At 41.9% G+C, this 70,323-nt stretch overlaps 3 protein-coding genes across 4 annotated transcripts in view; 2 read left to right on the top strand and 1 right to left on the bottom strand.

The window, feature by feature from the left end:
* Positions 1-19,491: 19,491 nt before the first annotated feature.
* Positions 19,492-21,516, bottom strand: SOCS4 (suppressor of cytokine signaling 4). Its single transcript, XM_061355870.1, has one exon. It carries the CDS (start codon positions 21,261-21,263, stop codon positions 19,953-19,955), a length of 1,311 nt encoding a protein of 436 aa, XP_061211854.1. The 5' UTR covers positions 21,264-21,516; the 3' UTR covers positions 19,492-19,952.
* A 7,761-nt stretch (positions 21,517-29,277) lies between these two features.
* WDHD1 (WD repeat and HMG-box DNA binding protein 1) lies at positions 29,278-62,055 on the top strand. Of its 2 annotated transcripts, none has more exons than XM_061355676.1 (26): positions 29,278-29,385; positions 29,788-29,864; positions 32,067-32,178; positions 35,965-36,116; positions 38,231-38,342; positions 38,830-38,880; positions 41,188-41,283; positions 43,250-43,342; positions 44,188-44,294; positions 46,369-46,504; positions 46,665-46,857; positions 47,049-47,239; positions 47,848-48,032; positions 48,861-49,102; positions 50,089-50,226; positions 50,768-50,924; positions 52,750-52,864; positions 54,226-54,357; positions 54,699-54,919; positions 55,908-56,038; positions 57,012-57,068; positions 57,959-58,002; positions 58,158-58,316; positions 58,719-58,828; positions 59,977-60,112; positions 61,141-62,055. In XM_061355676.1, exons 1-26 carry the CDS (start codon positions 29,383-29,385, stop codon positions 61,336-61,338), a joined length of 3,348 nt encoding a protein of 1,115 aa, XP_061211660.1. In that variant the 5' UTR covers positions 29,278-29,382; the 3' UTR covers positions 61,339-62,055. The 2 variants fall into 2 exon arrangements, with proteins under 2 accessions (XP_061211660.1, XP_061211653.1); XM_061355669.1 differs by having other exon boundaries at positions 29,280-29,385; positions 58,695-58,828.
* Positions 62,056-69,785: 7,730 nt separating this feature from the next.
* The window catches only part of GCH1 (GTP cyclohydrolase 1), a 22,789-nt gene continuing 22,251 nt past the window's right edge, over positions 69,786-70,323 (top strand). The window contains exon 1 of the mRNA XM_061355661.1: positions 69,786-70,174. Coding sequence (XP_061211645.1) covers positions 69,868-70,174 — 307 coding nt within the window. The 5' untranslated portion in view covers positions 69,786-69,867. The remainder of the gene's footprint in view (positions 70,175-70,323) is intronic.

Raw genomic sequence — 70,323 nt, 5'->3', positions numbered from 1 at the left:
TCTCTATGAAATTTCATTTAAAGTTACCCAAACTGTGCAGTTGTCACACTTCTGACCTCAAGGATGGACAGGCATGCCTGAAAACTTGGGGGTTTTCTTGTAAGAGAGCACAACCTCTGAACCTGTATCTTCATATCCTCAGACCCTTGCAGTAAGGAGGACTGAATACATCACATCGCTTCCCTGCCCTGCCCCTCCAAGCTATGGCACTAATCCTGCAAGCATTCACATGCACAGATAATTCCGTTAAACTCAGCAGAAATGCGGGCATGGGCGATGCTGAGAACATGCCGTTCGTGTCCCATGCGCTGCCACCCATCCCCTCACCAGCGCCCATCTATTTCTATTTTTTACAGTCATTACTGGGACATTTCTGAAGTAACTGGGGAAAACCAGCAGCAGGAGCAGGGCCCAGGCATTGGGGTAGCTGCAACAGTTGCGAAACTGCAGTATTTTTACTAATTTATTTGCATAAATCATTACTACCAAAACTAAACAGACGTTTGCTACAGACCCAGTCCCAGGGTGGCATGCTAAATTCATTAGTCTGTTCCCCTCCAAATACAATTAAATGCCTTGAAAAATTTAATCTGGCTGCACAGTTCATAGTGGACCTGCTCGAGTTTGTCCAGAGGAGGCCATGAAGATGCTCAGAGGGCCGGAGCACCTCTGCTGTGGAGACTGTGGAGAGAGCTGGGCTTGTTCAACCTGGAGAAGAGAAGACTCTGGGGAGACATTAGAGCAGCTTCCAGTGCCTAAAGGGGCTGACAAAAAAGCTAGAGAGGGGCTTTCTACAAGGGCCTGTAGGGATGGGACAGGGGGCAATGGCTTTAAACTGACAGAGGGGAGATTGAGATTAGATATAAGGAAGAAGTTCTTCCCTGTGAAGGTGCTGAGGTGCTGGCACAGGTTGCCCAGAGAAGCTGTGGCTGCCCCATCCCTGGCAATGTTCAAGACCAGGTAGGACGGGGCTTGGAACAACCTGATGTACTGGAAGGTGTCCCTGCCCATGGCAGGAAGGTTGGAACTGGGTGAGCTTTAACGTCCCTTCCAATTCAAACCATTCTGTGATTCTTTCGCAATCTCTTTTTCAAGTACAGCAATCACTTGGAGGGACTTCATGTAGAAACAGCATTTCTGGCATGTCATCTTCCTCCTGCTGCATGCCAGGCACAGTGGTTCAGCTCACCTTTGCTTTTCCACACTCACATGGGCCCCACCGTGGGGCCCATGCAGTCCTCTGTTAACTGTACTGTGGCATTGATTGCAGGAGATGCCAGAGCATGACTTTTCTTCCTGAACAATCTGGTAGCTAAAACCTTAATTAATGAGCAGACACATGGGCAACAACAGTGATGATCTGTGTCATCCACCTGCACTTGTGCAAAGCGTTCGACACTGTCCCACACATCATCCTTGTCTCTAAATTGGAGAGACATCAATTTGATGATTCTGTGATGGATGGACCACTCAGTGGATAAAGAACTGGCTGGATGGCTGCATGCAAACAGTTGTGGTCAATGGCTCAATGTCCGTCTGGAGACCAGTAACGAGTGGTGTCTCTCAGGGATCGGTGTTGGGACCGGTCTTGTTCAGCATCTTTGTCGGTGACATGGACAGTGGGATTGAGTGCGCCCTCAGCAAGTTTGCTCATGACACCAAGCTGTGTGGTTCGGTTGATACGCTGGAGGGAAGGAATGGCATCCAGAGGGACCTTGACACGCTTGTGAGGTGGGCTGATGCCAACCTCATGAAGTTTAACCATGCCAAGTGCAAGGTCCTACACCTGGATCGGAGCAATCCCAGACACAGCTACAGGTTGGGCAGAGAAGAGATTCAGAGCAGCCCTGCAGAGAAGGACTTGGGGGTGCTGGTCGATGAGAAAATGAACATGAGCCAGCTTCAGTGTGTGCTCACAACACGGAAAGCCAACCATATCCTGGGCTGCATCAAAAGGAGCGTGACCAGCAGGTCGAAGGAGGTGATCCTGCCCCTCTACTCTGCTCTCGTGAGACCTCACTTGGAGTATTGTGTGCAGTTCTGGTGTCCTCAACATAAAAAGGACATGGAACTGTTGGAACAAGTCCAGAGGAGGGCCACGAGGATGATCAGGGACTGGAGCACCTCCTGTATGAAGATAGGCTGAGAAAGTTGGGGCTGTTCAGCCTGGAGAAGAGAAGGCTGCGTGGAGACCTCATAGCAGCCTTCCAGTATCTGAAGGGGGCCTATAGGGATGCTGGGGAGAGACTCTTCATTAGGGACAAGGGATAACGGATTAAAACTTTAACAGGGGAAGTTTAGATTGGATATAAGGAGGAAATTCTTTCCTGTTAGGGTGGTGAGGCACTGGAATGGGTTGCCCAGGGAGGTTGTGAATGCTCCATCCCTGGCAGTGTTCAAGGCCAGGCTGGACAGAGCCTTGGGTGATACGGTTTAATGTGAGGTGTCCCTGCCCATGGCAGGGGGGTTGGAACTAGATGATCTTAAGGTCCTTTCCAACCCTAACTATTCTATGATTCTATGATATCTCACTTGAAGTATCTCGATTATACTCAAGTATCAAATTGGGACTGCAATAGCACTTTCAATCACTATCCATACCATCCAATCTCACCAACCTCCATGTTAGGATCACCCAATGTGTAATAAATGCACCCCCCCCTTTCTGAAAAAGCAGAAAGAATGGTGAATTTTTGTACAAATATTTATTTTTATCCAGAGCTTTCCCCTCCTTCAGGCAAATGCAGCTCTCCTTCTGTGTGTATATATATACTGAAGGCTGTAAAAAGAGCTGCAGGTGCAACTTTACATAATTTGTGTGCAATTGGTCCATCTTAGTGCCAGGAGTAGGACTTGGGTCTAACACTGAGCCCTGGCCACATCCTATTGCAAGACATTACTTTGCACTCAGAATTATGTAATGGAAAAAATGTTGGGATGAAATTGCAAATTTAGAGCTTGCATGCAGCTCTTAAGGAAGAGAATGGAAGCTGAATGAAGGAAATTTGGCTCCCAATTAGTAAGAGGCATTATTTTCCGTGCCTCCATTGTAGGACCTGCTATGGTATTATTTAAATTATTCAGAAAGGCTGTTTGGTATAATAACGTGAGGGCAGTTCTTTATTACGGGTCCATGTTGGTGTGTGTTGCCTGTGCTGTTGCCCGTAGGTTACAAGTGTTGCTTTGTTTTTTCTTCAGCATCATATAAATATTTGGGTTGGAAAGAAACTCTGGTGTAACCTCCTCAAAACAGAGCTGGCTTTGAACCTTGTCTGCTTGAGTTTCCAGTGTCGCCAAAGTCAGAGACTGCACAACCTCTCTGGACGTTCAGCCCCATCCCTAAATACAGGCACTGTGAATTCTACCACTATTCCTTGCCTCTTGTCAGACTTTCTCTTGCCACGACTCGTAACTGTTCCTGATTCTCTTTTTGCCACATGCCAGCCACATGCAACTGCCTGCTTTGTAACACCCGTTTGTATGGCTGGAGGCTGCAGTGAGGTGCCTCCTACATTCTCTCCTAGCTCAAAAATACAATTTCCACTGCCTCTTTTCCTATATCATATGCTCTCACCAGCCAGTCATGTCAGAGGCCCCCCTCTGAACACCCTCTAGTTTGTCAACCTCTCTCTTATCTTTCAGGATCAAAATTGGGCATAATTCATAGAATGAAAGAATGATTTGGGTTGGAAGTGATAGTAAAGGTCATTCAGTTCCAACTCCCCTGCCACAGCCAGGGACATCTTCCACTAGAGCAGGTTGCTCCAAGCCCCATCCAACCTGACCTTAAACACTGCCAGGGATGGGGCACCTACAGCTTCTCTGGGCACCCTGTGCCAGAGCCTCAGCACCTTCATAGGGAAGAACTTCTTCCTGATATCTAATCTACATCTGCCCTCTGTCAGTTTAAAGCCATTCCCCTTTGAACTGTCCCTACGGGCCTTTGTAAGAAGCCCCTCTCTAGCTTTGTTGTCAGCCCCTTTAGTTACTGGAAGCTGATCTAAGGTCTCCCTGGAGCCTTCTCATGCCCCAGAGCTGGGTGCAGTGAGGTCGGGCCTCATGAGAAAGGAGCAGAGGGGAAAATCCCCTCCCTCAACCTGTTGGTCACGCTTCTTTCAATGCAGCCCAGGATACGGTTGTTTTCTGGGCTGCGAGTGCATATCGCTGGCTTATGTTAAACTTCTCACCAACCAATACCCCCAAGTCCTTCTCCTCAGGGCTGCCTTTAATCCAGCCTCTGCTCAGTATTTGTGTGGCAATGTGCTGGGAATTGCCCCAACCCATGTTCAGGACCTTGCACTTGGCCTTGTTGAACTTCATGGTGTTGGCACTATCCCACTTCTCCAGCCTGCCCAGGTCCCTCTGGATCCCATCCCTTCCCTCCAGCGTGTCGCCCATACCACGTATTTGGTGTTATTGGCAAACTTGCTGAGTGTGTGCTTGATCTCACTTGCCTGCCTTAGTCTTTACTTTGGGGTAACAGACCAACAAACAATAGTTAAATTGTCCAATTTAGTACTTTTCAGGGTCAGGAGCACAGATCATGAAATGTGGCAAGCATCAGAGTCAGGAAACTATCACACCCAGAGGGCTGTGAATGCCACAAAGCAATAAATCCAGAGAACAATAACAGTATCTTTTTTGTCCTTTCTGCTTTTACATCAGCTCATCAGAAGGAGGAACGAAGGTACAGTGGAGGCATTCCTTTTCCATCCAGCCCTGAAGTAAAAGGATTAGGTTTTGTTTTTTTTTAATAAGTTTCAAATTGTGGACTGTAATGTCAGTTTTCATTAAGGAAACGCCAGTGTCTGACAGTGAGATGTAAGATATTAGGCTTCAGTTACAGTGTTGATTCTTCCTGGGAGATGTCACTCAGCTTTTATATTCATGCTTCACTGTGCGCTGTGAACATCATGCACTCTGAAGAATTAGCTGAGCCACCCTGAAGCTAGATTTTAAAGGATACCAGATGGTATGTTCAATGCATGTGGTAAGCTTTTATATGCTTTTCCCCTATGGCCAATCACTGACTGATCATTTATTTCAAAGCCCCCATAAAATAAATCACTCTGGAAGTGACGCTGTCTCTAGTTAATAAGTGCTCTTTCTCAAAGCAGGGGCTTGTTGCCATGAAGATAAAATCATAAAACTGGTTCAAAGTGCATTGGGATGGCAAATGCACCCTATTGAGGAGATGAGATAAACTGGATTGAACCGGAAAGGAAGCATTGCTGTCTGCTTGTTGTGAAATTACGAGCAGGTGAACTGTCATTAAAGACACCTCACCAGGCACTTAGGTACTAACACAAGAGTTTTCTGTGACAAGGAGTGATTTTTGGGTACATTTTCTTCCCACAGTAGAGGATATGTAGGGGCTTGATCTTGTGTCAAGCTTCTGCGTCAGTTTCTTTTCAGATCTTGTAGCTAGTGATTATGTCTGGCAGCATTAAGACAGAGCTCTCTTCGCTTTTTTTCTTGTTCTTTAGTGAATGGGAAGTAGAAAATTCCCCTGTATGACACCAGTGAAGAGAGACACCCACCTTCTCCCCAACCCCAAAGAGAGAACTGTAGTTCCCTGAGGATCCAAACCTTTTATCAGTCTTTCTGTCCTCCCCATCCTCTTTCTTCATATGCCCAATGTCAAGCCATGGCTCCTGGTGCAGTGTTGCAATCCTCACAGTCTCTCAATGAGTTCTGTGACATTTGCTGTTGGCTCCCAGCCATGGCTCCGACAGACAGATGATAATGTGAAATTATGGCCCTTCGTTCTCTGACAGATCATGTTTTCAAGGGCTTGCTGCTGTGCAGACAAGCTGGAAAATTTCATTTTTCGAAAGCCTAAAACGCAAATAAAAGCTCCCCCTCTTCCCCCCCCCCCCCCATTTTTTCCACTCTCTTTTTGCTATTGTAAATGCAGCTCTTTTTTCTGTTTTGGAGAGGGAGAGAGAGGTGAGGCAGAGCTGGCTCATGGAGGCTTTGGCCTGGCAATGAGGGCAGAGCTGATTTTCCCTGTGGCCCATGTTTTCTAATGGTTGTGAACATGCAGGCACATAGACATCCCTGGTGGAGAAACTCAATAGTCATAGTGGGAGAGACCAAAGGTCCAGCTGGCCTCAAAGTCTCTCAAGTGTGACTGTGAGCAACACTAGCTCCATAGGAAAAGGAGAAAGAGAAGACATGTGGAATCCTCCCCTCACAAAGCCTCTGAGCCCCTTGCAATTGTCAGTCTGGGGCTATATCTGCATCATCAACTGATGGAGACATACCAAAGGCAAGGCCAGTTCTGTGTGAGGGTATCTTTTGTGCTGTGGAATGCATGCTGCAATGAGCAGCTCCCAGCAGGGAGAATGTGCCTGGAATTACTAGATCTCAAACACTCCATTTTTCATCACTTCCCTATGATACTGGTTCTGGCCGTATTTTGTACTTTTGTTTCTGTGCAAAGCAGCTGGGATATGGTCTTTCACTCAGAGATGCTTCTGTGCTTGGGCACTTCTCTCTGCAAAACCTCTAAGGGTCTTTGAGATCTCCAGTGTTGCACAGCATAGTTGCATTTCTAGGAGAAGGACTTAGGGATGTTGATCAGTGAGAAACTCGGCATAAGCTGGCAGTGTGTGCTTGCAGCCCTGAAAGCCACCTGTATGCTGGGCTACATCAGAAGCAGCATGACCAACAGATTGAGGGAGGGGATTCCCCTCCTCTACTTCTCTCTAATGAGATCCTACCTGGAGTACTGCGTCCAGCTCTGGGGCCCTCGACATAAGGAAGATATGGACCTTTTGGAAAAAGTCCAGAGGAACACACAAAGATGCTCCAAGGGCAGGAGCACCTCTGTGATGGAAATAGGCAGAGAGAGCTGGGCTTGTTCACCCTGGAGAAGAGAAGGCTCTGGAGAGACCTTAGAGCATCTTCCAGTGCCTAAAGGGGCTGACAACAAAGCTAGAGAGGGGCTTCTCACAAGAGTATGGAGTGAGAGGACAAGGGGGGATGGCTTTAACCTGACAGAGAGATTAGATATTAAAGAAGTTCTTTACTGCGAGGAAAAGTGGGGTGAGGCACTGGCACAGGGTGCCCAGAGACGCTGTGGCTGCCCCCTCCCTGGCAGTGTTCAAGGCCAGGTTGGACGGGGCTGGGAGCAACCTGGTGTAGTGGAAGGTGTCCCTGCCTGTGGCAGGAAGGTTGGAACTGGATGATCTTTAAGGTCCTTCCAACTCAAGCCATTCCATCATTCCATGAGTCTATTTATGAAATTAACTCTTAGATGCCAAGTTACTCATGTGTCTACTTCAGATGTATATGAATGATGTAGCCATACTGCTGAGGTCAATGATCCACTGATTGGTGCCAAAGAACACATTTACAGTCAAATGGCTTGTAGTAATTCAGGGAATGATGCACATAAGGATCATTTGAGCTTGTGAAAGATCTATAAGTCACTGATATGACAAAGGTGCTACTGAAGGGTGCGTGATGAATTATTGACATGATCATTCAGTATAAAACATTGTGTGGAAAGCGTTACATCCGGAGCTGATCCAGGGACGCATGGCAGTGAGGGCTGAGCTGCCTTCAGTGCTTGCATGAGGCTTTATGCAGAGCTTGGCTCCAGGGAACTGTTGTTTTACTCACACATCTGGGATGTTCTAGCAGCTGGATAGAAACTGGCCATTTGACCCAAAATCCCCCAGATGAAGACCAAGTCGATGCTCGCCTGTTAATTTCAGTAGTTTTAGGAATCTCCTGGTGCAGTTGAGGGAATTTACACCATTCCAGGGCTAAGGTTTTGTATTTTATCTTTGCCATTCCTGCTCTAGGCAGGGATTTGATGGCTGCAATGCCTTGTCAGTTTTGGGCTACCCCATGAGAAAAGCACAAATTTCAACCACTCCATCTTTAACACATCAAAATCTTGTCTGAGCAGCTAATATTTACTTAATGCTTTGAGAAAATCTGTGGGTATAACACCCATGTCATTCCTCCTCCTCCTCTTCAGCTCTTCAGGCCCTGATTCAGCAAATAGCTTAAGTGCTGTGATGAAGTGGTGCCTTTTAGTTGCTAATGCCATGCAAAAATGCCCCGAGAATAAAGCAGTTTTCATGATCACTGTTAAGAATCCACTTCCTTCTTTGGGTCTTACTTTTCTATCAGCCTGCTGGAAGAGTACAGCCGGAAAGCAGATAAGCCCTGGAAAGACTTGTTCTCAACTAATGAACATACCACAGATACACTTCTTAGTTATATTTTAGGTCAAATGGATTTGTCAAGCTAATAGTCACACAAGTCTGAAGGATTCCTATAAATAAATGAGACTTAAATATTTTTACCATGTCTGACAGAGCTCCTTTAAAGTGCAAATGGAGCTGCAATTAACTGAAGTCAAGATAATTTCGAGCAAGAGGAATTAAAAAAGAAGAAAACAAACATTTGAACTTTTTAACTTTGGGCCTGTTTCCAGCCACATCCCTGGCAATGATAATGAATTCAGAAAATTCCATCAAAATCTGTTCTTTGAACTCTTGAGGCATTTACCATAATGTTCTCAGTTCCCCTTCTCTCTTAGGAAAACAGGAAGAAATTAATGCAGGGTAGTAGCTGTTTAAATACTAGAAAGTCTCCCTGGGTAGAATGACTGACATTTCAGTGATCAATTGGCCGTGAGATAACGGAAGGTCTGGAATGAGCCTGATCCAAAGTTCGCTTCAAAGCTTCCTCATTGATTTCGGGACTTTTTGTATGAGGTCTGAGATGAGAAAGTCTCATCCCGGCTCAGTACGGGTGACAGGTTGGTTTTTGTGCCGGTTTACCCGGGGAGAGGGTTCCCATTGAAGGAGGGCAGAAAAAGTGTTATCCCAGCACTGGATTTTTTTCATGGAAGCCTTACATTCAGACTTCATCCCGAGCCTTCCCAGCAGAGCCAGGCTGCTCTCCCCACCAGACCAGCTCCAGGCTTTATGAGTGAGCATTAGACGTTATCTCAGTTCTCCTTGCCTGGGGCCAAGCACTACCCCGTCAATGTTTGTCATACTGTCTGAAGAAATTGATTTCAAATCCCCATTGTAAGCTCTTTCCCCCTCCCCGCCCAGGAGTGAATGCATCCTCATTCACTAGCAGAAACACTCCTCCTCTACAGCCATTTAGAAAGAAAAGGAACTGACTGTTGCGATAAAGTACATTGCAAAACATGCTGGGCTCCACTCACTATCACACGGATCTGAGAACGATTGCCTAGTTATTTCGTGCTCCCTGGGGCTGTGCTGGAGGCAGTTTAGCAGAATGGGCACTTAAAAACTGCTTCCAGCAAACTCTGCTCCCTGCTGCTGCCTGCTTTCCCAGTTCCCCTCTTGCCTTTGCTTGACTCGGCAGGAGCTCGTTCTCCTTCCTCTGGGAAATTCCTGTCCTCTGGTTTCCACATCCCATGACTGTTGCCTCCGACTTGGTTAATGCCACTGCTGCAGAGCCCGCTCCCCGCCACCACCTTGCCTACATTCATATATTGTTTCCCATTTTATGCTTAGCCTTGAAATCCTTCGGGATGTGGAATATCTCCTTGTTTTAGTTTTGAGGTTGGCAGGATCGAGCTGCTGTTGCAATACAAATACCGAACATGAATAACACTTCCTCGGTAATATTTCAGCTCAGCATCACAGGGTCCAGGCTGGTTGGTGACCTGAGAAAACCAGTCTCGTCCTGGACCATGTCGCACTGCTTCCTCAGCACTACTTTAGCTAAACACGTTCTGGGAAAACAAGATATGCTGCCAAAATAGCAGAAGGAACCAACTCCCCAAACAGGAGGCCTTCCCCCAGCTCCACTGTTTGAACCTCAGGCTTAATGAAGTAACAGGAGGTAAAAACAAAAAGTGCAACCCTCTTTAAACTTCTGAATAGCTCCTAATCACACAAATTGTTCCTAAGGAACAAGTAGGTAGCAGCAAGAATTGCAGGATCAGATTCCAAAACGATTATGCTGAAGTGCAGTAAAACATGAACTCACTCCTTCCTTTCCCTCTCAGCAAAGATTTGATAGCCAGTACTGCAGTTAAATCTAATATTGGTAGAAATTACCTTTCTTTCAGACAAAGTACATGTATTACGTGACTGCTAAAATGTATTTTCATAATTAAAAAAGAACTGTAATTGGCAAATGAATTAAGCATACTTCTGTGGAGATCTACTCTCATTCATTCACTGATTTGCAGCCAGTTGTTTGCAATGAATCTCCCTGCTGTTAGAAATTAAGACACACTATCATATTTAGACTGTAAAAAATACCAGCATGAAGCCTTATTCAAAATAAGTTAATGGAGTAATGTTTATTTTGATTTTGAGACAAGTAAAGCACGTATAGCTGAACTGGGCTGGCTGCCCTCTGAGCTAATCTTCCTTCAGCCTCCATGGGTGGCCACTGTTGGGGATGGGCTTTTGGTCCAGCCTGGCGTGGCCATTCACATCTTATACTTTCATGTAAGACTAGTTAAGTCAGTGTAAAAGTCTCGTGTTAAAGTACAAATACAATAAAGATGAAGCTGGCAGAGGCAGTGAAAGAATTTCTCATGCTTGGTGATACTGCAGCAGCCAACACAATATAGAGAGAGGGTTACATCTTTTTGCTTTGCTTCCTGCTGCTGTGCATTTCAGGTTAAGGTGGGTAAGCTACGTTTGTGGTTTCAGCTGTTATAATATTAAATGTAATTTGATAATGCCATATGTTACTTGGGTGAATACAAATGTGCCATTTTTAGCTCATAAAGCATTGGACAAATTTATCTGGAATAATTTCTATCCTAACATAGCCAGACATTTGACAAACAGGATTCCAAAATGTGCTTTTGGGAGTGCTATTTGATTACAGTGTGTGAGTATCAAAGCAGTTAAGAGTGACGGGTTAAGAGAGTTGGGGTTGTTGAGCCTGGAGAAGAGAAGGTTCTGGGGAGACCTTAGAGGAGCTTCCAGTACCTAAAGGGGCTGACAACAAAGCTAGAGAGGGGCTTCTTACAAGGGCCTGTAGGGACAGGACAATGGGGAATGGCTTTAAACTGACAGAGGGGAGATTTAGATTAGATATTAAGTAGTAGTTCTTCCCTATGAGGGTGGTGAGGCACTGGCACAGGGTGCCCAGAGAAGCTGTGGGCTGCCTCATCCCTGCAGTGTTTAAGGTCAGGTTGGATGGGGCTTGGGTTGCAAGGTGTCCCTGCCTATGGCAGGGGGCTGGAACTGGGTGAGCTTTACAGTCCCTTCTAACCCAAAACATTCTGTGGTTCTATGATGGTACAATGTGGGGGAAGAACAGGAGAGGAAAGAGCAGGGGCACAATGTCTGGCCTGGGAAGCCCTTGAAAAGAGGTGACTCTGGTTACCTGCTTTTCCTGCCCCCCCTTTCCTTCCCTTTAGTTCTTCTCCATCCTTTCTCTTCCTTTTCCCCCTCAACAATTCCGTCTGCCTGGAATCACAATAAATAGTGCATCAGATAAAGCAGGGGATTATTTCCTTGTGCTTTTGCTATTAAATGAAGCACAATACCAAAATGTTCACACATCACCCTGGCTCATGTGAAAGAAAAGATCCTTTTATTCCTTGGCTAGTCTTTTGTCTAGCCAAGAATCTGCCACCCACTCAGGTAATTTGTACCAACGGATTGTACCTGTGGTAGCAGAAGATCCTGTCAGGAGGTAATATGCAGCAGAAGCCAAGCATTGCTCATGCCTGAGAAGGGATGGCTGGGAAGGGGGTGAGACCTGATCTTTATTTTGACTCATTTGGAGGAGAAGACTCAGGAAGAGCCCTTTGCTCAAACAGGGAACAGTTTGGTTGGGGTTTTATTTGCTTATCTTTAAATGCTTGTGTTCTTAGTGAATCAACAAAGGGCAAGTGCCTTGTGGCTGATGGATCAAACTCACACCCTTCCACTTACTGCCACCTTTGAATGTATCTTCACTGATAAAATCTTCTCCTCTTTCCCCTTCATGTTTGCCCACCCTTCCCCTCTCTTTAGGCGAAGGACCAAGATTTCTTGTATACAAGGAGACCAGAGCCAGAAGCACCACACCAAGGTATAATTTGGCTGAGAGTGTATAAAACTGACAGGAAGATAAAAAACGACAGGATGTCCCTCTTGCCAACCATGTCTTACCTTGGCAGCATCTCAGGCATCTTCTACTCTAATGACAATGTTTTGCTGTAAAGACACAGACAAGAAAAGCCTTCAGCATGCTTTCAGCTCCCAGCTCACCAGGCCAAAGATGTCCTGAAAAGTGAGGAATTTCTGAGGAGGCTGAAGATCATACAGAGATATTCCTAGCCAAAAGCACCAGGGTGGAGATTTCCTATTCCTACTGACAAGAGGTCACAGCCAGCCACACAGGGAAAAGTCCCTGTTGCACCCTGGCACTGGCTTCCTTTCTCAGTCCACTTGTTACCCCAGACTCCCCTTCCTTGCTGTCCTTTTCCACTCAGGTTATCCTTTGTGTTACTGCGGACACTTCCCTTAGACTGATGGCACCCTTTGCCTCTTTGAAGTATTAGATGCTTCTGAATAACACTAAGGTGCTGATAAAGAAATTAAGTTTTGGGGGCTGTTCATTTCTAATGTGCTAAAACCATCAGAAAAATACCTAAACCGTGAAAATATCTAATTTTTCAACTGTGCAGGTGGAGAAAACCACTATGTCAAATACAGAAGAGCTATTCTGTTCCACTGTACACTTCCCCACAGTATTATCATAGAGTTATAGAATGGTTTGGATAGGAAGGGACCTTAAAGACCATTCAGTTCCAGCCTTCCTGTCATGGGCAGGGACACCTTCCACTAGAGCAGGTTGCTCCAAGCCCCAACCAACCTGGCCTTGAACAATGCCAGGGATGGGGCAGCCACAGTTTCTCTGGGCACCCTGTGCCAGTGCCTCACCACCCTCACAGGGAAGAACTTCCTAATATCTAATCTAAATCTGCCCTCTGTCAGTTTAAAGCCATTCTGCCTTGTCCCGTCCCTAAAGTCCCTTGTAAGAAGCCTTCTCTGGCTTTTTTGTTGGCCCCTTTAGGCACTGGAAACTGCTCTAAGGTCTCCCCGAAGCTTTCTCTTCTCCAGGTTGAACAAGTCCAGCTCTCTCAGCCTGTCTCCACAGCAGAGGTGTTTCCAGCCCTCAAAGCATCTTCATGGCCTTCTCTGGACTCATTCCAAAAGGTCCATGTCCTTATTTTAGGATCTCAGAGCTGAACACAGGACTGCAGGGGGGTGTCACAAGAGCAAAGTAGAGGTGGAGAATCCCCTGCCTTGACCTGCTGGCCACGCTGCTTGTGATGCAGCCAAGGTTACGGTTGTCTTTCTGGGCCTTTCTCCTCCCTCTGAGTCAGAGGATATGAAGTTTGGGATGGCTTTGAACAAGTTGTGCAGCAGCACAGCCAGTGCTTAAGATGGATTTTTCATGACTAAATTTGCTTGATCTTTCTTTTTTTTTTCTTTCTTTCTTTTTCCAGGCTTTGGCTATCAATTAAAAGAACACTGAAGGAACACTACTCTTTTGTCTTGTGTGTTGCTCCCCTACAAAATAATGAACTGTTTAATACACTGGAGGCAATTTCAAATTATCTAGTTTAATGAGGAAGGTTGTGATGGAAGATTTATTGCCCTTTCTGATCTGTTAATGTATTTTCCCAACCATCCCAGCAGAAGCAATCACTGTATTTTCATTATACACTCTATTTTCAGGGGTTCATTAGTTGTAGACTAAAAATAACAGCTAAGGGCTCAGTCTGAGAGCTAATCTAATCTTTTTTAATTGGAAACAAAATTTGATTAGACAACTTTCTAATCATAACAACACCAAGCATCAAGACCCTTACTGGGTGTTTTGTCCAAATTGAAACTTCATGTGACTACACATAAAGACCTGACCTAGAAATACAATCATGTAGTGCTACAAAGGACAAACCCAGCCTTTCTCCTGAAAACAAAAATCCCATGTTAGCTCAAGCAATGGACTGTAGTCTATTCCAGTTGATGCATATTGCAAAAAAGAAAAGGTCTGGCAATGAACCTGTTCAATTGAGACAAACTCAGAGATGCTCTGAGCTAATGGCTGAATGTGAGTATTAAGAAATTACTAAGATTCGTCTCCCCCCAAAAAAAATTACAAAGAAAAATAAAGAAAATAAGATGGAAGAGCTCCCAGGTCACCAACAGGGCCTCCTACCTCAAAGCTGGATTCAAACCCTTCTTACACTGCCGCTTCCCAGCAATGGCTTTGTGCTGTTAGATTACAGTACATAACACAAGTCCAGTGTTTCTTTGGCTGCATCGTTTTGATGTACAAGAGCCACAAGCACAACGAAGAAGAGAGGGAGAGAAGAAGTTTTGGGTTTTACAGGGCATGCTCGTTGCAAAAAGATGTCTCCAGCGTGGCAGGAATGTGCAGGTGTGCTGCCTGCCTGGCACCTCCCCTGGCATCCTCATATCCCATAAGCCAGCCAGTGTTTCCGCACTGGTGGGGGGAAGAGAGTCTCTGGCTTTGTCCCTCTACAGTGGCCAGACATCCTTAATGGGCATGGGCTAATGAGCCTGCTATAACTTTTTAATTATGCTGTGGCTCTGCTGTGGCAACTGCAGAGCAACACCCTCTGACCAGTCCTAAACACACACTGTTTGAGGGATTCTCCCCAGCAACCAAAGTCCATGTGAGGACATCCTTGGGGCACTCAGCAGGATCCCCGAAGAATGGTGTTGTAATGACCTGCCTGCAGGGAGGCTGGGCTGAGGATGTGTTTTGGCCAGATAACACATCACTCAGACACCCAGGGGATTCTTAAAATGGATGTAAAGAGGGAAGTTACTGCATCTCATGTCAGCCCCATGCTATAGATTTCAGATGCATAAATTATATATTTACATTCAAAACTCTATTATTCATAGAGTTGAGTAAACAAGTATTGATTTTTACACTGTAGCACAAATATTTCTAATGATGCAGAGGCTCCTTTTCTATCTTCAGTAACTCTGACCTCATCAGTGCTTCCTGAGAGTAGTATTTAACAAGGACGATCAAGTTTAAAACCAGTTAGCTGCCAGTGTTTGGAATGGAAATCAATGTGCATTTCTTTCTGAATGGATGACTTCTCCACCCACACCATGTCATGTGCAGCTCGTCCTATGACTGCTTTAGATGCTGAACCAGATATGCAGAGAGAAAACAAGCGAAGAAAGGATGCGAGAAACCATCTCACATCATACAGAGTAACCATAGCTCTCCCACGTTATGGGAAGAGGCGAAGACATTCTGGTTGTGTGAATGTAGCAGAGAAAGTAAGCTTAAATGTGTTTTTAAAAGTGATACTACTGCAGAGTCACATTAAACCTTTAGAGAAAGGCCCTACCATGAGTATGTGAGCTTGTGTCAAGATTTCTCTCTATTAACTATTTATCTCTATTAAATGTATGATAGTATCACACACGTTTAGGGATGGCAGAAAAAAATCCTGTAACTGTGCTTTCCAGTGCTCCATTATTTCAGAGGTTAACCAAAATCACTTACTTCATAGCTACCTTTCCTACAGTGAATCAATGGACAAGTTCCTTATTGGATTTTTATTGCAGATAAAATTGACAGAGAAAATCACTAGGATATACTTAAAAATGGGAAGGAAATGTGCATTTACAATAAAAAGGTCTCTGAAGGTCTCTTGTTTCATAGGAAGGAAGTTGTCTTCATATTGCATGAACTATAAAAAATGATTAAAACTGAAGAGAGACAGGAAGCTGATAATTTGATTTATCATCTTAATGGCTATGATTCATGAATAAATAATATAATGGTTTATGTCTCTCTTGTAAAAGGAGTAGAGAGGAGCAATTTGTCTAATAAATGACTTCAAAAATTACAGCTGAGTCTTGTTTGCCACATTTGTTCTATTTAAAAAGAATGAGGGAGTATCTTATATCTTATTACTTACTAGGAGATTTGTTGTATTATTTATAAGAGTCAAAAACCTTAACTAAAAGCCACTCATCTCTGACCACAGTCTCCCATTAGCTTTAAATTCAGGAAAGAGAAAGGGATTGATCACTAGATCAATAAATCTAACCTTAGAGCTGACTAAAAGCTTCCTTTAACCTCCTTCCTTCAGCATCCTTTTTCCAAATTAAAACATCCCCCTTCTTAATTATTTAAGAGCATGTCAATTTTACAGTAAAGCCATGCATGACTGCATCATACAAGGATTTCTTCTTTATATTGGAAATACACTGGTATCATTGAAAGGAAAGCATTTCAGTCATGATCACGCATTTGTTTTCTTTTCAAGCTGGATATGCTACTATAGATACAGACACCCTGCTCTAATTGTGCCCTGTATTTCTTCAAGACAAGTGCTGAGAATAGGAAAATGGAGAAGAAACATGTACTCCCAACTATCGGGCACACAAACTGCACTAAATCCATCAATGATTCTGATGGAGCTGAAGTTGCTCTGCGTTCACAGCACTGGGCCAACACCTGGCATGACTATAGAGCTACAAAAAGTCACTTCAAGCAAAAGTAAACTCCAGAGAACACAATTAATGGAAAGAGTATTTAATTTTTTTAAACCATCCTATAAAAATAGCTTGTGTATGTTGTTTGTCCAGCGTGCACCAAGAACCTAACCTTTTCCCACCCCTCCGCACTGGGATCAAAATCAGATCTCTTTTCTTACCCGAAGCTGTTCACACTGACTCAATATGCTGTATTTCTGCTATCCTCCTATGGAACCACCTACAGACCAACACAAACAATGTCACACGCACACAGTTCTCAATGTAATGACACGTGGCTGCCCCTAAATGGAGGGGCTGTGGCCAGGGTCACCTCTGGATTGTGTCCTTGCTCAACTGACTGACCTGCTGTGTAGCCTTCAGCATGTGTTTTTCCACACACCTCCATATTTTCCTCATTCCAAGTTTAATCTCCATCCTGAAGAACTTGGGATCTCCATCTTGCAAGAGCTTGGATTTAAAAAATGGAAGTTCCTACTCTGTTTCTGAGGCTAATTGTTTTGGAGGGCTTTAACACTGAACTTCAAGACTTGGCTACCTTTGGATCACACTTCAGATCAAGGTGTTACATTATCTGAGTGAGCAGCACTGGTAAGACTACTAATGGCAGTTGTGGGAGGAAAACTTTAGGGCCACAATTTTTGGCATACTGTAAAATCAATTAATTTCTACAAGTCTTAGGAAAAGAAAAAAAGAGAAAAAAAGATAAAAGGGTAGTTGGATTTAAGCAAAATAGATCTTTTGAGTTCTTTCATAAAAAAATGCATACTTCATGAAATAGATCCTTCTCAGACTGCACATGTATACACAACTCAATGTCATTAGGTACAAACGTCACTCAGGTATGATCTGGACAAATAGGAAAGAACGGGGTGAATTTCCACAAAAGCTCATTTGTCACTATTTTCTACATCTGATTTCCTCTAAATAAACACAGTTAACTGGCCCACAGTCCAAAGGCACTATTTTTATGCACCACACCTTCTTCCCCCAACTGCTGTATTATATAGGTCTCCTAAATTTGGAGTGCTCAAGAAGTTTTTGGGTAAATGATGCATCAACTAATGTCAAAACAATGTAGGCTGCCTACAGAATGACACTGAAAACACAGTGCATCGGGGAACTATACCCCAAAAAAAGGTTGCTTAATGGCCTTTCCTTTTTAAGGGACAAAATCTGCTGGTTTTGAAAGAGGTGGTGGCCTCTGCTAACTTTCAAGTATGACTTTTGGTCAAAATCTATTTTTTTGTGTTCTTGAAATAATAATGCTAATCTCTCTCTAAAATGATGACTGTTTTGCCCTAATTAAGTTTCTGAAAGAGAATTTTAGTGAAGCAGGTTGCAAATATCTCTGATGTCACTCTGTGAAGTCAAGATTTTGACTTTGCCCTGCAGCCATGGCAAACCACAGCCCACCACTGCACCATGATGGGTGCTGTGGAAAAGAACAGAGCCAAGATGATCCCTCCTGCTCACTCACTTTGTATTTGGAAAATGGTAGTGATAGGGGGGAAAAAGGGATTTACTAGTATGAAGCTGGCCTTGATTATCAACACAGCTTATGCAAAAGGCAATGTCAGTTGAATGGAAGCAGCACAAGAAAAAGATGACAGAAAAAAAAGGTAATTTTTCAGACATCAGTAATGCTATTACATTTGCATATGGAAGAGGGAGAATCTCAGGTGGTATAAGTGTATCAATAAAGCCACGCTGATTTATAGCAGCTGAGAGTTTGTCCTGTAGCATATCCATCCACGTGTGATGCCATAGATTGATGTGTTAGCATTTTCTCCCTGGAGACTTTGGTTCAAAACCTATTTAAAACACAGTGAAAACAAACAGGCTGGTCTCTAAGCAGATGTCCCTAGAAATCTGTTGACATCATCACAGTGACAGCAGTTCGGTGGAAAAGATTTTCTCTGCTCAGGGAGGGGACAAGACAGGGTGGCAGGTCCCTGGTGGAGTTGCATGCCATATCTTCCTTGCTAACTCCAGAGTACCCAGCCTGATGGACAGATTTGATGTCTACAAACCTGTCAGATTCTGTACAAGTTGAAATTAAAAGATTCAGATAGAAATGAAGCACATACAGATGGACACAACAGAATTACAGGTTGCTCCTGCACCTCCTGGAGCTGTGCCTCTGCCTCGAGGCCAGCCTGGAAAGAAGTAGAATTTCTTGCCTGAACACAGATCCACTGAGTCTCAGTGGGATTTCACCAATAATTCAGCAGCAGATCTGCCTATCCATGTAATGTAAGTAATGCTTTTAGAAGCATTATCCATGCATGGTTTTCCCGTACATGGAATTTGGCAGGAGGCCACTCGACCAAATGCTTCACGTTGCAAGAAAAATCTCCAGACTTTTTTAAACTATACTTATTAAAATACCAACTCTCCTACTGACAAAGTAGAAAAGTTATTGATCTTCATCTTAGGATCAACCATGCAAGATCAGACAGCTTAATATGCAGATTTTTAAGGAAATATCCTCATTCTCCCCCTCTGTGCTTTAGCATGTAAGAAGCAGCAGCTCTTTTAGTGAAAACTGGGTATTTCTAATAAAAGAGTAACACAGAGACAGTTACCAAGTCCAAGCCCCATGTATCATAAGTAAGTGTACCATTACTCCTTCCAGACACTGATCAAATTCCAATTTATGAGCAGTTTGCTTTTTACTGCTATTATATAAAATGAAAAGCTGTTCCAGAACTGCATTGCTCTGATGGGGACAAGCTTTCTCTTTTCCAAGCAAAATCTTTTCACAACCAGTTTATACAAGTTTGTTCCTGCACTGAGTGTTGTCCTTAACTTGAATTCTTTTTTCCTCTCCCTGGTGTTTAGCCCCCTGATATATTTATAGAAAGATCATATCCTCTTTCAAACTTCATTTTGCTTGGAATAGTCATGTTAGAAATAGACTGATGAATTTGCTGTATTAGATATGGATGGACAGACATACACGCACACAGAGGGTAGAGCACTCATTTTAAAAGAAATGCAGAAAATACAAATGAGTCAATCTTTAGTTAACAGTGCATTATTTCAAACATGTCAGCAACACATGTAAATTACAATAAAAAAGACAGATCAAGTTCAAAACTGATTTTTAGGGTTTTTTTAAAGATCTAAAGACTACCCACCTATAGAAATACCAGAAAGCCTACCTGAAATTCCATAAAACTCTAGTCTGGGAACAGTACCAAAAGCCCACAAGGAATATAATTTCTAAAAAAGAGAGCTGGGAAGAATCAAGGTACATTTGGATAAAAGAGCCTTAGACAGAGGCTACTTTGGGTGGTAAATAATCTGTAGGAAGGAAAAAGAAATAAATCAAATTGCTATTAAAAAAAACCCAACATAGAAGGAAGAAAGACTGAACATACTATTTGTCTGCTTAGAGACAATCTCATTCTTTCACAAAAATATTTCCTAGCTTTGCTGCTCTGGTACATCAATCCTGAGTACTCTAACTTTTGACTTATAATGATATTCCTTCAGATACAGCTTCACCGATGGAGGAATGGGAAGTGCATCAATACCATCGTAAGTTGTACAGTTGCAAATAACCGTTCTACATATATGTTGAAGAGAAAAAGGAAAAGTCCTGTTCAGTGGAGTGGATAAAAGTGGTTCAAAGAACATACAGGAACTTGGATCTTTATAGTGCTCTAGGAGTCCCGTGATGTCTGGAGAATGGAAAACACAAGGATCATGGGCATCAAAGCTGAAGTTGTGATTCCACTGCTCTATTCGTGCGTGGAGGGAACGACTGTAGCGCCTGAAGCTCACAGAAAACAAATAGTCTTCTTGGGCAGAATCTCGTAACAAAAATGTGCCCTCCGGCTTTCCTTCTAGCAGCGCCTCAGCTGCATATTTATCCATGACTCCCCAGTAGCAGGGATTATTATTGATCTGGAGGAGGTCTGGAACTAGGCAGTGGACATAATCAATCTGTGTATGGTATTTTGGAGGTGTTTCCATCCGTAGCAGCTCATCATCCGTTTCCCATTTGGGCTTGTTCCTTTTTCTAGAGCTTGTGCACAGTGTTACAACTTCATCATCGGAGTCCATATCACTCTCATCTTTACTACTCCTTATCACCTTACCTGTAACCAACTCAGACCTTGAATCACCCCTAGAGGAACTGCTGTCTGTGAAGTCACCGGACTGGGAGGGAGAGTCCACTCCCCCATTGGCAAGCTCATCGTCTCGCAGCTGATCATCCCGTTCCTCATGCTGGGATAAATCAGCAATTATCCAGTCTTCTGCTTTTGGACTTATAGGGGCTGTATGTCTTTTGATCAAGTGCCACCGAAAAGCTAGCTCCGAGCGTGGAGGGAAAGGACACTTATCAAGCATTAACTCACTGATATGAATTTTTCTTTTTGATGGCAGTCCTGAGGTGTGCCGACTGCTACAATTCTTTATGGGAAAGCACTGACCCACAGCATCTTGCAGCTTCTGTTTGAGAGATCGGCCTAAAAACTTGTGACCACACGAGCGGTCTAGATCCAACTCTATAGACGAGCAGCTATACTTCCTTTCTTGGCTCCTTAAATTAGTCCCTGATCTTCCCTCAGCACTTGCTGTTTCAGCGTCAGAACAATGCTCGCTCTTTTTTGACCAGGAGAGCTTCTTTCCACTCCAGACGTAACCATCCTTTCTGTCCGCGCTTCTGCTCCGGCTGCTTTTGGGTCTCACATCTGCGTTTTTAATATTATTGTCCTTACTTTCTGCCATTTTGACAGCTCTACTTCACGAGTTGCCAGAAAGCACACTGTTTCTTGCACAGTTTTCCTACATGAGGAAGCTTCCTTGAGGCACTTTCTGGAAATACCTAAGGAAAAAGAAAACACAGCTGATTTAACAGCTAACACAACACCAATTCAGGTGTATACAGGACAACAACGACAACTGATTGCTAAGCATGTGAAGTAATATGATAAAGATGAATTCACCAGTAATCCCACAAATACCAGCCAGATCCCAGACAAGGCTATTTTAACCTTCCCTTAGGAAGAACATCTTTCGTAATAAACCACCTTACATGATTTTACAATATACATTCTGAATACACAGCAGAGCAGAGAGTTTTGGTCGTTGGCAACCCTACTATGCTAGGGTCCATTTTAAACAGAAGGGCTTCATGTGGCAGGTGATACTCTTGCGCTGTTTAATGAGCAAATTCTGTATCTCTTCCAAATAACCTTTCAAGAAGGAACAAGCCAGAACAGAAGCAACTAGGTCAGAGTACAAAGAGCTACTGTACCTAGATGGTATGCCTGTTTGCTGCTAATCCACACGGTGGGATGCCAGAGATCTTTTTCTTAACTGACACTTTTGGGTCACTTTCTGGATGAAAAAAAAATAAATAAAAAATTATATCAGTGACAAATTTCATCAATTTCTGAAAGCTGTTTTCCTCTGCCTTTTTGAATGGAGCTAGAAATCCCCCTAAGGGATTGAAATATCTGGGGCTTTACATACTGAAAAGGATTAGAACAATCCAGTCCCTTACTCAAAGCAATTTTAAAAGGCTGTGAAAGATGGAACTGCTTATTGCTCGTTAGAGAAGGAAGTTTACATTATTAAAATCTGAAACCTACAGTTACTGATTTCATTCTCTTTTGTTTCCAAAAGCATATTGAATTCTCAAATAGATAAGAGGTTTCCTTTAGAATGCTGCACTTTGAAAAAAAGAATCCTCTTATGATTACCCAGTTGAAAGTAGAGCAAGTTTTTCCAACCTACATAGACAGCAGTATGTTATATATGCTATACTCTCCTGAGGCGTGGCAGAATGCAGATATGTTTCTCATCATGTATCATGATGCTTTTTCACCAAAACAACATTGGGCTCCTCTATTCCACTGAGGGTTTTTTTGCCTGTGGGGTTTTAGTTGGGTGTTTGGGGTTTTTTAATGTTTTGGTTTAAGTTTTTTGTTTTAACTAATTGAAATGGTAAATAGCAGGAAAAGAAAAGGGCATCCACTTCCTCTCTCCATTCAATCAGGATTAGCCAGCATGACACAACCTCTCTGCTGTCCCCCGGGGCTGTGCAGCCTTAGTTCGAGCCTCTGCCTTCAGTAAAAGAATAAAACTGCCGTGCATAAGGCTCACATGCACTCTGAGGGCCAAATGCATCCCAGATGTAACTTTCACCCAGGAATTTTGGACATTCCATTCGTTATTCACAATCCCCAAACCTGAGAGCTGTGGAGGAAAGGAAAAGGGAGGAGATGCAGAGATGAAGAATGAGGGTAAGAGAGGTTAAATATTGCAAATAGGTTGAAAACCTGCTGGCATTAAAGCAGTCTAGATGATTCGCCAGATTAGCTGGCAAATGAAGTTGCTAAGCCGCTGGCCATCATATTTGTAAAATCATGGCAGTCAGGTGAAGTTCCCGACGACTGGAAAAAGTGAAATATAACCCCCATTTTCAAGAAGGGGAAAATGGATGACCCAGGGAATTACAGAGCACTCAGTCTCACCTCTGTGCTTGGCAAAAGGAAGGCATGCTAAGGCACATGAAAAACAACAAGGTGCTTGGTGACAGCCAGCATGGCTTCACTACGGGGAAATCCTGCCTGACCAATTTGGTGGCCTTCTATGATGGGGCTACAGAACTGATGGACAGGGGTAGAGCAATTGACGTCATCTACCTGGATTTGTGTAAAGTGTTCGACACTGTCCCACACAACATCCTTGTCTCTAAATTGGAGAGACATCAATTTGATGAATGGACCACTCAGTGGATAAAGGACTGGCTGGATGGCCGCACACAAAGAGCTGTGGTCAATGGCTCAATGTCCGGCTGGAGACCAGTAACAAGTGGTGTCCCTCAGGGATCGGTGTTGGGACCAGTCTGGTTCAACATCTTTGTCAGTGACAGGGACAGTGGGATTGAGTGCGCCCTCAGCAAGTTTGCCGATGACACCAACCTGTGTGGTTCGGTTGATACGCTGGAGGGAAGGAATGTCATCCAGAGGGACCTTGACATGCTTGTGAGGTGCGATCATGCCAGCCTTATGAAGTTTAACCATGCCAAGTGCAAGGTCCTACACATGGGTCTGAGCAATCCTAGGCACAGCTACAGGTTGGTCAGAGAAGAGATTCAGAGCAGCCCTGCAGAGAAGGACTTGGGGGTGCTGGTCGATGAGAAAATGAACATGAGCCAGCTTCAGTGTGTGCTCACAACACGGAAAGCCAACCGTATCCTGGGCTGCATCAAAAGAAGCGTGACCAGCAGGTCGAAGGAGGTGATCCTGCCCCTCTGCTCTGCTCTTGTGAGACCTCACTTGGAGTATTGTGTACAGTTCTGGTGTCCTCAACATAAAAAGGACATGGAATTGTTGGAACAAGTCCAGAGGAGGGCCATGAGGATGATCAGGGGACTGGAGCACCTCCCATATGAAGACAGGCTGAGAAAGTTGGGTCTGTTCAGCCTGGAGAAGAGAAGGCTGCATGGAGACCTCATAGCAGCCTTCCAGTATCTAAAGGGGGCCTATAGGGACGCTGGGGATGGACTCTTCATTAGGGACTGTAGTGATAGGACAAGGGGTAATGGGTTAAAACTTAAACAGGGGAAGTTTAGATTGGATATAAGGAGGAAATTCTTTCCTGTTAGGGTGGTGAGGCACTGGAATAGGTTGCCCAGGGAGGTTGTGAATGCTCCATCCCTGGCAGTGCTCAAGGCCAGGTTGGACGAGGCCTTGGGTGATATGGTTTAGAGAGAGGTGTCCCTGCCCATGGCAGGGGGTTTGGAACTTGATGATCTTAAGGTCCTTTCCAACCCTAACTATTCTATGATTCTATGAATAGCACCTCACTGATACCAAGCAGAATTACAGAATGGAATCCATATTCCAGTGATTAGAAATCAAAGTTGAAAATAAAGATCTCTTTTTCTTTTCTAAGGATTTTGCAAACCACTTTTCAGTGAAAACACCGAAGGATGTAATGCCGATAGGAGAAACCTGCTGACAGGTCTCATTTATCTGAGACCTGAAACACCTTTATTTTGACCAAGATTCATGGATTGCTTTTGTAACATTGATATTTGTATTCTAGAAACAACTAGAGTAGAGCACTGAATTTTCTCCACAATTAGAAAAGAGGAAAACAAAGAAATCTCATTTACCCTGGTAATAATTAGAAGTAACTGAAGGCAAAGTTATTTGAGATTCATCCTGTGGTAAAATACATTAATTTTCTATATATGGGATTTTTAACTGGACAGAGAGATACCACTGAGATAGCAAAGTCAAGTACTTAAACATTAGGCTATGACAGGCTATAATTGCTTTTAAAATCTTCAACTATCTCATTCTACATGTCCAGTCTACATGAGGAATAAGAATAAGCAAAATATGGGCTTTTAATTAAAAACTGCCAAATGTGCAAAACCAGAAGTTTTGTACAAAAGGTCTGTTATGTCCTGACTTCAGTCTGCAACTGAAGCAAGCTCACTGTTCATGTCATTCCTGGGTTATTGTACGTAACTATAAAGGCACCTTCTCCTTTGTACCTTTCTTCTATCACAAACCATTGGTGGTACCTGAACCCTGAAACTTAAACTGGAGAAACAGCACGTGATGCTGTAAGACATGGCCCATTAGCCAGCAACAGAGAGAGCTGTTTCCCTGGGGTTTGAAGACTGCTGGAACTGAGGCGCCAATTCTGCCACGTCAGAGCAGTAATCACTAATCCGGCATAACACCAGACCCGTGAAAACAGCGTGGAATATATGAAGAAAAAGGGATGCCATCCTACAAAAACCAGGTTTGGACTTCACCTTGTGAAGGAAGAATAAAGGATGGGTCAATGGTCAGCTTGTGAATCAGGAAATAAAGCCTCTGTTTCCAAATATGTTGCAAATGTCCTTGTGTTCACAGGCAAGCTGCCTTCTGAAACATTCATCAGCCACAGTGCATTTAGGTGCCCAGATCCCACTATTTGGCATTCCAACAAGGGGTCATGCTTTCAAAACCTTTCAAATCTGTGATTCTCAGCCCCAGTAAAATGGGAACCAAACATAATTTGGGTGACAGAAAGAAAAAGGCATAAAGTGCAGCAAGGCATTCAGTGCTGTATTACCACTTAAGGCTATGCACCTAAACCAACTATTCCTTTCACTTCAAATGTCCAGAGGAAATGCTGTGTACTGTACATCCATTAATGGCTGGAACGCAACTGAAAGAGCAGGATGGGAGGGCAAGGATAAAAGAGGGAAGACACAGAGTACTTTTCCCTACAGGCAAGGTTAAATGGAGGAGTCCAACACTGTTCTGAGATCCTTTGGTAGATACAATTAGTCTCCTGCCTACAAAAGCCTTTATCTATGTGGGGATACCTTAGGCATCTCAGCAGCAGGCAGACTTGACAAAAGCCTTATGCTTGAAACTCTTCTACCTAAGCAAACAGCAAAGATAAAGCAACATGCAGGAATAACCAGAGTTCATTTCAGGCCACAGGATCTGGCTTGTAGTTCAAGGTTATCCAGCACTGTCACAGCTTACAGTTCCTGAGGACAAGCAGAGATGGGTGGGTTTTGTTGTTGTTTGTAAAACGTGCACAGCTCCCTCCTTCAGAGGCATGTCTCTCGCCAGGCTGCGGAGGGGGGGTACAGATGGCTGCACAAGATGCTTTTTCTTTCAAGCACTGATGCCTCAACACTAAGACTTCAAGCCCAAACTAAAAGCAGTATCTAGCAGCTATTTGGAGACAATAACAATTTTACCTCCTAGCCAGAGGTAGGCTGCAATCAACAACTGTTACAGCCTCACCATATGTCTAATTAAATCAGCAGCAAATAGTCAATAACTCCAATAGGAGAATCAAAGCCATAAGTGTAGACAGACCTTCCTTTTTTAATTTATTCAATAAATACTGAATTGCTTTAACTAGATATTTGTGTCATGAGCCGCTGGATCCTTGCCTCTACCCAGTACCTCCAAGTCTTCATTAAACTACTTCCCTTTCAGTATGACAAAGCAGCAGATGATGGCGTGCCTCCAGCCCTCCCTCATGCTTGGAGCCAGACTGCTGCCAGCGTGGGCTCAGGGGAGCCATGTCCTGGTCTGGCCATGTCCTGCAAACCTCTGAGAACAGAGGTCCCACCACCTCTCTGGTGCTCCCATGCTGCATGACCCTTCTAGTGAAAGCAGCTTTTTGAAAGTCTTCAGTCCAAGCACACAAAACCAAAGCTCTGCTTTATTATGCCTCTATTTAAACAAGGAGACTCACACAAGGAACAATAAATCAAACTTGGAATTGTTACAGAAGTTGATATTCTTCTAGAGCTAATAAAATCCTGAGAAAGAAGAGCAAGCTACAGTAAACTGGAGAACTTTTTAATTTCAACTGGTGTAAAAGTTATTTAAAAAAATCTTAACAGTCACATGCTGTTCTCATTAATTTCACCAATTAGATTTTTGCCACAAGACCGCATTTTAAAACCTGACCTTCCACTGAAGTTGAGCTGTTACTGACTTATTTTGGAAAAAAGCCCATCCTATTAAGGATAACATTAAGTCTCAATTCCTCTGTCTGAAATTATTTTTCTTCCTTTTTGACAATGCTTATTTTGATTTATGATACCATCCAAAAATACCTAAGCTTGACTCCAGAGGCCCATCCAGCCAATTAAAGCAATAATCACACTCACACAAGAAAGAAAGTGACTGTCTAAAGGTACCAGTGGTAATTAGCCTACTATATTTCTTCCTTGGAATACCCTTGATTCGCCCTGGGTCTATGTACCTGCAGACCTGCAGGAGGAGGGGGTTAATGCGGCCATGCCCACCTAACCCGAACACTGTTTTACCCATACACAGGAGGTGGAAGTGATCTGGAAGCAGGTTCCAAAGGTGAGGGCTGCTCGCATCTACTGCTTTAATGAAACTCTGCTGATGTGCAGAAGAAGAGACGCACGCAGCGCCTGGCAGACCACAGCCGCCTCTCAAACACTAAATCAGTAAAAGCTTTATGGTCCGTGACCAACACTTGACGCTCCACCCAGAAACCGAGTAGGAGAGCAGCGCGATTCCCGGCTCCCGCCCTGCTGCTTCACTCGCAGCCACTTACACCTATTAATCAAGTCAACAGCAGGTTGAGTTCCTGACCGGATTTAAAGAATAACTTTGCATTTGATGCCGTGCCACCTCGGACGTCAGCAAACCACAAGGCCTCCAGTCCCTTGGCCAAATAGCTGTGGAATCCCCGCACCACCCGAAAAACCTTCCCCCAGTCTCCCCGTGCCATTCTGAGAGCTATTCCAGCAGGAAGCACCTTGAAACAATGAATTTAGTTGTTAAATAGAACCGAATTTAAAACAGCTTTTATATTGTAAAATATTTTAGGTACAGTTCGCATGAGAGTCTCTGCAAATTAAATAATAAAGACAAATAAATACAGCTGACATGTGTTCGTCCCAGGCAGTGGCTTGCATTAAGACTGCAGTAAGAATAGCTCCGTCTTCCCACTCATCTAATAAACAGTTGAACTCTGATCATTTTGCTAGAACACTATATCCTCACCAGAAATCACGATTTACTGAAATATGTCAAGAGACACCCATGGAAAACATGTCTCTACACGGCAGCCACGAGGTTTAATAATGAAATCTAGGCATATTTTTTCTGTTAAAGAGAAGCGTGCCTGCTTTGTAATGCTGTCACTTACTCATTCATGAAAGTACCGACGATGCGACTGTTACAGACAGCCCAACCACATTTCCAATAGAAATAAATTACTCTGCTCACCCCAATCACCGATAACTGCGGCAGAGCAAAACTGAAGGTAAAAGGGGTTTGCCTGGGAGCAATTTTTCTTAGAAACAAGAATAAACTGGGCCAGATCATAAAACTACATAAAGGGAAAACACGTAACTCTTTTATTATCCTTATTTCAGGTGTGTTGAGCTCTAACATTTTATTGTCCTTCAAGAAATAGATCAAATTAAACCACGAATCTTTCGTCCTATTTTTCAGCGCATGAAAGCTTAATGATTTTTGCAGCGCAATCACTACCTGCCTAACTACAACCACTGTCAACTGCATCTAGCACACGCATCGGGATGGCTGAATTCCGTAATTACCATAACGATTGCCAAATGGGTTTGATCCTGCAGCCTTTACTCGGGCGGGAGCACCCCCGACCTCTCTGCAACATGATGGGGATTTTGGCTAACGGGGGGTGAAGGCCACTGCCCCTCATTTAGGCTTTCTTTGCGATCCCTGTGCCTCTTGAGGCACTGCCATTAAATGTAAGTAAGTAAGTATATACAGTAAACGAATATGCACTTCATACATTAAGATATATACACCGGTGTGCACCCACACACGGTTTTCCACAGCAAAAGTGGGGACCGAGCCCACCCGGTGACCGGGCCGCTGCCACCGCCTCAGCCGCCGCCCGCCCGCGCTCCTCCCGACCCCGACTTACGATCGCCGGAGGGAGCGGCCGATCGCGTTGCGCTGCACTGCCCTCCCTGGCGGAGCCGCTCGCCGCCCAAGTCGTTCTCTCAGCCGGGTAGGGCGGCCTGACCCGGGGCGAGGAGGAGGAAGGCAGCAGGCACCTCCGCGGTGTGCGAGCTCTCAGCAGCAGCGGGGTCGAGGCGGTCGCAGCGCCCGGTGCCCTCAGCCGCCGGAGCGGAATCGCTGTGAGCCGACCCAAGACCAGCTCATCGCCGCCATCCCCGCTCTGCCGGCGGGCCGGGGCCGGCCTCAGCCCCGGCCCCGCCTGGGCGCAGCCCCGCCCCGGGCTCTGACGAGCCGAGGCCGGCCCCGGGGTGGGCTGGGCAGCAGTGCCGGGCGCGGGAACACTGGAAGCGGGTGGCGGGCTTGTAGGCGGTAAGCGGATGGTATTGCCGCCCCGGCCTCCCTTTGCCTCGGCGGGCGGAGCTGGGGGAGTCTGCGGCCTCTGGGGGGAAGGGGGTCCCTGCCAGGGCCGGTGGGTAGTCTGGCCGAGCTTTGCTCGGGCGCCTGAGGCTCAGGCCTCAGCAGGCGTTCCCCATCCCCCCCGCAACCCGGTTTTCCCCTCTTTTCTTTCTTGGTTCGTTTCCACGGCCTGGCCTTTTCGATGTAAGGAGGTGCAGGCCCGTTTCAGACATGTGCCCGGCTCTAACCTGCTTAGGCCAAGCTGGGGACAGCTAGTGGCCGAGCCCTGTGTCCCTCTGACCCTGTCTGAGGCTCGGACCGAAGCTTTTCCTTTCAGTTAATTTTATTTGTCTTTTATCCTACTAAATAAACAGGTGAGAAGGAAGATGCCGTCTGCGCTAAAGCCAATGCGGTACGGCCATACCGAAGGCCACACGGACGTCTGCTTCAATGACGCTGGGAGGTAACTGCCTAATTGTCATAGAATGGTTTGGGTTGGAAGGGACCTCAAAGCTCATCCAGTTCTAACCCTCCTCCCATGGGCAGGGACACCTTCCACTAGACCAGGTTGCTCCAAGCCCTGTCCAGCCTGGCCTTGGACGCTGCCAGGGGTGGGACAGCCACAGCTTCTCTGGGCACCCTGTGCCAGTGCCTCACCACCCTCATAGGGAAGAACTTCTTCCTAATATCTCATCTAAATCTGCCACTGTCAGTTTAAAGCTATTCCCCCTTGTTCTGTCACTACATGCTCTTGTAAAAAGCTCCTCTCCACATTTCTTGCCGGTCCCTTTAGGTACCTAAAGGAAGGCTGCTCTAACGTCTCCCTGGAGCTGCCTTCTTTCCAGAAACAAATCAGTAATTCCTAGAAACCAGGATGAAATGTAGTCTGGGAGAGGAAATGCTCTTGCTCCCGTCTGTTGCTTTCCCAGAAGTTCACCAGCTGCTTCTGTGTGAGGTATTGGTATGGGTTTATGACCTGGCTTGGTCTGGGGAATCCTTTTGAGTTTTGCCTGTGTTGAGAACTGGCAATGTGACATATTTTGATGCCCTGAATGTTGAAGTGATTAATTTATAATTTAAATGTTAGCATATATATATGTGTGTGTATATATATAAACTCTATATGTGCCTTTTATAAATGATTTCTTAGAATCTAGCAGAAATCGGTGTAGTGTGGGAGTAAATATGTTCACATATGCACTGAGAAATTAAAAAGATAGTTGAATAAATCTAATATTGGGCTTGTTTTCTTTTTGTTTTATTCCTATGCTAGCTTTTAAATGCATAAGTACAAACTAAATGTTTGCTATTATCTTTTTATTGATTAAAAATGAAAGGTAAACGAGGGAACAAGCCCTCTCAAAATGAACTCAAACGGTAAGTTTTGAGTATTGAGTATGGCTTAAGTTCCTTGATAGGACGAGAGGTAATGGCTTTAAAATTTAATAGCTTTTTTTTTTAGATGAGACATTAGGAACACGTTCTTCTCTGAGATGATGGTGAGGCACTGGTACAGGTTGCCCAGAGAATCTGTGGCTGCCCCGTTCCTGGCAGTGTTGAAGCCCAAGCTGGAGTAAGCTTTGGTCTATTGGAAGGTGGCCCTGCCTGTGGCAGAGGGGCTTTAAGGTCTCCTTTCAACCCAAACCATTCTGTCATTCTATATGATTCTATGAAGTCTATATTATCTTATGCCTTTCTTTAGTTCATTAGACTTGGTACAAAGACTACTGTTAAGGGTTAGTATAATAACAATCCCTTGAAACCACAAAAAGCCTTGTTTGCTATTACAATGCAAATGCAGATGGATGCAGACATCTCTGCCAAATACCACTGGTCCACTACTGCTGGACTCTGCAGCATCAGTATACTCAATATCAGCACAGTGTTGTGTTGCTGTCCAAGTACAGACATTGCAGAACTGAGAAGAGCAGCATCACAGCTTTACCACTGGCTTTGTAATATTTTGCTGCTTAATTAGTTTTATTTGGGACTGCGAACAATTTTTGAAAGAATTCAAGTCTTGGTTATAGATTCATGATGTCTTTGATTAAAAATTTCACACAATCTCCTGTATGTTTGCCCTGTGACTTCAGGTTCTTGTTCACAGCATTAAAATTGTGAAAGTTAACCCCATCAAACTTGAATTCCGTATTTACTATTTTTTAAGGGTTCTGTAGGCCCAGGCCTACATCTTAAGCTTGTTAAACTTCACTCAAGTATGCATTAACACTCCTAGTTTTGTCCTGACCTTTGAAAACTTACCTTACAGCTGATTATGAAGTCTTAAGAGGCAGTTAAATACCCAGTCCTGGGAGAAATTGGTACAAATTAAGTCTTTTGAAAAATTCACTCTAAATTCTGGAAAAAAGTGGATTGACTGGTAATATCTAAGGGTCAGTTCAGATGAGTGCCAGGCCTAGGGCAGTTGTCAGACTTGTGGTACTGTGTTATGCTACCCAGACCTGACTTTTCCCTCCCTTCATGTTTAATAAGTTCCTTAGACATAATAAGTGTAAGTATTCACTGTATTGTGTTGTGTGAATTGTGTTTTGATATAAACTCCTCAACCCCTAACATTTTAGTAACGTTTTCATTTTGTGATTGAAAGTCACAGTGACTGTCTTGTCCATTCCTGAATTTTAACAAATCCCATGTCTTTCCACAGCTGCATTGTAACTTGTGGCAGTGATGGAGACGTTAGGATTTGGGAAAACCTGGATGATGATGATCCAACGTCCTTTAATGTAGGAGAAAAGGCCTATTCATGCGCTCTAAAGGTATCGTCGTTTACAGAACTCAAACTTACATCATACTGGTGTTGATGTACAGTGTGACTGTACAGATGTTGGATTTGCAAGCTCAGGGATCCGGCTTGTGTGTGTAACATTAAACATATACTGGGATTATATACAGAAAAAAGTGAGAACGATACTGTATGTAGCGCATTTCAGTCTGCTGTATGTTAAATATGTGGATTTTTATCTTCAGATTAATGTAAGGTCCTGGGGATGCTGATTGACAGCCACTGAACATTTTGTGCCCAGGCAGCCAAGAAGGTAAACAACATCCTGGCCTGTATCAGAAATAGTTTAGCCAGCAGGACCAGGGAAGTGGTCGTCCTCCTGTACTCAGCACTGCTGAGGCTGCACCTTGAGTGCTGTGTTCGGTTCTGGGCCCCTCACTACAAGAGAGACACTGAGATGCTGGAGTGGGTCCAGAGAAGGGCAATGGAGCTGGTGAAAGGTCTGGAGAACAAGTGTGATGAGGAACAGTTGAGGGAGCTGGGGTCATTCAGTCTGGAGAAGAGAAGGCTCACGGGGAATCTTATCACTCTCTACAACTACCTAAAAGGAAGATGTAGTGAGGCGCAGATTGGTCTCTTCTAAGTAGTGAGTGATAGGGAGGGAGGTAACAGTGTCAAGCTATGCCAGGGGAGGTTTAGGTTGTATATTAGGAACAATATCTTCACTGAGGTGATCGGGTATTAGAACAGGCTTCCCAGGGAAGTGGTGGAATCACTGTCCCTGGAAGTGTTAAAAAAAAATGAGGCCCTCAGTGACATGGTTTAGTGATGGCCTTGGCAGTCCTGGCATGAAGGTTGGACTTGATCTTAAAGGTCTTTTCCAACCTGGTTGATTTTATGATTCTATGATCATGAGCAGCAGGTATTTAAATCTGAGCATGTGAACATATTGTACTTTTATGTCTAAGTGAGAATATCAAAGCAGTATGAAAATATAATTTTCTGAAATTCATAGAAAGTTATTTGATTAAATGTGCTTATAGACTTTTTGAATATTTTAGCTGAAATAAGTATTTTGTATAAATCAAGAATACTTCTGGCAATTCATTTTAAACCGTACAGGATTGTAGCAATATTATTCCTTACACTAAACGTCTGTAATATTTGTTTTCCTCCTCTTCCTTCATATTCAGTTATACTTATTTCTGACTTTAATGTCCTTTCTGAGAAATAAATCCACTGGATTAAGCTAATTATTCAGTGAACTTTTTAGGCAGTTTCAGTATTTTCTCGCAATATGAGTTATAAAAACTTTCCCAGCATAAGATGTGATCATCAAGTATTAGGAGAAAGAGCCAAGAGGTTATTTTATGTGGGCTTGTTTTAAGGTTAAAGCAATTATAATCTGTATTAATCAAAAATTACTTTCACAAAGTCTGGTCATGCTTTGGTAATACTTTTTTTTATAATTGTTTGATATTTTGTTCTCAAACTTGTCATTTAGCCCAAAGATGCCTCTGACCTACCACTCTCAGAGTCAGAAGAGAGCAGGATTCTTGCTTGCATAACTTGTAAGGGTTTGTGAGTATGCCGACTAGAGGCAGTTCTGCAGTCAGACTGTTTATTTCAATGCTAAGGAAGTTCCTTTTACTATGTTTTGCAGAAGTCATTATTTGTAAATAACAAGGCTTATGTTATCTATATGAATGTTTAATAGAAAATAATTATTTTCACTATGCATGTTCATGTATTTATCTTGAGAATTCTCATAGTATTTTCTTTGTGTGCAATTATTGTTATATTACATTCATAATAGAAGATCTAAAATGTTGTCTTCATGGTAATTGTAGAAGAAACCAATTCCAGAGTATCAGTTCTTCAGATATTGAGTGGTTAACTTTGCAGTGATAAAGAAGAATTTTAAAATTGTTTTTCAGTTATTTGTGATTTTGGAGGGGAGGATGAAAGAGGAAATAAATGATGATTAACATATAGGTATTATATTTTTAAACATAATAATTTAAAACCTTATTCAGAACTACTGCCTTAAGTGAAACCTCTGTCATATCCCTTTAAACGTACCTCCAGTATCTATTCTGCAGTACCTGGGGAATCTGTTTTCATCATCGATTTTCAGGGTATTTTGCTGTTTATTTTCATTGCATTGCTTATTCTTTCACAAACCAAGTGAGGTGACTTGAGTGAGTTGTTTTATCAAATCAGTGGTAGAGCCAGAAATTGCTACAGCTATTAATGAATAGACAAGAGAGAAATCCTGATTTTAATTTTTGACATCAGCAGGAAAAATCATGTGCTCTTAATTTTACTGTGAAGTGCTTCTACTTTTGAGGGATTTTATTTTTAAGTGGTGAGATGAACAATGCATTGTGAGACTTAACTGCAGGAAAACTTAGTTCAAAAATTTCTCTTCATTAATGAAAATGAGGAACTGATCTGAGATGTTGATGTAACCTAGGTAATAAATCTCATCTCTTAGTTAGGTTATTTAGTACTGGCTGCTGCTTCGTTTATCTTCAGAATTTTTACTATAGCTTTAGGCAACCTGGAAATAAAAAAAAGTAACATCATCTCCTCCCTGAACCCAAACAAACAAAAAAATCCCTCAAGAAAATTTATTTCTTTAATATGTCAAAAAACTTCCTGCTACATACAACTGAGGAATAGCATTGTCGCTTGGAGAGCAGATATTCTTTTTCCAGTTATAGGATAATTATTAGTTTTGCACTTCTTTAAATCTGGATTCATTTTCAAGAAACAGCTGCCTTCTGTTTTCTGAGAAGAACTAAGTATAGTTCATGAACTTTTCATCTTTTCGTGGTGGCATTTAACTGAGAAGTTCGGTGCGAGGGTGCCCTCTCCTGATACAGCAGCATATTAATCTAAATAGGATGCAAGATTCTAAAAGCTTTCTCGTCTATGTAGAAGGAACAACTTTTATGTTCATCAGAATGAATGATCGGCTGAGAAAGCTGGGGCTGTTCAGCCTGGAGAAGAGAAGGCTGAGTGGAGACCTCATAGCAGCCTTCCAGAATCTGAAGGGGGCATATAGGGATGCTGGGGATGGACTCTTCATTAGGTACTGTAGTGATAGGACAAGGGGTAATGGGTTAAAACTTAAACAGGGGAAGTTTAGATTGGATATTAGGAGGAAATTCTTTCCTGTTAGGGTGGTGAGGCACTGGAATAGGTCGTCCAGGGAGGTTGTGAATGCTTCATCCCTGGCAGTGTTCAAGGCTAGGTTGGACAAGGCCTTGGGTGAGACGGTTTAGAGCGAGGTGTCCCTGCCCATGGCAGAGGGGTTGGAACTTGATGATCTTAAGGTCCTTTCCAACCCTAACTATTCTATGATTCTATGATCAGAAGCAGATCAGACAGTTCCCTTTGAAATTCATTAGTGACTCTGAGTATTCATTATTTTAGTAAAAATACATGTTGGGAAGGTTTTGATGCAGTAACTTGCCATATAGCTAATGTAATGAATTTGAAGCCTACTGAAGCAACTGGAGTTTCAGTATTAAATCTAGCAATGTGTTTCTACAAGATTGAAAGGAGGAGCATGGTTTTTCTATTCTCATTAGCTTGATGATAAAATATTAAGGTTACTTTGCCCGTTTGTAATTTTTTTTTTTTTTAAGAAATAAAAGTTAACATTTCCTCTATTACTTTTACTGTCAGACCTCTTTTGGAACTACTGAAGTTAATCTGCCCATATATTTGGGACATCAGAGCAATTTTTTTTTTGCTCCAGAGGCATAAATGTGTTTTAAACAACAAATTTTGTGATGGATTTTGTTTTTAGAATGGACGACTTATCACAGCAGCATCAAACAACACTGTTCAGATCCATACATTTCCTGAAGGAGCTCCAGATGGCATCCTTACTCGTTTCACCACGAATGCAAACCACGTCATCTTTAATAGTGATGGTACCAAAATTGCTGCTGGATCTAGGTAATCTGTGCATGATAAGGGAAAGCATTGCTGTCGTTCAAAATCTGGCAACTTCCTTGCATGCTGATTTTTACCAATGAGATCATTTTCATCCCCATACCTCTGAGGGTTTTTATTGCAAAATGTCTTTTGGGGGTGGAGGGAGAGAAAGGAATGAAAAGGACTTTAGGAAACAATGCCTGGAGAAATACTTGATCCACCAAATAATTTTAAATGGAAATCTGGTGTTGTGAAATAATTCCATTTCTTTAGAAGGCTTGAGTGTTTTCAGCTTTCAGTCCTATAATGCATAAGTATTTGCCCATATGGATCTCATCACGGCATCAAGGATCTTGTTACTGTGTGCTAAAGATAATGTCCTAACTGTTGAGGATCATGGTGCTTCAGATATATATATACATACATGCAAAAGTTAAATGGGTTCTAATTTGTGCAAGAGCATTGAGTCATTCCCTAGCGTATATATCATCACCATTCTGCCAAATGATAACAGATGACAGTTGCAAGGCTTGCCTGAAGGGAATTAAATGCATAGTTTAGTTAATTTCTTAGGGCAGGATGTTTGCTTTAACATAATATATGCTATTCCTTTAATAGAGATGGCAAAACAGCAAGCAGGCAATATTTTCCGCCCCCACCCCTATTTATTTAAGGCTCAGGTATTGTATTTGGTGAAGTCTTCGGGCAGCTGTAGCTAGTTCAGGCTGTCTGCTTGCCCATCTGCTGGAATTTGTCCTCCGCAGTAGAGATGGCAGAGCATTACATCTGTTCCCTGGCTCCTCTAAGTGTGAATTGAGCTAGAAAGAGATTTGGATGAATATGCTGGGCTTTGCACTCTGGCAACTGTGGAGCAGACACACCAGGGCCACCAGAACTGGGCAGCTGGGGGCAGTAACTGCTGTAATCTCTAAGTGTGACAGGGATCTTTTGGAGTCAGGCCTTCTGCCAGTGCTTGTTTCTGAGGGGACAGCTCTGACCTGGATTAAAGAGATTAGGCACACAGCAAACTCTTTTTGTTCCTAAAACATTTACAAAACCCCAGTACTTCTGCAGCCTGGCTAGGGCACTCACATTAGGAAAAAGAGCTCATAAGACTGTGAGGCCGCTGTGAGGAGAAGGTGGCAGCCATAAAATAAAGGTATGTAGCTAAGAAGAATTGCTTTTAATTGTCCCAGATTTCCCGATTTTTTACATGAAGCCTGCAAACTTAGTTTCATTTAAGTTTAACATCCAAGTGGCTGCCAAAGTTCACTTCAACTATTTGAAAAATGGTTGTGTGGCTTCTTAAATAAACAAAACTGTCCTATTGCCTGTTTATTTGTAGGGTTTTTTTTTCTCTGAAGTTGTCTTGCGTTGTGTAAGAGTGTTAATATTAGTTGTATCACAGTGTAAATCATAGATTTCCTTTTATGACTGTTTGATTAGCATTAAATAGTTGACAAAACTCAGCTTGTATTTCTAAATACAGTTAAAGTAATGGTTAACCCTGTAGAAGTAGATCCTAAAAGTAGATTTCTCTCGAAGGATGTTGCAATGAAGTGTGAGAGGGAGTGGTACTGAAAGATCGTTGCAGGAGCTCTTTGGCTTAGAAGTTAATATTGATATTTTGGGCTAAACTGCAGTAATGGCTATAAATTTGGAGGAATTTGGGGACTAAAGTTGTGAAAAAAAAATAATCTGTTAATGTATTTGATGCATTAAAAGGTCCTAAAAAGCTTTTTAAAAATGTCATAGACTGAACTACTTGCTTTTTCTTTTTTTTTCTTTTTTTTTTTTTTTAAATACTATATGACCCAGTAATTATAGTAATGAGTATTGGTCTCATTGAACAGATAGTTCTTGTTAAGTCAGCACTCTGGTATCTAAGCAGAGGTTTTCATTAGGTCATATAAATATTATATTAAACAGGTATGTGGTGTATGTGTGCTTAAAATCTTCAAAGAGCAACGGTAATTTATGAACTTGGGCATGAACAAAAAATATTTTCTGATAAAAGTAGAGCTGTAACTTCCCCCAAATATATTTAGTGCTCATTTTTTATTGCCATAAACACATAGTTTGTCATTGTTAACACAATGTTAATACTTACATGTCTGTGCTGTTGTGATCTGCAGTGACTTCATAGTCAAAGTTGTGGAGGTGACTGATTGCAGCAAGCAGAAAACATTCCGAGGACACGATGCTCCTGTTTTAAGCCTGTCTTTTGACCCCAGGGATGTTTACTTGGTAAAAACACTTTCTTGTTTACTTTCTACTTTGAATTTCCTTTTCCCTGGGAAAGAAAATGCATAAATACTTTTTACAAATAAAATGATGACTGGGCACATGAGGCTACTTCATTTCAGCTGACCTTACTGATGGAGTGTGTCACAACTTATTGCCTCCCAGGAGAGCTCAGTCCTTGCTTTACAACTCAGTTACTGTCTATGTTCTTCTGGAATTGAATCCTGATCTGATTTTAGAGGGGGAAAGATGACTCACTAAATAAATTAAATATTAATTTTGAGCTTCCTTTGCAAATAAGCAGCTCAGTTGAAGTGTGAGGGTTTGTAGTGACAGTAGCTTGGAGTCAAGTACAGTTATGAAGATGACAGTAAACAGGGAGGCTTTCTTTTCAAAACTGCATATACATGGTTATAAGGATTGTTTCCTCAAATTTGTAGCATTGATTTCTCTGTCTTTATTATTTTCTTTACAAAAATCTCTTACATAGGCATCAGCGAGCTGTGATGGTTCTGTCAGAATATGGAAAATTGAAGATCAGGTAAGGGGCCTGCCTTTCAAAGTTAAGTCTTCCGTAAGAAATCCAGGATTTCACAGACAATGAGAAGAGCTTGGCTGAAATAACCCTGCTGCGGTAGGTGTGTTTTGGGGGGAAGAAAGCTAACTACACTTTACAGAATATTTTTATCTACTACTGGGAGAAATCCCAAAGTTCATTTATGAACTGTTGCCTGGGTAGTGTGGATTGCTCTTCCCACCTACGGAATCTATGATTTCTTCCCTTAATTTTTATTAATTGGCCAACGTTGTGTATTTTGTCCTTGGCACATTCAGAAATACTGCTCTGAGTAAAGGTATTTCCTTATTTCAGATTTTTAGCTCATTGCTTTCAGGGTGAAGGAGGGACTTCTGTTCTGATAAGCAGCTATTTGGGTATATTTTGGTTTTATTAATTCTCATAAAGCTTCCTATGAAATTGTGAGTAATTTTCAGGATTGTAGACTGACTGGTGGAGGTGGAAGAATGCTCTGAGGTGCTACACAGTGTCTTTTTTTTTTGTGGTTTGGTTGGTTGGTTAGTCTCATTAGGAACACAGTTACTCTGAACTGAGATTAGTAACAGATAGGGATTCCACATGCCAGGACCACTGAGATGATGACCATGATGTTAAGGTTTTTCTTTGGTAGGGGCTTTGGACACAATGTTGCTTCAGTGTCCCCTGCCTTCTGCCTGTGGCATGCGTCTTTAGTTTCCTGGGACTTGGAGTTAAGCTCAGTGGATTTCAACCTTTTCAGTTTGGATGAGTTTAAGGCTACTGATGAGAGGCTTGCTATTTGTGGAATGACAGAATGATTTGGGTTGGAAGGGACCTTAAAGACCATCCAGTTTCAATCCCCTGCGCAGGCAGGGACACCTTCCACTTGACCAGGTTGCTCCAAGCCCTGTTCAGCTTGGCCTTGAACACTGCCAGGGATGGGGCAGCCACAGCTTCTCTGGGCACCCTGTGCCAGTGCCTCAGCACCCTCACAGGGAAGAACTTCTTCCTAATGTCTAATCTACATCTGCCCTCTGTCAGTTTAAAGCCATTCCCCCTTGTTCTGTCCCTACAGGCACTCGTCAAAAGCTCATCTTCAGCTTTCTTGTAGTCCCTTTAGGGACTAGAAGCGGCTGTAAGGTCTCCCTGGATCCTTCTGTAGGCTGAGCAAGCGCAGCTCTCTCTGCTAATTTCCATAGCAGAAGTGCTTCAACCCTCTGAGCATTTTTGTGGCCTCCTATGGACTCACTCCAACAGGTTCAAGTCCCTCTTGTGTAGGGGACCCCAGAGCTGGATGCAGTAGTGCAGGTGGTCTCACCAGACTATAGTAGAGGGGAAGAATCACCTCCTTCAGCCTGCTGACCATACTCCTTTTGCAGCAGCCTGGGACATGGTTGGCTATCTGACCTGCAAGCACTACTCCCCTTGTTTGTTACAAATTTCACAGAATTTCTCAGAACAACATAAATCACAGTTCAAAGAACACAATTTGTTAGAAATACAGTCTTTGGGCTCAACTTGGCAATATTTGACTAAAATAGTTCAGGACCTGTATAAAATCAAATTTAGTGAGAGAATCACATACAGTCTCTTCTCTTGAAAATCTAAGAAACTTGCAAAGATGTTTTTGGACTGCTTTAATAAGGCAATTCTGCATATGTATGTGGGATTATTTTTGCTAAATGCCATTGAATGGAATAAGAATCCATGTGGAATTATTCCTGTAAGTAAAGTTGAAAATGTACCCTTGCATTTGTGGATTGCTACTTTTTTTAAAACAAAAGCATACTTCTGATAGGATGCCTTGTATTCCAGACTGACAGCAGGTGCTTTTGCAGCAATTGCACCACCAGTGTCCTAGGATTGTGGCAATATGATGTATGTATCTGTGCTGTAATTTGAGACTATTCATTCTTTATACTGCTGTGGCAAGATTCAGGCTGATGTGTGTCACCTTGCTGCACTTGGTTTGGGTTTGACAAATGCATTTTGGCCAGATTTCTCTATAACCTAAAAATATGTAAGCTCATTTTTTTCTGTACCGGATTAAAAACATTTGTTCTGTGATCTTGTTTCTGTTACAAGTAGTTGTATTGTCATTAAAATAGTTTCACGTGTATGTTGGCAAGGTATTTTTTCATTTTTCTTTGTTCATTGTAATTGTATGGAAGAGATTATTTCAGTTCCAAACCCAGGATATTTCTTCCTTTTAAGGTCCGTCCCCCCCCTTTTTCTTTAAGAATTTGTACTCTAAAATTGATTTTTGCAGAACTAGAAACCTTTTTTTTTTTTTTTTTTAAATCTCGTTTTCAGACATGCACGAGAAGCTGGCCGCTGCTGCAGAAGTGTAATGATGTGGTAAATGCTAAATCGATATGCAGGCTTGGATGGCAACCTGGCAATGGGAAAGTAAGTGACACTGGTTTAGCCACACATCTTAATCCTTCTGTTCGCTTTGGGGGTCCAACAGTAGAATTCAGTCTGAGCATTCCAAAATTGCAGCTTCTGGGACTAAGGAAAATATTTGGGGTGAAGTTCATTTTTAGGAAAAATAAAGACCTGGAAATGGTTACTCTTTTAAGCTCCAAACTGTGTTGAGCAGTAGTCCAGCTGTAAGTCTAAATCAGTATTAAACAGTCATGTTGTGCTGAAGAGGAAGGAACATTGTACATGAGGGAAATAATCAAATTGCTCACAATAGAGCATTGAAGGAGTTCAGTCTTTCTCTGCTTTAAGTAAATTTTGGCCTATTAGTAATCTTGCTCTGTAAATATTTCCTAAATAAGATGTTCCCTTCCTTTTCACCTGAAGAATGAAGTTAATTCTGTTGTGCCTAGTAGTGGTGCTGATACCATATGTCTAGTGCAATCTGTATGTACTGTTACAGCTGTAGTATGTATGGATTGCTAATCAAGATGGGTCTGGGAGTTAGTATACCTATAAATATGTTTCTGTAGCATGTAACCTAGAACACCTCTGCAACATCTGATAATGCAGAGGTGAAAGGGGCAGATAAATGTGAACCTGTATGAAATGGAGTGTGTCCTGCCCTACTTGAAGGAAAGGTCAGAGAATTGAGCCAAAGTTGTCCCTTCGCAAAAATTATTTCATGGCTTCTGTTCTTGCCTGTGATAATAGTGTGGCAGAACCTATTCATTTTTTATTGACATTCCAATGATATACTCTATCTGAAGAGCATTTACTAGTGTTTCCTCACAGTTCTTACCTGAATAATCTTGTTTCCTCCATTTATTCTTTGTGTCTGTTTACTATGTCCACTTTTCAAACTTCATGGCTGCTGTTATAATGTTATTCATAACTTTCCTGTGGAAGAGAGAATGTCACATGCAGTACAAATTTTCTCAATATCCATATTGCATGAGAACAAATCCTTTCAACCTTTAGGCTAATTCTTCACACAAATACACATATTTGAAATGCAAGTTCTCTTATGAAGCAAATTGCTAGAAGACTTTAAAAAAAAAAAAACAATCCAAAACAAAGAAACATGCAGTAACATTAATGTAGTTTTGTGAAGGATGAAATGAGCACAGGAATCAGGTATTCAGTAGGATTTATTGAGAGATTGTAACCTGATCAAAAGAGATCTGAAGAGTAAGGAAAAATGAGAGCACACGCCTTGTGCCCAGAGCATTGAAAACTATTTATATGTGTGTTAACTGCTTCATAAATAAGAATTTCTAACCTTATGGTGCAGCTGTCATTATCTTCAGTTTTCTGCCAGAAAGAAATAAAGATTAAAATAAAACCAGACATGATTTGCTGTGCTGCATGTGGAAGGCATTAAAGAACCTTGTAATTCAACTTTCTTCAGCTTTCTTTACTTTCTCAGTTGGCATTACTGGGATAGAATCATAGAATAGTTAGGTTTGGAAAGGACCTTAAGATCATCTAGGTCCAACCCCCCTGCCATGGGCAGGGACAACTCACACTAACCATGCCATCCAAGGCTTCATCCAGCCTGGCCTTGAACACTGCCAGGGATGGAGCATTCACAACCTCCCTGGGCAACCCATTCCAGTGCCTCACCACCCTAACAGGAAAGAATTTCCTCCTTATATCCAATCTAAACCTTCCCTATTTAAGTTTGAGCCTGTTACCCCTTGTTCTGTCACTACAGTCCCTAATGAAGAGTTCCTCACCAGCATCCCTATAGGCTCCCTTCAGATACTTCTCCAGGCTGAACAGCCCCAACATTCTCAGCCTAAGATGAGAAACTGAGATGCCAGAGAACTATTAAATACTGAGGCAGTCACAACTGTAATACTTCTGAGTGAAGGAACTATGCTATTTCAGTGTTCTGTATGAAAGCTAACGTGTTCTAAATTGCCTGATTCTTGTTTCTTTTGAGTAGTTGCTGGCAATTCCTGTAGATAAAGTTGTTAAACTATACAGAAGAGAAACCTGGGATAGTCAATTTGATCTATCGGATGCATTCATCACACAGGTAGGTTATAAAACAGGTGCTTGCTAAATATTCAATAATGTAAATGTTATTCTGCTAGATGTTATCTTCTAGACAGTATGTTTTTCCCCTGCCCTTGTTTTATTTCACTTGTGATCCTGATACTTTTTGTTAGAAAACAAGGCAAGAGATCCTAAATGAGTGTTAAACATGTCTCTCTGGTTCCCCTTGTTCATTTATAATAACGCACTAGATCTGTAAGGGCTACTGGCAAGTCACCAGCTGCAGCTGAAGAACATGTGTTTTCACAAATTGCTCTAAATAGGTAGCTTTTTAGGGAAAATTTCAAGCGTATTTTTCTGTACAGAACAGATATCAGTTGTTCATGTATTTTATTAAGCTAAAATTTAGCTACACAGCAGCTCAAATGGTGCCATCTTTCTTTTGACCTCATTATATACTTGGAAACCTTTACAGGAAAGAGAACTATTTTCCTAGTGTTACTAAGATACAGAACACACAGTCTTCGATTTTAATTTATGGACCTGTGTTAAGTTAAATACATCTATGTTTAGTGTTGAGCTTGGAAAATACACCATGCTTCCATCTGCATGTCTGGAATCAGTTTTTTTCAATCTCATGGCAGCATTTAATGACAGAAGGTGGATATTCTCATTTAAAAGAAGTGTGCTATCTACAAAGAATGTTTCTTGCAGGGAAGTGCCTAAAGCCAGGTCTAGTACAGGAGGCTGGATATGATTTGCTAAAGATCATTATTACTGCTTTTTTATTCCAGAATATGTCTGATTTAATCTCCAGAGTATGAATGCTTTGCATGCATCAGTAATAGTTTTTTTTTTTTCCTGTTTTGGTTTTTTTCTCCTTAGACCTTGAATATTGTGGCCTGGTCTCCTTGTGGGCAGTATCTGGCAGCTGGAAGTGTGGATGGGTGTATAGTAGTGTGGAATATGGAAAGCCAGAAGTGCATAGAGAGGTATTCAGTCTTGTTCCATAAATCCTTAAGTACATGTTTTCTCTTGAAATAGAACTTTATCTTTTCTGTAATATATTTTTGTGTAAATGCAGAATTCTGCTTCTTGAAAAGCCTTAATAAGATTTACAGGGTGTTGTGGTTTAACCCAGCAGGCAGCTAAACACAAATAATAATGGTAAAAGAATTAGAATATACAAAACAAGCGATATGCCGTGCAATTGCTCACCAGCCACCAACCAACGCACAGCCAGTTCCTGAGCAGCAGCCCCTATCCAGCTTTCCCCTTAGTTTATATACACTGAGCATGATGTTGTATAGTCTGGAATATTTCTTTGGCCAGCTTGGGTCAGCTCTCCTGGCTGTGTCCCCTCTCAGCTTCTTGTGCGCTGCAGCCTCCTTGCTGACGGGGTGGTGTATGAAGCTGAAAAGTCCTTGATTTAGTGTAAGCACTGCTCAGTGACAACTAAAACATTGGTGTGTTATCTCTTCCTAAATTATTCTCCTAGATCCAAAACACAGCACTGGACCTACTACTAGGAAGAATATTAACTCTATCTCACCCAAAACGAGGACACAGGGCAAACCTCAAGTTTTCTGCTACTGTTCCACTGAAAGCAAACATCTAGGATACATATGAAGGCTCTGTTTGAAGAGCTCTGCTTACTTCGCCTCACACATAATCTCCCAGGTGGTGGTGGAGCTGGGAGCACATTCACAGAGACGGAGCTGAAGCACGGAGGCTAAAAAAACTGTTTCAGATGTAGGTGATGCTGAGAGGCAAGGCCACCACTTGATCTAGACTTCAGTCTAGAAAGGGAGCAAGAATCATAGAATGGTTTGGGTTGGAAGGAACCTTAAAGATCATCTAGTTCCTAATTTAATCTTCCTAATATATCTTAAAAGAAGGGCTCTTCCCTGTGCAACTCAAGTGAGCTGCACTAATACTACAGTTCAAGGTAATTCAAGGGTTGCTATGTAATTTCCATACGGAAATTCCACAAGGAAGTAGCTTCCACACAAGTACAACTCTTAGTGGTAGGTAGAAATGTGTCATTGTTTTGCCTTCCCCTACCTTTTCCAGTATGTTCAGAAGCATGTTCTGATTCATGTGATACACTCTTTTCCTTCCTGCATAGCCAGAGAAATCTGGAAACGTTACATTCTTAGCAATAGAATAGGTAAGGGACATGAATGAGGATTTTGTTCAAATTCCATAGTCTAGTTTTCTGTGTGCAAATACATTTCATGGTTTCTTAATCTAATAGTTGAGCAAGTGATAGTTTGGATGGAAACAAATTTTCATCATATCCCAAACCTGAAGATCATTGGCAATAAGGTGTATTTAATTAAAGGGAGGGGGAAACACAGATGCATCAGTCAGCCAACCTCACCTGTGAGCAAAACTGGACAAACTGACAAGTTGGACTTTATCTTAGTTAAAGCATCTCTTTCCAAAAAAAAAGAAAATTAAAAAAAGTTATGATTAAGTGAGGTAGAGAAGAAGATATATTTGATATTATATATATGATATATATTGGAATATTTTGGGTAAGAAACATGAATATTACTATAACACCTATGTTAAGAACTAAAGTCAGAGTATGTAAATAATGTGAGGATTTTATTGTGATAAAAGATAGAGGATTAACTCATCAGTTTAGTACTGAACATTCTTTTTATAACTTTATTCTTTTTATAACTTTATTCTTTTTATAACTTTATTCTTTTTATAACTTTATTCTTTTTATAACTTTATTCTTTTTATAACTTTATTCTTTTTATAACTGGCTGGTTCTGGGAATTAATTTTGTCTACATGTATCAGGAAACTGTTGCTTTAAGAATATGATTGTTTGATTTTTTTTTTTTAAGCTTGTATGATTTTCCACCATAGAAAAGAAGCCTTGCTGTATTTTTTAATAGTAACTGTTTATTCTAAACGAGACCTATTAATTTATTATGTGTAACATTACTTTAAAATACTAGTAAATATTACCACTTCTTACAGTAACTCTTGAGAAGGTTTCTGCCCCAAGAAGCTTACTGAAACTCCATTATTTTTATATTCTTTTTAGGATGAAGCATGAGAAAAAATACACAATTTGTGGACTGGCCTGGCACCCCAAATATAAGCAAATCGCCTACACAGATACTGAAGGAAATCTGGGGTTGTTGGAAAATATTGGTGATGAAAAGAAATCAAATGACAAGGTGATCAGTATCAATTATTTCTTAAATTAACATGGTTATTTAGGTTATGAAATTGTATTGAACATTCCATTTTTGTGTGTTAAGTTTCCTTTTGTGTGTTAATTCATTTTGTGAATTCCACGCAAAAGAAGTTTTATGAGGATTGTTAATCTGTGTTTAGGTTACCAGTACAGCGACAAAGGACTACAATGATCTCTTTGATGGAGATGACGACTATTTAAGTGGAGATATGATTGAACCACAGTCTTCCCCAAAGACTGGAGCTAATGAAGATGATGCTGATGATGATGACCTTAAGCCAACTTCAGGCCGTTTCAGACGTACAATAATCGATGACGATGATAACTCACTAGGTACAGAATGAACTAATTTTCCAGAGCTCTTTAGCACTGTTATTGGGACTATCTCTTAGCATCCTCTCCTGGATATATTCTGCCTTATTTTTCTGAAGAAATATTGACTGTTTGACCTTTTTTTACCTATATTCTGTCATCATAATAATAAATGCTAGATGTAAAAGTTTTTGTTGTTGTTAAACTTCTAGATATTGGGATGATAAAAGCTAATTCCAATCTTCTTGAAAAGGAAGATGATGATGATGATCAGACTGGTGGCTTTCCAGCTTTACCACCATCATCTACACAACAGCCTTTCTATGATGGGCCAATGCCAACCCCCAGGCAGAAGCCATTCCAGTCTGGTTCCACTCCTGCCCATCTTATGCATCGTTTCATGGTAAATCTTGCTGCTGTGTCTTAATCTAATATTTTCTGAGATTTTTTTTTTTTTAATACTTCACAGTGTAAAGTTAAGTAGTAGAAACTTTGTGTATCTTTGTGTCAGTGCAAACACTGCATGTTATGGTTTATATTTCAGTTGCTTTTGATGTAGAAATAAATAGTTGGCTTTAAGACAAAAGAAAGCTTTGTAGTTTCTACCTGTGCTATTGAAGTCTAGTAAATCTTTTTAAATAATGTAATTATTTAATGTAATTCAGTAAAACTTTTTAGAAATTCCATTTAGGGCCAGAACTTGGGGATATTTTTGTGCTGTTAGGACATGTACATTAATCATCCACTGTCGTCTTTTTTTTTTTCTTTAATTTTGTAAGGAGATAAATGGCTAAACAATGAGGATAAAACTAGTTTCCGCCTAATTCAGCTGTTTTAGACACTACAAATCCTGACTACAGAAGACTTCTACACTACTACAGTCTTCCTCCAGCCTCCCACCTACTGTTGTTTCAGATGAGAAAGTTATAGCAGGCTGTTTTAGGGCAGTGTGCTTGATTTGTTGGGTTTGTTGTTTGTTGTTTTTTTTTGTGACGGTGCTCTTTTTAATAGGTATGGAATTCTGTTGGCATCATTCGCTGTTACAATGATGAGCAAGACAATGCTATAGATGTAGAATTTCATGATACCTCTGTACATCATGCAACACACCTGCCAAACTCTCTGAATCACACCATGGCTGACCTCTCTACTGAAGCTATTTTACTAGCCTGTGAGAGTACAGAGGAACTTGCAAGGTAAGTCATAGCCTTGCTCTGCAAAACCCATAGTACAGAATTACACTTGTTTCAAGTATTTTGGCTTTTAATTTCAGCTTCCATCATTTTTTTGAGATTTTTGGCTTATGAATGTGCTTTTTATTTATGGGGCCCTTTTTGAGGATTTTCACATCCACCCCCTGAAGTCTTCAAGAATATCGAAAGATGTAATTTGTTTCCTGAGGATTTTTTATTTTTCAGTATCTTGAAGAAAGAACTTTCTCCTTCTTTTCACACATACAGTATTGTGATGAGTTGAAAATCACCCTTTAAGTAGTATTTGTATGTATTGGTTATCAGACTCTGAAATTTTCATTATTTTTGGAAGAGTGGGTAATAGCTCAAAAGCCGCAGTGCCTGTGCATTGGTCAGGGGCAGTTATCAATTATGAAGATGGCAGAACTGAAATGCCTCATTTTTTTTCCCTTTGAAAGACAGTATGATATGGCAGATTTATAATGAGGGCTAACATTCACAAGTACTGAGCACCTTCAGTTCTTATTAATATTAATTAAACAGGACATTTACCTGTTTCTGTCTAAAAAAATCTTGCCCTAGGCCTTCAAGCTGTCTCTGCTTCAGGCTCTAGAGGTTCTAGATATATGGTGCTGGAGGTCAAGCTGGCTACTCAGTTCTTGAATAATAAGAGTAACGCCTTTGCAAATGAACACTTGGAATTTGTAGTTCCTTTCTGTTATCACATATTCCAGTTCTCTGATAAAAAACATAATATATTGGTGTATTTTCAGATACTGTATTTTTCTTCATGTTGAGATATTTGACTATTGTTCTTTGTCTCTGCTTTAGCAAGCTCCACTGCATTCATTTGAGTTCATGGGATGCAAACAAGGAATGGACAGTAGATATGCCAAAGGATGAAGACATTGAAGCTGTCTGTCTAGGTCAAGGCTGGGCTGCTTGTGCCACTAGTGCCTTGCTAGTTCGTGTGTTTACAGTTGGAGGAGTTCAGAAAGAGATCTTCAGCCTCCCAGGTCCAGTGGTGTCCATGGCAGGACATGGAGAGCAGTTGATGGTTATTTATCACAGAGGTACTGTTATCTCTTCTGTCTCTTTTGAAGTGGGGTTATGTTTTCAATCCTTGTCTGTTACTGGCTTCAAACACTGGTTAATTTGTAGTAACTATAGAATCACAGAACACCAGGCTGGAAGGGACCTCAGAGTTCATCATCCAACATTTCTAGGCAAAGCATGACCTAGCTTTGATGTCCCACCACCCTGTCCAGCTGAATATTGAAAGTGTCCAGTGTTGGAGAATCCACCACTTCTCTGGGAAGATTATTTCAATGGCTGATGGTTCTTATTGAGAAAAATTTTCCCTTTGTGTCTTAATGGAATCTCCCCAGGAGTAACTTGTGCCCATCACCCCTCATGTTTTCTGTGTTACCCCTTGTCAAAAGGGAGTCTCTGTCTTCTTTGTAGCCACCCTTTAAATACTAGAACATGGTGATTGGGTCTCCCCTGACCCTTCTTTTCTCTATGCTGAACAAGCCCAGTTCTCTCAACCTTTCCTCACATGACTTCGTAGTTGTTGGATCATCTCTACTGCCCTTATCTGGACTCTCTCCAGCCTGTCCAAATCTTTGTTGAATAATGAGGGCCAAAAGAAACATTTTTTTTCCTTCTTCTTTTGATCGTGCCTATCCTTCTTTTCTTCTTGATGATGCCTTTATGGACATGCCCGTCAGAACCCACAGATCTTTGGCTTCTGACAGCAAAGCCTACATTTTACGGTGGGATGCCTAGAGTAACCTGAGGGGAAACGGAGAATTTTATAACAGTGATATTAATAGATGAAGCTTGGATTTCAAATATTCCATTATGAATTACTATGGAAAATTAAGGAAGTAGTTGTTATGTGTGCTTTGTATGTCTAAAAGGACAAATAGTTGCTTGTCTGACAGTGGTATTCATGGGTAACCCTGCATTAGAATTAGATTTTTGAGTCAAAATGTAAATTTAGCCAAGAGACAAATGTTTTGTTTTCTAACATAGCTATTGAACAACTTCTTCCTAGGTACTGGGTTTGATGGGGACCAGTGCCTTGGAGTACAGCTGATGGAGCTAGGAAAAAAGAAAAAGCAGATTTTGCATGGAGACCCTCTTTCTCTTACAAAGAAATCATATTTGACATGGGTCGGATTCTCTGCAGAAGGTATGAAATGTCAGCATGGGTGACAGTGAGAAATCTTGACGCCATTGGGGGAATTTTGGAGGAGAGTTTGGCTAATAAAGCCCTTTTAGTAATGGTGATCCTGGAAACATAAACTTCTTTTTTCCCAGTCTCAGTGCTAAACAAAATTCTGTTTTTCTATTCAACGTATTTATCAGAATCTTTAATATGTTTCCACTATGAGTAGAATATGCTTGAACATTATCAGCACTTGCTTTCCCGATTGTTTCCCCTGCTCACAGAAAGAAATAAGATGAATCTACCCAAGTGGTATGAATTTGATTTCTTCACAGAACGTTTCAAATTCTAACTTGTCAGTTGACCAGCAGTAGTGTTGGCTGTCAGAAGGTGGCGCATCTTTATCAGGAAACTAGTTTTTCCCAGCTAGGTTGTACTGTTTGAATGAGCACGCGTCCTGTTTGGAATACCTGATCGGTAGTTTCCCTGCATTACCTAACCAGTTCAGACATTGTGTTGTAATTAGTTGCCTGTCAGAATAATTGATTTAATTTGTAACGAACAGGTACTCCTTGTTACGTGGATTCAGAGGGAATCGTGCAAATGTTGAACCGAGGACTTGGGAATACTTGGATTCCAGTGTGTAACACGAGAGAGCATTGCAAAGGAAAATCTGATCATTACTGGGTAGTTGGCGTCCATGAAAATCCCCAGCAGCTCAGGTCAGACATTTCACAAGGAAGCAATTTGTTTGACTTGGTTTTAAATTACAGAGCACTTCTCATGAAGAGAAACTGGAAACAACTTTTCGTAAAAGAGTGGCTAGTAAATATGCACAGTAAATGATCTAGTTCATAAATGTAATTCTGTGTGGACGTTTCATTAATGAGCTTATTCAAAACCAATTTAGAGTTTTAGAATTTGTAACTGACTAATTGTGGCTTTTTGCCTTGGCTAACAGGTATGTGCAGTGTATTATGAAATCACACATCTCTGATGCAGTAACAGTCATAAGACTGCATTTTACTAGAGAAACCTACTTGAAAAATTATGATTGCTGTTTGGAATCTGCTGTGGATCGTTTGGGGGGATTACTTTTTTTTTCTAAATTTAATTTTTTGCTATGCTCTTTCCCCTTTTATCCCTTTGTGAAAAATCCCATCCTATAAATAATCTACATCATTAGGCATAGATGCATCAGAACTGTCTCTATATTAATATTTAAACTGTGATCATGGAGAACATTTTTGTATATTAGATTGTTCAAATATTTAGCTGAGCGTTAGCCATTACTTTATAAAATGTGACACTGATGATGTTTACATAACTCTGTTTCTTTTTATTGTAAGACACATCCTGGACATTTAGTTGCGAAGTTGTCTGTAGTCCTCTTTATTCAGTCATCTGTGTTCTTTTCCTCTCAGGGCAGAATCCATCAGCTCACATGTTTTGCTGAAATTTAGACTCTTACTTTGCTAGTCATGCACAATTGTAGAGGTTGGTGGGAGACTCCATTTTATTTAAATTTGTGTGACATTCTTTGTAATCCTGTGGGGTTTCTTTGTAATAAGGGAAATAATTTGGTGAATATGAATTCATTGTCTGGCTCTTTCTCCAGATCATTAAGTATGTTTGCCTCCATAAAATTCACCAGAAATGTGCAGGACACATCGCATTGATGAGATGGTCAGCTATGACTCTGTCAGCATGAGTCTTTTTCCTTCTATTCCAAGAACGAGAGTGCTGCTGTCTGAGTTGCAAAGAACGTTTTATTCAAAGCCACTAGCATTTTGAAGATAAGAAGGAGGGAGGGTTGTTGTAGAAACACCATATGCCTCAATTAACAAAGATAGCCAGAACACTAATGTTTCCTGTTCTCTTCTTTTTTTTTTTTCTGGTATCTGAAATAGCAGTTTATGAAACCAGACATTTTTGTCAATGCTGCATTGGTGCTGCTGGAAAAAAACAGCTCTTCCCCAGTCAATGTTTAGTTTAAGTGATTGTTACCAGAAAGTACTAATTTAAATATAATGAACCAATAAGCCTATGCTTTTAGTAGAAGCTTATCTTTTCCACCCCTCTCTTCCCCCCTGCCCCTGTGTGTATCTGAACACAGCGCTCTCATCATGAGTCCAAAACTCTTCATCAAAATAAGCAGCAGACGTAAATGCTCTTATTCCAGTGGCTTTCAATTGTCCAGTGTCTGATTTTAATAAATTGCATTTACATTTTGTAATAGCTGTTAAATTGTGTATTGTGCGAGATAGAGATCTGAGTCTGTTATGTGCCACATTTGGAGATTCTAGTGTGAACATGAACAGCATGTGCTTTGCTGGTTTTAAAATCTGTTATTGGTTGCAATGTAAAAATAACCCTTTATAACGCAATCTTACGTATTGCTATATTTAAGTCAGTAATTTAATTACTACCTTTTAAAGAGAAATTCTCTAAAACTGTCTTGCTGCTTAGGAGACATGATTTAGATGTAGAACAACTGATAGCTTTAGGTGTTGAGGATTGCATGTTTTCTTTGTTTCTCTTGCACAGGTGTATTCCTTGTAAAGGAGCCCGATTCCCTCCTACACTGCCACGGCCTGCTGTAGCAATATTATCTTTCAAACTTCCGTACTGTCAAGTTACAACAGAAAAGGGCCAGATGGAGGTACGGAATGGTGTTGAGTCCACAGCTGATAGTCCCAGATGTCCCCGTAGTAGGGATTATACAAGATTCCTATTTGTTATCTCTGGTATGAAAGAGGGTAGTACAACTCTGAGTAAGATGTGTGGCTAAGGAGGTTATTTGGGTTCAGTGTTCTGTACAGTTTTTCTGGTTTGGTTTGGTTCAAAACTGTTTCTAGAAGAATACAAGATAAAGCTGCTAGAGCTGATGCAAGGTTGTATTTACACATAATCTGTTTCTGACCGATTAAGTGTTTCTCGTCCTTTCTTTTCTAATTATTTTTAGTTGGTAGTGGTTAATGTTCTAAAAAGCACCAGATTTTTGGGTCCGAATCAAAAACTTGAAAATGCCGGTCTTTCAATATGTTAGGTATAACAAAAGCACTGGAAGATTTCTTTTGAAAGATGTACTAAGTACCCAAATTCATATAGTCACTCTGAAAGGCATTCTGGCTTGGCTTATTTTCTTAAGGTGGAGGCTGGTTGAAGCAAGATGCATCAGCAGAGAACTTCTAGAAGAATATCTATATTTATTTTTCATTTTTTTATAGGTTTAAATATTCCAGTCTTGGTGGTGTTCAGCTGTACTGCACAAAACAGAAACAAATATAGAATTGTAACCTCAAGCTTAGAGACAGTTTAATGCTATTTGAATTTATTCTCTTTGATAGAAGTGTAGCAAAAAAAGTAATAAACACTGCAATTTTTAATGAATTCTCCTTCATTTGGTTCAAGTCTTTTGTTCTTCATCTATGGAGTGTTTTCCATCTTGCCTCCTCCAAAATAATAGATGGAAAATGCCACAGGAGCTGTAAATTAAACTTGACAGATTATATACTTCTGTGTAGGTAAAGGAACAGTTTATTCCAGTAGATCTGATGAAAACATACCATATTTGAATAGGTCTATTAATAATTTTGTAACAGAGCTAGTCTGTTATATTTTCTGTTTACCTGTCTTGCAGATGATTACTCCTATAGTTATCCTGGAATATTTCCAGTTTGTTGGGGGACAGAAGTTATAAAATAACCAAGTTGTTCTAGAATTGTCTGCCCCAGAAGCATACTAGTGAATATGTATGTCTCATCTTGCTGAAAGCCTGATATATAAATGAAATTCAACATATATGGTGATCTGTTTGAATCAGTTTGTATGCAGATGGTTCTTAGTGTGGTCTTTTTTTTTTTTTCAGTAGGCATCAACTTTTAAGGAGAATTGTCTATCCCTCACCCTCATTATAAGATGAAAGGAGCATTTCAGAATAAGTTGATAAAATTTCCTGTGCATTGTCGTGGCTGTTTTTCCTCCTCTGACCTGCAGCATGCATCCTTCTCCCTTTTTCAGGAACAGTACTGGCGTTCTGTTGTATTTCACAACCATCTGGATTACTTATCAAAAAATGGCTATGAACTTGATGAAAGTGCTAAAAGTCAGGCAGTGAAAGAGCAGCAAGAACTTTTAATGAAGTTGTTTGCCGTAAGTACAAATAAAGAATAGAAAGAATCTCTGAGACTTTGAGTAGATGGCATTTGATGTAAATTTTGGTCTGATTCTTCTTATTAAAAGTCTGGCTAGTGAATGGCAATCCAGCTAGCTCACAGCCTGTCATAAGAGGCGGATTGCAGTTAATATTGTTACCTCCTATCAGTATGAAGGGTGGGAGGAAGAAGGGAAAAAAAGTGCTTTTTCTTTGCTATGCAGCTCGTGATTGTTGGTGGTTTGTCTTACTCATTCACTCCACCAAGACAGTAATATTCTGATCCTGGAGAGAGCTGTGTAGCTGAAGTGTGTAACTCTCAAGGCTTCTTTTCTTTCAGCTTTCTTGTAAACTGGAGCGTGAATTTCGCTGTGTGGAACTTGCTGACCTTATGACACAAAACGTTGTGAATTTAGCTATCAAGTATGCTTCTCGCTCTCGAAAACTAAATTTAGCTCAGCGACTTAGTGAAATGGCTGTAGAAAAAGCAAACGAGTTGGCAGCAGAACTGGAAGATGAAGAGGAGGAGGAAGAGGATTTCCGAAAGCACTTGAATGCTGGGTAACACAAATTTCTGTGATTAGAAAACTGGGAATATTTTTACTGATCACCTAGTATTTTGGTCCAGTCGAAACTTTTCCAGTTGACTTTTCTGGACCATAGTTTGCAATGTATGTGTTATGAAGTAAGTTTGTGTTGCTGTACTTAAATATTGTACATATAAACTGGTCCATTGGTGTTCATATCTTGTAAGGACTCATTAGTACCAGGATAATAACACAAAGGGAAATATCTCCACGCCTTACTTACTGTATGTGTGTGTTCAACAGCTTTGGAGGCAAAGCAGACTTAATATTAAGTTGCTTTTATTTGACTTTTTCTTTTTTGCTTCCCCTTCCCTTAGCTTGAGCTGGTTTGGTTATTTGATTCCAACCTATTTTTTTTTTCTTTGTCTCCATATCTCATTTTATTCCACACCTACCTTAAAAATACCTGTCTTTTTCCAGTCATTCCCCCTTTCAGGATGCCATCTCAGTGTATCCTATTTAGTCTTATTCCCCTCCTAACTAATCCCAGCTCTTCAAATACTGCAGGTTTGCTTTGCATTTTTTTCCCCTCTCTGCTATCCACCTTTCCTTTCCTACCTGCATCTGCTTTGTAAAGCATGATGAGGCAACAGATGGGAGGGGGGGGGCATGTCAAGACCATACAGAAGAGCTGTGTTCTTGCTTGGCCTCTGGATGGTGCAGCTATAAGAAAAACAGTTGCTGACCATCCATCTGAAAAAATGTTGTAACATTTTGTTATGACTGCACGAATGCCACTTCAGGCAACTGCACTTGGTGCTTCACGGTGAACTGAAGTGGTTAATGAATCTTTATTTTATTTTTAGTAATCATCACAGTTTAACCAGAGGTTTAGTGCAAATAAATGCCAAATGTTATTGTTCTTATTTCCTAAATTAGGTAAGTCATTTGGCTTTCCATTGTTCCAGTTTTCCTTCTGAATGTGGTGAGCACTTCCTTTCTGATGAATTCCTTCCATTTAGTTACAGCAACTCTGCCACAGAGTGGAGGCGACAGCCAGTCAAAAATGTTCAGCAGGACCAAGAAATGCAGGATGCCGAGGAAACTGATGCCTATGAAGAAGTAGAAGAAACACCAGAAGTGCATAAGGAGAGTAAGGAAAATATATTCTCCAAATAAGGTGGAACTTATCTAGATGTGTCTTACTTAATATTCTGGAAAATTCCCAAATAATTTGTCATTTGGGTAACTCAGCAGTCTATAGAACTAAACGAACACTAGGGTTTTCTATCTGTTCTTTTATTTTGTTCTTTTGACATAAGATTTAGGAAAGACAAGCTCACAGCCTGTCACAGGGCACCGCAAGTGAGGTACTTGGTACAAGTGATTTGACTTGGAAGGCAATAATGTAAGCAGAAAATAAGCCCATATGTTTCACTGTGTTTTGAAACTGCAACTGTAGCAGGGACTAGGTTTCCTGCTACATAGTTAGAGCAGGTCTGGTAGTTTCTGATGTGTTGTATTTAGGTTTGATATGAAAAAAACCACAGGAATACCGAGGTAATATGCAGGAATACCTGCCTCTGAGCTTCCCATTAACCTAAAATTCTCTGTTGGAGATAAATGGTAGTGTTTACCTGAGCAAGCAGATCTGTATTTCAGACTGTGCCTGCAGTCACTGCAAAGAAACATGTTTACTGTGTGTCATCTGCTCTGTCGCAGCTTGCTTATGCATTGTATTTGCTAACTGCTTGAGGGAGCCTTTGGGGAGTTTTTCTGTTGTTTGATACTATTTCTGTGTGACTGGGCCACCTTGTGAAATGGTTGCTTTGGTTGCAGCTCAAATCTTGCAGGAGTTGAACTGGCAGACAAGTAGTTTGCTGGATACGCTTTAAGGAATATTTTTTAGGTTTCAGTAATAAATATATGACTCTGAGTTAAACCTACATAGAGATAAAAGATGATTTTTGTAAGGGTGGGTGTACAACTTGAAAATGAATAATCATGTTTTAAAATATAGATTGCCTTGCTTTAACTTACTTGTCTGTTTGGGGTTTTGGTTTAAAAGAAGTTGTGCTAGTACTTTTTAGTGCACTTAAGTATGCACCTCTTTCTTTTGTCTGAAGGGCCAAATCCTTTCTCCAAATGTGTCACTTCAGCAGAGGTGACCACTCCGAAATCTGGTGAGTAAATCTCCTTATACTCCAGGATGAGAACTTTGTCATGCTTCATGATATTTGCACCTGGTTTTATCCTCTGTTCTCCCATTACCACAAAATTTAGTATATAACAGTGCTGCAAATTGGTAACTTGCACTGATTATAGTTCTTGTGTTTTTAAGAGGTTCTCTATTTCTGTTGATATTGTCATTATCCAATGATCTTCCATAACACTATTCTGATTGCCTTAGCTGTGCGAAATGCCAAATCAGTTTTCTGCCTGGCTGTGTTATGAAGGCATTCTTTGGGATAGGGCAAAAATGAGAACAGTGATCAGTTGATTTGTTTAATTAATCATAAGCACATTTATTGTTTGCACTTACAAGGTAAAGTTAGCAGCCCTGCTGTAGAACTGTGGGTCTGAGCAGGCAGGGGTAGAATGCAGCCTCTTGTTGCTTCTTTATTCTTCCCTCCTGATAACCTTCTAGCAAAAATAATAGGAGTGGAAATGGGTTTGGGAGTGAAGGAAGTACTAGGTCTTCCTGTATTTTTGTATTTTAAGCCTTTGGTCCTGTGTGGCATTTCTGATGTCTAATGATAGCTCAGCACATGTAATGCAACCCTCCTGGGGTTATTAATGTGTCTTTCTTTATCCAACCACTTTCAAGCCTGGTGGGAACTTCTTTTCTTTGGTGTGGAATAGTTAATTCCTTTGATTTAGTTTTTCTCTTCAATTTTCAACGAAGAAAGGCTGAAACACCCACAATGAGTGTTAGCCCTGCTCTTTGGAACTGAAACTAATCTTGTTTTATCTAGTCATCTAAAATGTACTTCATAGTTTTTAATATTATATGTGTGTGTGTATATACGTGCACCCATTTTGACTTTTTTTTTTTTTTTTTCCTATTATATAGTTTTAATTGCATCAAGCAGCCAAGGACGAGTGAATCCATTTAAGGTAAGAATTTTGCAGCTGGTTGATTGAGGTGTTCTGAAAACCACAACAGATTATTATATCTGAAGTTCACAATGCGACTGATAGATATTTTGAAGAGACAGAGGAAGGAAATGTGACAGAAAATAAATTAAAAGTCTATTTATTTGTTTTGGTAGGTGTCTTCTAAGAAGAAAGACCCAGTGGTCCCCTCAGCAAATGTTCTAGACACTATGAGCAAATACTCAAAGAAAAGCTGTTCATCTAGCAGTCAAGCTGTAAACAAGCAGAGCCCTCCAGTTATAAAGCCTCTGATTCCCAAACCCAAATTCAAGCAGGTAATGTTTCTAGTCTTTTTATATTATTATGGTGAGCAAAGAATAGTAAATTTTATCAACTTTTAACTAAAGCATCTTAGAAGGCAAAGTTCATTTAAGCATACTGCAGAAACTATAAAAGCACATAAAACAGCAAAAAAAATCAGTTGTAGAAATTACGTTTTGCACTGGAGCTTGTGCTTTTATTTTAAACAGTTTAATTAAAACTGTGCTGAAATTGGACGGATTAGATGCTTTATTAATGCAAATGATTATTGTGTCTTCAGGACAGGCTTGGTTTTTGTTAGGCTTCATGGTATGTGTTGTCTGAGAATGAGATGTGCTTACCTTTTTTTTAATAGTTTTGGGGTTTTTTTCTTTTTACCTCATTTTCTATAGATGTCAGCAGCTTCATTCTTCCAGGCTCATACACCTAACTCTAGTGAAAAAACAGTGGAAGAAAGAGAAGAAAAAGCAGGAAATGAGTCCCATGAAGTAAAAGTTACGGCACAGGAGAACACTGAAAACAGAAGGTGAGTAGCCACTTGGCATCTTAATGCCATACTCCAATTTTGGTAGAATAACAAGTCCAAGAACTATTTTGTTTCTGAAGATGTTGGATGGGTCAAAGTAGCATAATATCAGATTAAAATGTTAGCTCCCAAGTTGTCATGTTTGTTAACCCACTTCAGAAATTCAGTAAACTGCTCCTTATATTATGCATAGTGTTAGACAAACCTGCATAAAACATCTTGCCACATTACATTCACAGAGAAAATCATTCTACTCACTAAATCTTTCCCAACATGCATGACAGCGGTAGTCAAAGTAGAAGTTTCACATCAACCTGAGACAGATAAATGCGTAAGTGAATAATAAATGAACAATGAAAAATATAATTTTGGGGCTTTAAGCAATAATTTTTGTCTTGATACTACTTAAGCGTCTGAAAATGACCTTTGAATGATAAATGAAACCATGCTGCTGTGCCAGTTCCGAGTCTAGGAAATACTTAAAGTTTAAACGTCTCTAGCAAATCTCAAAGGAAGTCTAAAAGCTAAGGGGTTTATGTGAAAGTGTAAAAGCTTTATTTTAGTGTGGGTTTTGAAAAAGAAAACAAAAAACTTAGATCACCTAAGGATCACTTTTCTTCCCAGCTAAGATGCTAACCTGTCATATTCCTCTGGAGCAGATGTATTTTCTAACAATCCCAGTCCTCATGAAACCTGTATTATTACAATCTTGTTTCATTTAGACTTCATTTAACTGAGGAAGGTGAAAGTAATTATTATTCATTTGGACTAGCATTCTCTTCATTACCTTTACAGATAATGTTGTAAAAGACCTGGCAAGGAGAATTGTGAAAAGGATTAGCTGAAACCTGCTAATAAACATGCTCTGTTTTTGGGTTGGTGGGGCCGTGTCAGAAAGGAACCATTACGCTTTGACACTTCAGAACTGAAATCTTAATCTCCATATATATCACAGTTTTAATAAAAATGCTCGACTTAGTCCTGCCTTGTCAGTGCATTTAATCATACTGCAATAGGAGACTGCTGACTATATATGTCTTTTCTTTCAAGAACCAAAAATCTAGTTCGGTGTTGCTTAGAAATGTTGTTTTGGGGGAATATGGTTTTCCTATAATCTTAAATGGAAAATTTTTGTATGCTTGTTTTAGACCTAAGACAGGATTCCAGATGTGGCTAGAAGAGAACAGAGCAAACATTTTGAAAGATAATCCTGATCTGAACGAAGCAGAAGTAATAAAAGAAGGCATGAGTCGATTTAGAGTGCTGTCATCAGAAGAAAGAATGGTAAGAAAATAGACTTGAATTCTGATTTTTTTCTTTTTTTTTTTTTTTTTCCTCCATTGAATCCCTTGGTCATTTTTGTTAGGGAATTTTTTTCACCTCCCATATGAGGATAGGCTGAGAAAGCTGGGGCTGTTCAGCCTGGAGAAGAGAAGGCTGCGTGGAGACCTCATAGCAGCCTTCCAGTATCGGAAGGGGGGCCTATAGGGATGCTGGTGAGGGACTCCTCATTAGGGACTGTAGTGGTAGGACAAGGGGTAACGGGTTAAAACTTAAACAGGGTAAGTTTAGATTGGATATTAGGAGGAAATTCTTTCCTGTTAGGGTGGTGAGGCACTGGAAGGGGTTGCCCAGGGAGGTTGTGAATGCTCCATCCCTGGTAGTGTTCAAAGCCAGGTTAGACGAGGCCTTGAGTGATATGGTTTATTGAGAGGTGTCCCTGCCCATGGCAGGGGGTTTGGAACTTGATGATCTTAAGGTCCTTTCCAACCCTAACTATTCTATGATTCTATGATTTTAAATTGCACTGTTCTCTGTCTTCATGGACTTCAGTTTTGAATTGGGCCATGATCTGCAACATACACTTTATGAAAATATAAGCTGTCTAGATAATAAATAATAGCAGAAAGCAATTTTTTCCAAAGTGGTGCATGTGAGAGAAATGTAATCAATAAAGAAATAACAAAAGAGATGGGAAGAAGTTAAAGGTGATATAGCCACGCTTTATTCACTGGGGCTTAAATTTGTTCTAAGGCCTTTTGGGTTTCTTATTTATCCAGAAAGACAGTTAAGGGTTGCAATTTCATATACAGACTCAAATGAAGTATAGTTTTGAAGGAAAATGTTGTTAGAAAAAAGGAAAGTGAGGAAATTGTTCCTGATTTGGTCCTTAATAGTTGTTAATTAGTTCTAATAAGTTCAGGAATTACTTCAGTGCTTCCTTAGAATCCAAGAAATAAGGTGTATAAAACAGGGTTGAGTTTTGTGGCCTAATTTGTGTTTTTCTGCGTAATGATGTACTTGCTTCAAAGGCATGGACTGAGAAGGCAAAAGGAGGAACAGTTAATGATTCAGCAGAAGATAAAAAACGAAAGCGCCCCACAGCTGATGAAGATGAAGTGAAAAAGGAGGAGCAAAAATCGGAGGACTCGAATTTATCCAAAAAACCAAAGCCTTTAGATCAGTCTGCAAATGTCAAATTGTCAGCTTTTGCGTTCAAGCAGAGCTAAACAATGTTGTATCTTCTCAGCGTCTGTTTTCTGACAACATTAGGTAGCTCTGTATTGAGAAATTTGCTGCTGTGCTCCAAGAGCACTAGAAAGAGTGCCTTGCTCCAAATAGTCTTTTAGAAAGTGTCAGCTTTTGAGGAAAATGTTGAATCCACTCTCCTGATCTTTTTGCAAGTTACTAGTAGAAAGCTTGATAGCAAAACTAATGCTAATGGTCCTGTTAGCTAAAGCACAGCTCCGCACAGTGCTATGTAGCTGTGTGCCTCAATACTTGTAATATTTGGTGCTAAATACAGATGAATCATTCTGGGGAGGATAAACTACAGCCAAAAGATATTGTGTGGTTTTAGAGAGGCAAAGTAATGGCTCTGTATTATTCCTTCTGCCTGATGAAACACACGTAAGAGAGAGACACTCAAGGAAATGTGACTGAAGGGAAGATAGCTTAACATGTTGCTGGTATTCAGTTGCGTTTTCAACATCTGTGGCCGTAACAGTGGTAGGGAGCAGCCTGAACTATGGCAAGGAGAGAAAACCAGGGCAGCAGCTGAGTTAGGAAAGTCAGGTGTGCAAAAAGGAGCCATTCCAGACTGTTCAAATATGCATTCCCTGTGCCTCAGCAGGGTCCAGAAAGTGCTTAGAACTTGAAAATGTATGCAATTGTTTTATATCGTGTGGTTTTTTTTTTTAATAAAATGTGAATGTTTCTTTGTTTAAGTTGGTGCTCTCCTTCACAAGTTTTGTAATTAAAGCATAAGCAGACTTCAACATACAAGTCATAAGGTAGTCTGGAGGAATTAGACATACTCCCTTCTCTGGAGAAAAGGCAGTATGTCTAATACATGTATTTGAAGCAAACTGAAAAAGGAAGTTTCAAAATTTAAGATGAAATAAAATAATTTAGCTCTTCAGCAGAACAACTGAGCCTTTTTTTATAAAATGTGGGTTTGTACACCCTTTCATCATTTTCTTTTTTTGTTCCTCTTCATATTATTACTGAAAAGGCAAATGTCTCTCCATTTAAGACACATTTTTAACACTGAAATATGTAGATTGGAGAGGTCTGTAAAAGCCACTGAATCTCAGTGTAAGAGGTGTTTTTCTAGAAGTTTTTAGCTGTTGTTGTAGGTAATGAATGCTTCATCCCTGGCAGTGTTCAAGGCTAGGTTGGACAAGGCCTTGGGTAATATGGTTTAGAGCGAGGTGTCCCTGCCCATGGCAGGGGGGTTGGAACTTGATGATCTTAAGGTCCTTTCCAACCCTAACTATTCTATGATTCTATGATTCTATAATTTGGAGAAAGCAGCTCCTGTTTTCACTTCAAACATGGGTAATGATGTCAACCAGGGATGGTAAACACAGAGAAAAACCTGAACTCCTGTCAATTTAAATGCATTTTGTCATCCACAGTTCTTATATATAGTTACACATTTTATTTGTTTAATGCTAGTGCTAGACAGCAAGTAGTAAGTAATTAATTTTCTTTATTGACATAATTGGGAAGTTCAGGGGAGTAGTGGCATATTACAGTAGTTTTTCTACATTTGGAAAGAAATTACTGTATCGGAGGCTGGAATTTATTTTTGGCAGTAAAGCATATTTCCACACTTGAAGGTATTGGAGGAAAATGGAATTGCATTGGTAAGAAAACCATCCTGATAGAAAAATCACTATGGGCTTGGTGAAGTGTGTGATGTTTTCTTTCTGCTAGACTAGGTTGTTCTGATGATGACTTGAGCATTTCAACTGTGGTGCTGGGAGATGGGCTGGCTGTGAATGGATGGGCTTTCTTTCCATCCATGTATGTAGAATCCATATTCAAGCTGAGCTGCCTGTCAGGTGTGCTTTCTGCAGGCCTGAGAGGGGAAGGGAAACCATTCTTGGCAGTAAGCAAGCTATTTCATAGAATCATACAGTACTAGGTTGGAAGGGACCTCAGCAATGTCCAGCACCCTGCCCCAGCTGAACCTTACAAGTGAAACATAACTCTTCAGTGCTTCTGTAAAAAGGCTGCATAAAATTACTTGAGCAAGATATTATTGCTTGGGCTCAGGACACTGAAGCTGGTTGTGACATTGGGGCTGTGTCTGTCCATTGTCCCTGCTACACAGGCTGTGCTTTGCTTCAAACTACAGGTGCAAAGCGAGCATGGTTCTGTGACAGAGGCGGGTAGGTACCCAGTGCTGCAAACAGCTTGTCCCACAGAGCATCTTAAGTCCTTTTGGCTGCTGTAGAAAGGAAGAAATACCCAAAGTCAGCTTCCATGGGAGTTTTCTGAGGGGTGGATGTTTACAGTCATGGAGCTCTTCCAAACAAGCACACCAAAGATCTATTTAAAGAGGCTTCTGAATTTAGTGGATGGTTTCATGGAAATCACTGGGGACAGCAGGCACCATCCTGCATATGCCTGGTTCCTATTTGCTTTTCTCCTTGTTGCAAGATGGAGTGACACACTTCACTCATGAAAAAGAACTAGCAGTGTGTCACAGTAAGAGCAATCAGCCTTTGGAAAAATCTCCTCAGGGAGATGGTGGATTCCCCAGCACTGGATGCTTTTACAATTTGACTGGACAGGGTGGTGAGACATCCAGTCTAGGTCATGCTTTGCCTAGGAAGGTTGGACCAGATGATCCCTGAGGTCCTTTCTAACCTGTTATTCTAGTATTCTGTTTCTGCTGAATTCACTTTGGGTCAGACACAGCCATCACAACCAGATGCATCCATTACCACGCCCACTGGTGGTTATCACTTGAGTAGCATTACAGAAAATAAAGGCCAGGTTGGGGTGGGGAGGAGCCCACTGCCTCACTCCTGGTTTAGTTTTTGCTGTACAATGTTTGTGGGTTTCATCAGACAGAATGTCTACAACCTTGGGTCACAGTCTGGATCTTACTGTTACCCCCACAGCTGGTTAGGCAGCGAAACTGTTTCAAACATCAGATTTGAAGTTATGCATTGGAGCTACGTGGCTGTGATGGTGATTGCAGCAATGATTTTTAATTATGGCAGTTGCGGCTGTCCACAGCAATAAAATAAACAGCCAAGAGGGGTTGTCAAGATCACAGAAGCAAGTACCCAGCTGCTTCTATCCTGGGAGAATCATCTCCCACTAGGCTGTGGTTACCTTTCATTCATCAAAGACAGGATTTGCTCTATTACACAGCTTCAGGCAGAGCTACAAATACACCCTCCATCACCTGCAGCCTTCCAGGGAGCTGCACTGAGCCAGACAGGAACAGAGCGCGCTCACCCAGCAAAGCACCAGCAGGATAGTGCTAAGTATAACTTTCAATTCAGGTAGAAATGAAATGCCAAGCCAAAAATGAACAGAAAAAGTGGAATGGATATCCAAGGGAAAACAGAAACAGTTGACTCTCTACTAGCTCTGAGGGGTTTTGCTTTGGTTTGGATTTTGTTGTTAAGATGCTCCCTAAATAATTTAATAGAATTTCACTGATGTCTTCAGAAATGCTTGTTTGTCCTGATTTTGCCACCTTTCTGCTGAAATAAATGAGTATTTTAGAAAAGCCAATCTGGAAACTGGAGAGTTCTTTCTGTTTGGCTGCGCTTTAAATCCCAGTGACAAGCAGCCTTTGGCAAGGGTGCCAGTACGTGTGGTACACAGCACAGAGTGTTAAGTGTTTTCAAGTAAATGGTGTAAAGCCGATTGCTATCTTGCATAGCAGGAGTTTGGATTTCTTTTGTTGTTTCCAGTGCAGGTAGGAGTCAAAAGGTCTATTTGCAGCACAACTTCTGATAACTTTATCTCAAGTTTTTAGTACTAGAGAATGATAGCAAGAGCCATGGCAATGCAACTCTGAGAAGCTCATCTCCATCAGTGAAGAAAGATGTCTCCTCTTGACTTATGGGGATGTTCTGTGCCTCCAGTTTCCACAGCAAACCTGGTCCATCCTTGGGTTAGCTTTGCTGACTGTTAAGGGAGCTATTGGTTCTCCAGGTCTTCTGCTGCATCCCTCACAGAGGAGTTTGATCCACCTAAAGTAAAGTTCCCATGGCTTGTTTGGAATTGCATTCCTTGATTATAAAATTAATAACTGTTGGTTACAACCTCTTCATGTTAACTGCAGGAATAAGCAATGCATCAGACTCAAATGAAGATTTGCTTTAGAAACCTGGTACAAGCTGCCTTCTCCAACATAATGTTCTGTCCCTGGCCTCTTTGGTTGTCCGCAGCTCCAGTGATGTACACAGCCAGGGCAGCTTGGTTACTTCAGCTGGGAAAGTTTCTTACCCTGTAGTCAGTAAAAGAAAGTTTATACCAATGAGGAATGGTTTTGGGGCAGGGAAGTCAGGAAAACTCAACCAGTTTGGATGCTTGGGGTGCAGCTGTGCAAGGGAGAGCATGTGTTTGGACAAGGTTTATCCTCTCAAACATCTTCTGTTATGAAACACACCTCAACTTCTTCCTAAAGACCATAACTGTGTCATGAAGTGACTCAGCCTGGTGGTTCTGGTTGGCTCATCTAAGAACACAACAGCAGCAAGAGCTGCTTATGAGGAAGTTGAGCATCTCATGCAGTAGAGCTCTGATGAAGAACAGCAGTGCTGGCTTCTCACTAAATGTGCTCAGCCGAATGCTGCCACATAAATGTGAGAGTAATTCATTTACTTAAAGGCAGGCAAAACACAAATACCCACCCAGGCTGTGAAAAGAGCCACTTGATGCTGAGCAAAATTGGATTTGAATGGCTGAGGAAATTTGCAGGAATGATTTAAAGCTGTGTGTTGCCAGGGAACAACACGGGGTGGTAACAGTGAGAAGCAACTGAGGGGGAGTAATGCGGGACATAGCTGCTATTCCCGTCTGCCCCGTGTGTGAATCAAAAGCCACCCTTGGTTTAGGAATGGGCTGGAGGGATCTAGAGATGGGACGTGTCAGATGGCTCCCATTGGAAGCAGGGTACAGGTCCATGGGAGCCTGGAGACTTGTGTTCTACATTTGTTTTCACATTCCTTAAAGCATAAATACAAATTTACCTCCTGCAGCCTGCCCAGGCCATCCCTCTGAAGTTTTCCAAACTTTGAGGAGCAAAGGCTGGAGGAGTCCATTGGCATGAGATCCTGTGTCAGTGCTCTGTGAAGGCATAAAGAGAAAGCCAGCCAGCCAGGGCCTCCACTTCCAGTTTCAGTCCTAAAACATGAGACCTCTCCAGGGCAGTGAAAAAGCAGATTGCATCTGCAGAAGACCCCCCAGACCTCTGGGATCCTCTGTCCTTACAGAGCAGCAAATCCCTGCGATAGGGATTAGTATTTCAGGAGCCTGTAATCAATGTTGCTTATTTTTCTGGGTAATAGAATTAAATTGCCTGTGATTCACTCTTTAAACTGATGCACTGTGATTCCAGGGGCTGATAAATTTCAGGCTGTATTTCCAGGGCATGGGAAGGATGTCAGTAGGCTGCAACATTGCCATTCATCTCTGCTGTGGGTTCAGTTATTATTTGAGGATCACATTTGGGTGATGTTCTGGCTTGATGTTAATAGAAGGATCGATCTGTGTTGCTGTTTTCCTGCTTGAGCTGTTAATGACATGCTGGGTCGACACAGATGGTTTGAGAAGGTGGAATTCATCAGCTCTAACTTTAAGCTCTGAGACCAGCACTAAATGCTTCCACTTTGTAGTCAGCAGATGAAAAATGGGTGTATTTTGTGTGTGATTTATCTCAGCCTTTTAGCAGCTGTCAGCGAGGGAATTGCCCTTGAAACACCTCTTAGATGGCTTCATCTGACCCTGTGAAGACTGCCCAGGGTCTCTTCATACTTACTCGGCTTGGCATGGACATGTTTCTTTAGTGACCCTGCTCTTCAAACCCTGAGGAGCATCTTGGGGATGCAGGGAATGATCCTTCTGCCCTTCCCTGCCATGTACCACTCAATGCTATGAGGAAACTTGACTGGCTAAAATGGGTCAAAAAGATGGAGTCTAAATATAAACCCACTCCATTGTGTCCGTATTTTGTGTTTTTCCTACTTTCAAAGATGGGAGATGTCTCTGATGGGCCTTACCATGGATCACACAGTCACATGCCCCCCCCCCCCCTTGGCACCCCACAGCATCCCCAGGCTCTCACAGGGACCCCTTCAGTGAGTGCCCTGGGCTTTCACCTGCTCTAGACCTTATTCTAAATTGGCAAATAATTGAAGCTACAGCCTCGGAGCTGTTTGCACTCCCTGTTTTGCTGCTTTTTAAGAATCTCTCTTCAAACTTTGAACAGTGAAAATAGCCCCTAAGCTCTGAGCAAGTACAGGAAAGAGAAACAGGGCAGATTCCCTCTAGGAAATTCAGGGTATCTTTTACCATTATGCACAATACCATCTTCTGGTTTACAGCCTGAGTCTCACCACATTAGTGCTTCTTACCCAGCTGATGTGGGTTTCTGTATCAGAGAGTGAGAACTTTGCCATGGTTGGAAATCTAGCTGTGTCATAACACATACCTGAATTACCTAAACCTAATAATTCCATGTTTGCAAATTCAGAACTGCTGGCATTGGCTTCCCTGTGTGCAACCTCTGCTCAAACATACCCAGAAAAAGTGATTTTCTGCACATACACTGAGTGATCCTGCTAGCAAACAAGCTGGCAACTGCCCTTCTCTCCCCATAAATAGGAAAAAGATTACAACCAACTCTCCCAGCTTGTGTAGTTCAAGCAGTTGTAAAGTCCAGGGTGACTCCAGAGGGAGTTTATTTTCCTCTTTTTTGAGAAAATAAAGGTAGAAAACACTAGGGAGTGCCAAAATACTTAGATGCCCTTTAGTAACCCATTTATCCTAGGGATGATTAGGTGTCAGTGGTTTGCAGCTCCTAAGAAATGCTATCCAACACTTTGAACCGTGCCAGCTTGGTCTGGATCCCAATGAAAGTGGTAGAATGGTTTTTGCACTGTGTTGTCTACTAAGGGAACCCAGCTAGTTTATATGGAGGATTTGGACATCCTCAGAGGGCTGTGAATGATGCAAGATACCCAGCTGCACCTCGGTGGGTGGCTGCAGAGAAATGGGCATAGAGTTCAGGACTTCAACTCCTCCAGTACAGCAGTTTCTGATCCCAGTCAGAGCCTGGGGCAATAGAACCACAGTAAAGCCTGGCTGGCTGCAGGCCAGTGCCAGCTCCTTCATTTTACCTGAGTCATCCTGACTCCTTTCTGGTGAAACCTGTGATCAGAAATGAATGATAAAAGTGGCATGTGTTACTGCCGCTGGGGTTTTTCTCTTTCTTTTTGCTTGTCTTGGTTAAATGTAGCTCTTGTGCCAGAAGAACATGGAGGAAAACCAGTGAGTCGTGCTCTGCACCCCATCCCTCCAGCAGCTCCTTCCCCTCTTTATCTCCCCAGCAATTTACCATTTCCTAGGCACAAGGGTGAAGAATTTGTCCCTGCTGCCTTATGGACAGATTGGGTGTGAAAAGAGGGCTGTGTCCCTTAGCATCTCTGCCATTTATTTTGGTGGCAATCCAGAAAATATTAGTTACTCCACTCATGGGTGGGGTGACAGCATACGTGCTATGCTCAGCTGAACCTAAGACTTGGTTTCTATCTTACAAAATCCCAGATCAGCTTCGGCCGAGGGGAACTCCCTTCCAAACAACCAATAGTTGAACCTTACTTGGGGTAGTTGAACCTTACTTGGGACGGAGCAGAAAGGGCTGTTGGCAAAGGTGAGCTGTGTTCTGTCTGCCATATTTTCCCAAAAAGTGCCTGGAGGATGGAGGATGTTCAAACCACCACTGGGGTGACATCCCAGTCAGATCTCCACAGAAACCACCAAGTATGTGGGCATGTTCCAGGGTCATAGGTGGGACTATGAAAACCCTGGGGCACATGAGCAGCAGGAAGGGGGCTGTGGAGCTCATAGGTTGAAAGGGACTGAAACAAAGCTGTGATGAAGCGGTGGGGACTGTCATGAAGGAGGACAAATCCCTCCCTGGAATCTTTTTGGTGGATGTACCATGCCACCAGAGACCCAAAGCACCTCAGGATGGGTATGACAGTGTTCCAGCAGCAGTGGGGGGCTGTGAAGTGGAATGCACCAGCGTCACGACGGAGGAAAAAGGACCAGCTTTCCAAGTTGGACAGGGTGAAGGGAAAATGGAGACCGGTGTTGGAACCTGGTGCGCAGGGCAAGGACCCGCACCCCAGCAGGATGTTCTCTCTCCCATCCATCCATCCATCCATCCATCCATCCATCCATCCATCCATCCATCCATCCATCCATCCATCCATCCATCCCCTGGGGATGAAAGGGGTCCCTGCTGCCGGCGTCCCCGGGCGCCCTGACTCCTGGCGCCACCCTGTCGTGGTGGGCTGAGACCGGCCGGCTCATGACACAGCGGGTGACGTAACGGCAGCAGCTGCCAATGGCAGCGGCGCGGGCGGTATAAAGCGCGCGGTTGAGGCGGCGGGCAGGAGCGCGGTGCTGGGCTGAGGCGGCGGCGGGCGGGGTCATTGAGGGCTGCGGGCTCCACCACAGCGCTCTGCCCGCTCCGAGGCTGGGCCCTGCCGGCGCCCATGGAGGCGGCGCGGGGCTGTAACGGGTACGCGCGGCAGGACAGGCCGCCGCCGCCCTCCGCTTCCCCGTCGGCGGTGGCCGAGAAGCCGCGCGGCCCCCCCGGCGGTGGCGGGGACGGGTGGCGGGGCGAGCGGCCCCGCAGCGAGGAGGACAACGAGCTGAGCCTGCCCAGCCTGGCGGCCGCGTACACCACCATCCTGCGCTCGCTAGGCGAGGACCCCGAGCGGCAGGGGCTGCTGAAGACGCCCTGGAGGGCGGCCACCGCCATGCAGTTCTTCACCAAGGGCTACCAGGAGACCATCTCGGGTAGGGAGTGCTGCCCCGGGCGGGCCGGTGTCACCCCGGGGAGGGCTCCGGGCGGCGGAGCTGGAGCCTGCTGCTTTCATACCAGCCGTGGGGCTGGCTTTCCTACTGTATTGCTTCGCCGCTATGTGCTACAGTACCGGCAGTCTAAT

This window comes from Neopsephotus bourkii, unplaced genomic scaffold (assembly GCF_033783945.1).
Source record: "Neopsephotus bourkii isolate Nb327-2 ecotype Australia unplaced genomic scaffold, CSIRO-AGI_Nbou_v1 NB_95, whole genome shotgun sequence".
Taxonomy (NCBI): Eukaryota; Metazoa; Chordata; class Aves; order Psittaciformes; family Psittacidae; genus Neopsephotus; species Neopsephotus bourkii.
The sequence above is the reverse complement of the archived record's forward strand: the minus strand, read 5'-3'. Positions and strand labels throughout refer to the sequence as shown.

Bases quoted from the DNA above. Each gene is read 5' to 3' on its own strand.
- SOCS4 (XM_061355870.1), bottom strand. From the start codon at position 21,263: ATGGCAGAAAGTAAGGACAATAATATTAAAAACGCAGATGTGAGACCC.
- WDHD1 (XM_061355669.1), top strand. The intron at 41,284-43,249 runs GTAAGTGACACT...TCTTTTGAGTAG, and splicing joins GGCAACCTGGCAATGGGAAA to TTGCTGGCAATTCCTGTAGA. The intron at 43,343-44,187 runs GTAGGTTATAAA...TTTTCTCCTTAG, and splicing joins CGGATGCATTCATCACACAG to ACCTTGAATATTGTGGCCTG.